Raw genomic sequence first — 56901 nt, 5'->3', positions numbered from 1 at the left:
ACGAAAACATGTTTTATGAAGGACTCACTAGGCGTCCCTGTCCATCTTCTTGTACATCCATATTTTTTTATTTTATTAAAAATAATTGAAATATTGTGATGATGTTATATTGTAATGGCAACAGCAGAGAAATGAGTCAATCCATATAGCTATTAGGACAAATAAACAGGACAATGGGGCTATGCTATAAGCTGATTATAATGGGGTCATTACGGATTTTGAATTTGTTCCAGCAAATTTTTAATTTAAAGTGATGAAACAAATCCAATCTTCCTAGAATATAGACATCACGGGCATATTATAATCTATTACTCGACAGGCGTTTTAATATGCTCTCAAGTTCATGCTGCCACTTTTGCGCCACCAACTCTGCTTAATCGGATTCTTTTGCGAAATGAAAATGTGTAAATAGCACTTTTCTCTCCCAGCAAACAAACAAACGAAACAACCAGTGTTTACTTTAGGTTGCGTCCTCCGGTTAAGTGAAAATAAACACCGCGGAATCTCTCTGGGCTCCGGTATCGTCGCTGACATCCGTCTGCTGGCTGCGAGACAGACCTTGCCTGCTCCTCCTCCCCCTCCTCCGCCTCCTCCCCCTGCTGGAGGATCTTTGTAGTCCATATCCGGGTTGGAAGCAGCTACCGGAAGCGCTGCCTTCCACCTTATGAAACGACATTACCCAGAGTCCCACGCGCCGCCCAACTTACAGAACTGGCTTCTTTGGGCTTCGGGAGTGTTTCCCATTTAAACAAACAGTGTTGAAGATGGCGGAGAGTTAATGGTGTAAAGAAGACATTATCGATCCGGCACAGCGATACATTAAAGGGTAAGTCTGCCTTGCATGGTTGACAGCGATGTGCTACACTTAATTTAATCCGACTTTCGCGTTTGCTTTGCATTTGTATTTATATATGACGGACGTGGACTGACATGGGTTCCCAGCGGCAGTGCACATAATATTGGCATCAGTGCGATACGGAGGGCACAGTGCGCGGTCATGTACGTGACAGCGAGGATCTACTGACCCGATCGTTCACCACGACCAAGTACAGGCTGCCTTTCTTTATAAATGTGTGTGTGCAGCGAAACGGAATGATTTGAACTTACTTCCCGGTAATGCAAGCTCGATCTGTCTACCCACACACACACATACACATTACGTACACATTACGTACACATACACTTGCTGTTGGATTACAAAAGTATTTCCAATAGATTTATCGAGAAGTTTGAGCAAAGCACACACACACACACGCGCACACACACACACACAAACACACACTTTACACACACATGCACACGCTGTTACTCCTCAAACAGGCTGCTTGTTTATTTTTTTTCTGGTTTTGCAGCAGATCCGCGATACAGGAAACCGCGTTAGTGCAACACAGCTGAGACTGACATGAGGAATTTGAACTGAAATGTTGGTCGATATTTGCATCAGTCAAACACGCAAACGTCTTCGGCCGGGCAATGCGCATCCGAAACAGGCTGTTGGTTGTATATTTAACGCCGCTTGTTCCGTTAAGAAGCCGCCTGTGATGCAGACGGTGCCGCCTGCCTGTCAGTGAGCAGCGGGGTGTCGAACCGTAAACGTGGAATGACTGTACTGTACTCTACACTGTATGTGTGTACGAGTGTGCACTGAATGAGGCATTGAAGGACTGCAAAGGTGCTGTGTGTGTGCGCGCGTGTGTCTGTGTTTCCTGAAAGCAAGTTGTCATGTCTCCATAGCCCCCTGCATGTCTGCTTCATCCTCATTGTGTTTGGATAGATATGTGCAGGAGGCAGCAAGGTGGACCAGACAGTGTCCAGTAACCCCAAGGTGTGTGTGTGTGTGTGTGTGTGTGTGTGTTCTTCAAGAGGCAGTGTGTCCTTGAGTGTGACACCAATGCCTAATAGGATATCTGCTCTCTCTCTCTCTCTCTCTCTCTCTCTCTCTCTCTCTCTCTCTCTCTCTCTCTCTCTCTCTCTCTCTCTCAATAGCTGTAATTGCAAACTTCTCTTCAGTGTGTGTAAACAGAAGTTGAATGGAAAGTGGTGCAGCCAGTTGTTGTGTGTGTGGAAAGTGCAGTGTGTGTTCGTGTGTGTGTGGTGTCGGGCTGGAGGTTGAGTTAATTATATTGGAAAAGTCACTGTTTAAATTTAGCTCCGTTTGCAGCTTTGTTCACGGGTGAACTGGCTGTCTGTTGCTCAAGTGGAGGGGTGTGGCCGCCAGGAGCCCACTTCTCCTTCCACAGCACCCCGCGCCTGACAGATTTACAGGCAGCCTTCACACACGTGCACACACACACACACACACATGCGCGCGCCCACAACCCACTTCATGCTCACTCGCTGAGGGAACAAGCAGGGACGTAGGGAAGCTGCTAAGGGGCTGGTGGGCACCCATGAGGGGGGCCGTGCTACACCGATGGCGGGATGAACGTGCGGACACGGAGGAGGAGAAGGAGAAGGAAGGGTGACAGTGATGCATGATGTTTGCTTGAATGGCAAAAGGGCACAGAGGTTAGCAGGGGATGCTGGTGACTGGGTCACGAGCTGGTGGGAGGGGTGGGGCAGGGCTCAGGAGGCGGAGCGGGAGGACAGCAGGACCTCACACACAAGCACGGGGGGGGGGGAAGAAGTAAACGCCGACTGTGTGAACCCTTGAGGGGAGGAGCTCAGGTGGAGCCTTGCGCAGGAATTCTACCTGGCATTTTTTGTCTTTGTGTCCTTCCTGGTCCTTTGTCGCTCCCTCAATAACGCCACTCCATCACCTCAACCCTTTTCTGGCCCCTTAGGTTTGCTTTCCTCGAATCAGGAAGCGCCTGACGCCACTGAGGCCGCTCGCGTTGCCCTTGCTTTCTCTTTGTATCTCCTCTGTCGGACTGTTTCGCTGCCTGTCTTCGTTTTCTCTTTGTGGTATGTGTGTGTGTCGATGTCCCCTGCCTCCCCCTCAGCTGCACTGTGGTGAGCTGAACTGTTGTGCTGTTGTTGTTGGGGGCCCCTCTCCCATGTGTCAGGATGTGTTAAGTAGGAATTAATCTTCTGCAGCTCTCATTGATTTGGATCTGTGGAGGAGGGGAGCGATAGAGAGGCTTCCTTTCTCGTCTCACTCATTTTTGTCTTCCTGTCTCTTACTCGGGCTTCTCCAATCCAATAATGACGGTCGCCGCATTCGACTCAGTCTGAATGGTTTTTGTCTTAGAAACCTTAGGAGGGTGAATACTACACTGGAACAGAACTCTTAAGTTGACTCTTGTAGTTTTGCAAAAGATCAAGTCAATATTTGCCAACATTCACGGATCAACTTCCCAAGCCAGAGGCTACAGAGGCAGCAGCAGCTCGGTGTATAAAGTTATCAAGAGACATGTTTGGCCGCCGCTCCCCTGACAATGAGTCGGAGGTAGAGGGTAAGAGGGGGATCTATGTCTTGGCCTCAGTTTTGACACCAACGTGATCTCTGCTCTATTGTGCAGCGAACAGCCGAAAACCAAAAGCACATTGAAACATCTCATTCAACAAAACATATGGGTTTAGCTTTCATGACTCAAGAAGCCACTTTCCACTTCACTGTGAATGGAAAAACCTTCGCCAAACCCCCTCAAGGCTCTAAGTGTTTAAGTTTAGAGATGTTCTCAACTTGGCAGATTGTTCCTGCCAGTGTTACCTTAAATACCTGTTGATCATCCTTCAGGGCACGTTAAGTGTGTGTGTGTACGTGTGAGTGTGTGTCTGTGTGTTTACGGAGATCAGTTACTGACATCACACCCAAGCTACGATTGATGTTGTTGTTGGACATGGAACATTGGCATAACTCAGATTGACGCCGCTCACAATATCACAGTTTCCCAAAATCCAAGCAAGCGGCAATAAAAAAAATGGCAAAATGCAACTGTAAAAGAGCAACAAGACTTCGGTCGTTTCGGCACAGAAGACGCCGCAAGAACCCGAGACAAACCCCTCTGTCTGCTGAGACTGATGATATTTCCACAACTAAAGGGGAATTGACTCATTTCCAATTTATCAATGATGAACAGGCACAGAGAAACCATTTAAGTAGTAACCAAACTGTTATTAAGACCGGAGACCATTGACTAAAAAGCATTTGCATTTTTATTGGTTTGTGCAATTTGAGGAAAAGAGACAGGGAGAGAAAGCCAAAAGAAATTATTAAAGGAAACACTTTCATGAGAGAAATGTCCCCTAAAAATTAAATTGCAGGGGGGGGGGGACAGGGGGGAAGGACGGTGTTCTTCATAAACGGAGGCAGCAGAGTGGATTTTGCCTCCAGCGCACTGTGACATGGGAGAGTTTTAGAAATGAAACGTTGCGTGTGAAAGTGAAATGTGTGACAAGTATACGCCGCCGCACGCAAATGGGATGCGGAACACGACGCAATACCACCTTTGACTCGTCGTAACACAGCGGTTCAAATCTACCCGACACACACAGCTTTGCCCCCTCATGCTGCATGTGAAAGTGTGAATCTTGCGGGATTACGTCCAACTTCTACAATCACGCACATTCTTTCATAGTTTCCTAATCAAACACCTATGTAATGGTTTGAAATAGCCGTACGTGAGCAGGGTCAGGCTGTGTTAAAGTGCCTCTGATGCCAGGTCATGTAACGCGCGCTGACACGTTCACACTGATGGCCGACAGGAACCGGCGCCATCATCACTGCAGCTTGACATGTGAGGACATCTGTCAGATCTCGCTCGGGGGCTTCTATGTAAGATGATGTTTCAGGCAGGTTATGATATTAAATGCAAAACCAATCGGAGGCGTCGTGATGAACTAATAGGAATCGGAGGCAGAGCGACGAGCTTTGTGTCTGTCAGGAGAACAGGCGAGTGTGTTCTGGGAATTCTTCTTTCTTCCCTCCCCAACATGCCTCAGTGCAGTTCATGTCCTCCATTTCCTTATTTTCTGCTCTTTTTTTTCGACGAGAGGAATGTCAAGAGCTCATCTCTGTATCCTGCTTTGTTTTCTGGTCTCGATTCACATCTTTTTTCTTTTCCCTCTGGTTCACCTCACACTCCTGCCTCGTCTCACCGTCTCATCACAAGTTGGCTTCTGCTACATTATGAGCCCAGCAGATTTGAGCGTGTTTGTGTGTGTGTGTTTGTGTGCCTTCATATCAAACATACCTGTCTTTGTGCGACCAGCGTTTCTTTTGTGTTAATAGAGATCCACGTGGGTGAGTGTGTGTGTGCGTGTGTAGAGAGAAGAGAGCGTGGAGGAGGGGGAGGAGACGTTGAGAGTCGTTTTATTAACGTGGCGACTCCCGCTAAAATTCAGGGAGCGCTGTTGCATCCAGCTGTTACTGGTTGCACGAGGCTTCGTTGCCATGGCAACACAGCCCTGCGCGCCTGCTCAAGGTCGTTCATCCAGCTCTGAACTGAGCAGCATGCTGCACATAGGATGCCGAGAGAGAGAGAGAAAGAAACGGAAGAACTACTTCAAAGTGACCAGTCAAAAGCGCTCCACTGACATTGTGGTCGGTGAACAAACTCACATACACACACACACACACAACTTTCTTCCATAAAGAAACAAACAAAAAAGGAACCCCTGGCCTTGAGGCTTGTAGGTTCTTTTGCCAGCTGATAAAATATTTAGCTGGTCAGAGAGAGAGAGAGAGAGAGAGAGAGAGAGAGAGAGAGAGAGAGAGAGAGAGAGAGAGAGAGAGAGAGAGGAGAGAGAGAGAGAGAGAGAGAGAGAGAGAGAGAGAGAGAGAGAGAGAGAGAGAGAGAGAGAGAGAGAGAGAGAGAGAGAGAGAGAGAGAGAGAGAGAGAGAGAGAGAGAGAGAGAGAGAGAGAGAGAGAGAGAGAGAGAGAGAGAGAGAGAGAGAGAGAGAGAATGCAGTGGCTGGAGAGGAGGAGAGGAGCCGAGCTTGCTTTGTGCTTCTCTTTTCTCTAATGGTGCATTGCTCTGAGCCTACCTGGGGCTCCTGTCCTCCTCTCCTCTCCTCTCCTCTCCTGTCCTCCTCTCCTCTCCTCTTCTCTCCTGCAGCATCCCTCTGGGGCTCTGCTGCATGTTCGCAGGCGCCGACTCAACACACACACACGCACACGCACACGCACACACACACGCCACTAGAGAACCCTCAGTCATGGTTAACATTGAATCCACTGCAAAGGGCAAAGTGTTGGTGCCTTGTTAGATGTTAGTGAGCTGTGGTAGGTTAATACAGTGGGAGGTGTGTGTGTGGAGGGGGGGCGGGGGGGGCATTTCTTCTTCTTGCTTCTGTTCCTATCTCTATGCAGGGTGCACGCAGAGTTCAGCTCACACATCCTCACGATGGACTCAGGGGTTTTCTGGGTTGAGCGTCACGGAATCGTGTAACTTTGATGTGGCCGCACACACGCAGGGATTTGCTGTACGTTTGATTATTTGGAAAGTTAGAAAACCGTCACCTCTTTGTGAGCCCCCAGGAGAGGAGGGCTGGAGTTAGGGTGAAGGGAGGGGGGGGCAGTTTCATGTTTCTCTCTGCGCTTACTGTAAGGTAATAGATGCTTGTTAAAGGCGTCCTGCGAGGAGTGTGTGTGTGTGTGTGTGTGTCTGAGAAGGGGAGTTCTGTTTTTTGACTTAGTTTCCATTGTAAAACTCCAGGTCTAAGTTTATGTGTTTTTGAGCTCACACACACACACATTTATAGGGTTGGAGTTGAGGTAAATGTTACCAGCTGCAGCACAGCAAGCAAGTGGCTTCAACTCTGTCTGAACCCGAGCCGCTACGTGACCACCTCCTCATCTTCGTCCTGCCTTCCCCTCCACACCTCCTGTATGACCCCCACCCCCCCTCACCACCCTCTCTCCCCCTCACACACACACACACACACACACACGCACGCACACACACACTGCCATCATCTCCCTCCACCGTCACTATAGCAGCAGCATCGCTCATCTCACGAAGGTGGGAGTGCGCCCCAAGGTCTCCTGCCCCCCTGCCCCACCCCCCACCCACCTAATTGTCACCTTGTTGTTGAAGCAGCGGTGCCGCCGTTTGATTGGCCGACTCGCCGCCTTCCCCTTTCCCCGCACGTCATAGTGTCGGCACTGTGATGTCACGCAGATGTCTGAAATCCCCACCCCCCCCATCAGTTCTGGTGCGATGCAACGGAACATTTTGCCGCCGTTATCCCTGTAAAGTAGTTCTATAGAGGAGACGTTTAAGTCGCTGAGCATAAAATGTGACTTGGGCCATTTTGGAAGGGTGCATGTGACGCACAGAGATGTGCAGACTCAGGGTTTAGTCAAAGTGCTGAATTTCACATCGGGCTGTGGACGGAGAAAGTTACTACCTTTACCCGTCTGCTCCTGCCAAGCTGGGAAGCGGAGAGAAGCCCTGCACACATCCGCCGAGCCCGTACAGGCCGCGGAAACCTCTCAGCTTTTCCCCTCCCTCTCTCTCTCCCTCTCTCTCTGTCCCCTCCCTTGTTCTCGTTTTCTGCCTCCCTCCCTCACAATGAATCTGTTTGTCCCATGAGAGTTCAACTCGTAGTAAACAGGCAGTGACATCCAAATGTTCTCCTTAGTGGAAAAGAGGTCAGAATTTAAATATTGATTTGGTGCAACACGAGGCAAAGTTTCTCTGGTTCTTTGTGTTGCTCCTTTTTTGGCAGCTTTATTAGTTGTGTGTGTGTGTGTGTTCATGCGTTTTTTTTAAGCATCGTCCAAATCTAGCTTCACTCCACTTTAAAGGAGATTCATTTGTGGTTGTTGGCTGTTTCTCGTGTGTGTGTGTGTGTGTGTGTGTGTGTGTGTGTGTGTGTGTGTGTGTGTGTGTGTGTGTGTGTGTGTGTGTGTGTGTGTGTGTGTGTGTGTGTGTGTGTGTGTGTGTGTGTGTCTACGGATATGATGCCCAGGATGTAATATCACCTCCTGGTGGACTCGGGTAACCATCAGGAGTGTATGTGTGTGTGTGTGTGTGTGTTAAGCTCATTCAGCCAGGTGAGATGCGGCCAAATTACTGATAGATTTTGTCCTCTGGTGTGGCTTCGGGTGCCTCAGGGTCCAGAAGGAAGTTCACCTTTTTCCATCCGTAACACTTTGCAATGTGACAAGAACAAATGTAGTTTTATTTTTAACTACTTATGACCAAGCGAACCCTGTTACAGGTTTGTGATTGCTAGAAACAGAAAGAAAAGATAATAAAAGGGACTTCCGGGGTTCTTTGAAGAAAAGATCACAAACTAGACTGCTCCCTGGGTGGGAACAGTCGGGGGGAACTGTGCTTCCCCAGAGAACGTACCTCCTTGTGAGCATGATAGAGGGGCAGATCTATAGCTGTAGGTTTTATATTATATTATATTATATATGATGCTGCCAGAATGAGCTCAGTTGAAGGAGAATTGTTTGTATGAACTGCTGACATGGTGAGGACTTTTTCAGCGTTGAAGACATTCTGAACACGTGTGCTCATGGTGGCTGGGATGGGTCTCCACCAAGGCCTTTTTAGAGTGTACGTGTTAGCCCAGCGCCATCTCTCCCTCCTATCTCACACGGCTAAAAATAACACTATCTACACTGTCCGACTTGGACAGAGAGAAGGAGGGGGGAGGGGGGGGAGGGACAGGGAGAAAGGAGCGAGGTTAGACCCGGACGATAGGGGAGCGAAGGAAAGGCAACAGCGACGAGAGGGAAGACAGGAAGAGGAGACTGACAGAGGAAGAGCAGAGGTACACAGGGAAAAGAAAACAAGTCATTAATAATTTACCTTCCAGCTCGACCTTTAGCTTCGGGCGCCTGCGTGCAGATGTGACGGCAATGGCGAGCCTCTTGTGAAGAGTCGTTCGAAATGTCGCCTGTCGTCTGGAAGTCTGCGCCCATTGTGATGCTTGGCTAGGTGGGCCCAAGTGTGTGTGTTCAGTGTGTGTTTAGCTTCCACAAGGCCTGAACTTTCAGAATCTTCAATCATTCCATTCTGAACTGTAAATACTTTTTCATGGAGGTTTTATTGCTCCAAAGCAAAAGGCCTCCAGCTGCTCAGGGGATCATTATCAATATGCTTCGCCAAATCCCGTACTTCGGTTGTTTCATTGGCGTATAAATCGAGCAGGTAAAACTGGCACTTCTGTTTGTTACGCAGCAGGCGTGAAGCAAATCTAGATTTTGTCATTTTTCCAACACTTGGAAAATTGGAACCTGAAATCGAAATAAGTCTTTGTCATGACGCACGGATCTAGATTGTGTGATTGTAAGTTGATTTTACTCGAGCACCTAAATGTTCCTTCAGCTTGTAAGCATTCTGAGCAGACGTTTCCTCACCGGGCACGTTTCCTCTCCTAAGTCAATTAAGCAACGAGTCACGTCTCCAGCAAAGTACAGAATCCCATTAATTCCAATGTTGATTCCTTACATTTTCCTTTACACAGCACAGACAAAACATGTAAACGTGTGGGTGGAAATCCAAACTTCAAAAGAGGAATAATGAAGTGTCACGTGACCAAACGATTGGACCGCCCGACATGTTGAGATGACACCTGGTGAGCAGGAGTGTTGATCACTCAGGCGGCGGCGGCGTCTGTGTGTCAGCTAAAGCCTTGCTCGCCACTTTGACACTCGGCTTCTCAGAATCACACACACAAACACACACACACACACACACACACACACACACACACACACACACACACACACACACACACACACACACACACACACACACTCACACACACTCATATATTCAGCATTGACTCGTCTGGACTAATTTGTGACTACTCTGCATTTAACCTTTGTCATGACACACTTCAGCAGCACAAAAGAGTATAAATACAGCCAGAGGGGTTAAGAGAGTGGGGGGGGGGGCTGTGTGTGTCCGGAAACTTGTTCCTTGGTGATTATCCTGTTACAACAAACACACAACAGTTGCATGTTGTGTGTTCATGTGCGAATGCGCGGTGATGTTGATTATTCCACGAGCTCGCTAACTCGCTGCTGAGAGAGAGAGAGAGAGAGAGAGAGCAGGGGTATTTGGTTTTGGTGCTGCAAGGCAGTTTGGGGGATTTGAAGCAGAAGAAGAATGGGCCACGCAGTTGACATTGTTAGAATTCAAGTGTTTTTTTCTGAAACAGGCCATTTACCACGTAACCTTACACCCTGTTGTAACCCGAGCCCTCTCTGTCCCAAGCAGAGGTGTTGAAGCTGTTTCCCTGTGGACAGTCGCTGCTGTCTGAGTGTTTGAGCTCATGATGGAATGTTTAGCATTTGCCAGAAACCTAAAGTTTGATGGTGTGGAGGGGTTTTGTATCTTTAGAATGAGGACAAAACTTCAGACAGAGCAGCAAAGAAGCTTAATCTTAGAAGTCGTGCAGATGATCACACACTCATACACACACACACCCTGTACACACCAAGAATTACTGGACTTTGTAACCCCGGGCATCTTGACCCTGCATCGACTGCTCCTTTAATAAACTGAAAAACTGCTCAGAAAAAAAACCGTCTGAATGAGAAAAGAAAGCGTGTAAAGAAAGCGAAGCGCTGAAGAGGAAGACAGATGAAACAGCATTTGTGCAGAAGGAGATAGATGTCCTGTAAACTGATCTGTCTATTCCACACACTGGAGGTGTTTTAATGGATAAGGGTTGTTAATGGAAGAGTTGCCTGCCGTCTCCATTCAAAGGCTTATTTTTGGAGAATTACCTGCGAGTGATCATTTGTATTGTCGGCTGAGGCTGGATTGTTGCGCAACCTTGCCGAAATGATAGAGCCCAGCTTTTGTTTGACCTGGACTATAAAGTCTTCATGTGCAATTAAGAAAAGGCAATCGCAGTGCAGATACGACTCAGCTTAGATGGATAGTTTAGCTGTAAGTGATGTTCTGATAGAGGCAAACATTTTCCCTCTCGTGAAGCTCTCATCCAGCTCTCATGTTGGCCTCTTACAGCAGGTATTTCTGCATTATTTAACTCAGTTAGGAACCTTCCTAATCAAACTGCACCCCTGCTGTCTCACCCGTGTAGAAGGCACTCATAATAATTCAGGCATTGCAAATAATGCCAAGAGCGACGCTTTGCTTTTGTGCTCGGAACGAAGCAGGAAAGGTGCGGCTCATTAGATACAAGGGGTAGAATACAAGGATTGCATATTTATCTCAAGTGGATTCAAAGTGGATTTCCGAAAACTACATTTCTTAATTAAAATGATAAGGGTTACATTTCAAAAATCGAAATGTAACGGTAATTTTCCATGTCTTTTTCATCGTGGCAGACCTTTACGTGCCTGGAAAATAACGCCGTTCGACGACTAAATTTGAGGCTGAAGTGTTGCAAGGGCGACTCGTTCCACTGGTGGCAGCATAGAGACTTTTCGCAGATCTGCAGCCCGTAAACGAAAACAATGTTTAACGTGTCATCGATTTCTTTATGTCTACTAGTGACATCACCTCGCTGCAACAGTTGCGCCTTACATGGAATGATGCGAGTTAGTTATCGCACTCAACGCACCTGATAGTTTTTTACGTTTGTGAAGATATTGCAAATAGCGTATTTGTGGCTACAGGTGGGAAGTGGATGGAATTGCATCCCATCATGCACTGGAGGCTCCTCTGGCTGGTGGTATACAGAGACTGCTGCTATATGTGGCTGTGTACGTGTGTGTATGTGCAGTATATTATAGCAGTCAGGTGGATGGGGGGGGAGGATGAGGGGCTGGGCGGGGGGCAATTGTGCTGCTGATGTGGGGGAGAATAGAACAACAGGGAACTTCTTCAGCGGCCATGGCTGTTAATTAATCAAACACACACGTAGTGATGAAGTGGCTGTACACACAAAGACAGTGATGAAGAGGCTATAGAAATACACACACGCACTCACATACACACACAGCTTCGTCTCCTTAAAGGAGGCTTGGAGCCATTCTAGTTATCGTACGCAGCCATTCTCCCCTCTGCGCTCAGCTCGCTCTATTTGCAGAGCCGCCCCTCCCCTCACCGATGCTATGATCTAACTGCAGCCTCCTCCCCCTTCATATACACACACACACTTACAGTAAGCTTTCGCCACACTTGCATGCCTACACACACACGCACACACACACACACACACACACACACACACACACACACACACACACACACGCACGCCCATGCACACTAACAGCGAGCGGGGCGTGTCCGTGCAGAGCCTTTGCGTGTGTGTGTGCTGTTTTGATCAACTGGCGTTCCATGAACTGTGGACTCTGGTTGTGTCAATGCTGGGAGTGTGTGTTGTTTGTCCTGGAGGAGAGCTGTTGATCATGTGGTTTTGACACACATGTTGTCAAGGAGGTGATAGGATTCTGTCCGGTTTGGTATTCAGAAAAATAAACACAAAATAATGAATGTTCTTCTCCTTCCTTTCCTCCTACGTCCTTCCTCCTTTTTTGTCATTTGTAATCAGGCAGTTTGACATAAACATGCAAGGAGGTGAGAGCCTCTGCTTGGAAATGGTGGAAATAATTTCTAAAGGAACGGGAAAGGAAAGTAAATGGGGGGGGGGGGGACAAGACAAAGCAGCTGGAGAAGCTTCAAATCTTTACAGTAAAATTCTCAGAGTGGGTCAAAGTTCCCCAGCAGCCTGAGCTGCATTCTGATTGGCTGTGGAAAGGTGAAATTAAAACCACGGTAAACTTTTGACCTCGCAGGAACCGGGAGAGGAACGCCCACCGCTGTAGCGAGCTTCTCCCTCCTCCTCCTCCTCATCGCTGCCGTCACTCCGTCTCTGTCTCTTTCTGTCTCACTCGCCCGTGCCTCCTCCTTTTTATTCCCCGTCGTTCGCTCTCGTTCTTGCTCTCTTTCAGCTTCTCTCTGCTCTCACTTTGTCTCTTTTTCTCTGTCTCTCTGTCTCTCTGTCTCTCTGTCTCTGTCTCTCTCTCTCTCTCTCTCTCTCTCTCTCTCTCTCTCTCTCTCTTTTTATCCCAGATGAAATTTTGCCTTTGCTGCATATAGCCTGATGAGAGGGAGGGGAGGGAGGCATGGAGGGAGGGAGAGCAGGAAAGGGTTGGGGGAAGGGTATGGAGAGGGAGGAGACAGTCGGCGAGTGGGGGGGATGGGAATAGCGAGAGAGTGTGTCTGTGTGTGTGTGTGTGTGTGTGTGTGTGTGTGTGTGAGAGAGAGAGAGAGAAGAAGAAGAAGAAGAGGCAGGGGCAGGAGGAATGCAGCCTGCTGGAGTGTGTGTGTGTGTGTGCTATGCTCGCACAAACTGCTCCCTGTTAAAGGAGAGAAAATCTAAATGTATAAATAGTCGTGTAACTGTGGCGAGGATCTGCTGAGCAGCAGGGCGGGGAGAGCCCATTTTTACTGCTAATGTTTTCTCTCATTACACATCAAACAGTTGGGGGTGTGTGTGTGTGTGTGCGCTTGTCTCAATCTCTCTCTGCCTGTGTGCGTGTATGCATGTGTGTGTTGGATGATTTTAAATGATTTTGCGAGCTAACTAAAAGAGCAGCGTACACACACATGCACATGTACACACATGCACACGTATACACACAGGCTTGCAGCTGCATACGGTCACAAGCAACACCTGAGCGGCACGGTGGTGAAGCTGTGTGTGCTGCATTTGCTGTTGCTCGACCGGTTAGTTCAGTGTCCGCGAGGAGAAGCCGGCGAGGCGAGACCAGCCGCGATGTGTCTGCGTCTCATTTTCAGATTCTAACGTGATTTAATTAATCCATTTTGCCCTCTTTTTTTCGGGGTTTGGATTAAGCTCTGTGATGAGCGGAGTGGAGAGGAGATGAGAGTTGGTCGACGGCGAGGGGAGGAAGCGGGAGGAGGAATCCATTCTCTCGTTTGCTTCCCTCGCCAGAAAAACCCCACTGAGTTAAGGGAGAAGGCTGTGCAAGTTATTGAGATAATCAGACAGAGGAGGAGAGAGAGAGCGAGAGAGGGAGGGAGGGAGGAGGAACAGTGGGAGTCTGGTTCGATAGACGAGTGGATGAGGGCTCCGCCGCTCCTCCTGCTCACTGGCACCATATGGCCTCATAATGTATGGAGCATCAACTCTGTCCCAAAACTTCTCTTCTCTTCTCTTCTCTTCTCTTCTCTCCCCACACACACACACGTTGCCAGCCAATTACTTCACCCAAGAGACAGCCCATTAGGTAAAGAACACACATACACACACACACACATGCGCACACACCATGCATCCCATTAGGTAAGGAGCGACCCAGTGACATGCACCCGCACAATCTTCTAGATAAGACATACCCCCAACAAACATTTTAGTCTTCACAAACACACACACACGCACACACGCACACACGCACACATGCACACATGCACACATGCACACATGCACAGTTAGATAAGGGCCCATCCCCCTCTAATGAGAAAGAAGATTGATACCGACAGGAAAGAAAGATTTCTCAAGATGCCGCTCTGCCCCTGCTTAGCTCCTTCTGTTTTAAATATTTAAAGCCACCATGCCGTGTTTTTTCTTCCCATTGTGCTATCATGGAATTGTTGATTTGTCTGTGATGCTAATGTGAGTTTGCCGAGCGTATAAATCAAGAGCGGAGCCCAGATGTGAGCGAGCAGAGATCCCTGCGTGCACGCCGCAGCAGGCAGATGCCGATGTGCACACAGGCGGATGCAAGTTCATTTCTGATTGGGGAACATGGTGTGTAAGGAGGGCCCGGCTTCTCCTGCGCGCTGTTTGTCTGGTTTCAAGGTGTGTTGGTTTCGCTGTGTGTGTGTGTGTGTTTGTGGGTGGTTCTGCATGTTGCCATGCAGTTTCCCTGCCTCTCCGGTATGTGCTTTTGTCTGTGGGAGTGATGGATGGCAGGCAGGCAGCTAATGTGATTTAGATGCTCCACCAGGAGTGTGTGTATAATGTGTGTGTGTGTGTGTGTGTGTGTGTGTGTGTGTGTGTGTGTGTGTGTGTGTGTGTGTGTGTGTGTGTGTGTGTGTGTGTGTGTGTGTGCGTGTGTATGGTGTGAGTGTATGTGTTTATGTGTGCGTGCAGCGCAAGCACGCATGGCTGAATCTGCAGTGTATGTTTGTGTACGTACCTCCCTCCCTAACTCGCTCCCTCCCTCCTCTTTTTCTCTCCTCTTCCTCCCCCTCCAACCCCATCATTCTTTTCCTGTACGGTGCAGTTTTTGGACTCTGAGCAAATAAATAGAGGGGTGGCGGGGAGGGGAGGGGGACGGGGGGTGTTTATGTGGCGAATCTGCTCCTTCACTGTCACCGCAGAGAAGGAGCGAGAGCACGAGAGGGGAAGTAGAGGTGGAGGAGATGCTGTTCTCTTACACTGATGGGTTATTGTGAACCAATTATGTCCAATTCCTACTAAGGAAGTCTTATATCTTATTCTCATACACACACACACCAGCAAAATCTCTCTCTCTCTCTCTCTCTCTGTCCCTCTTCCTCTCTCTCGACCTCTCTGGCAACTTGAGCAGTGAAGAGCTTGAGTTTTATCTGCATGCAATTGCAACATTGTCAGGCAAAGAAACACATCTGAAAGAAGCAAACTTTATTTCTTCCACAAATGTTTCATCCCTTTTTGTTTATTCCTTTGCAACAGAATGTCAGACTTACACCATTTTTACAGACAACCTGCACGTTCCCTGTCACGCAACAGACTTGGGTATTCCACTTCTTCAGCTTTAAACACGTCATCAAATTATACCTGACATTTATTTCTCTTGCGTCGTCATGTATATAAGATTGGAATTCAATGGGAATTTTACAGTAAACATACATACATGTACGGGTTTAAACACGTCATCACGTCTCTCAGTAGATTGACACACACTTGTACTGCGATCGATGCCGTCCCAAGTGATGCAATGCCCTGTGCTGTCGTCTTTAATCCCAGTTCATTTTTCATCGCGTAAACGTAAAAGAAGGCATTCTGGGAAGTCCGAAGGCATTCCCCGAACTTTCTCTTGTTTTCTGAAAGTTCATCATTCCTCTTTTCAGGCCGCTTCCAAATTTGTCTGGTAGTTCCTCGACTGCCAGACTGAAAGTGATTTGTTGCAGTTGACAGTTTGGTCACTTTCTCCAGGGAAAACAACAGATTTTCCCCCCAAAGCTTTTCCCTTAAATAGATTATCCCATTGATCTGCCACCTAACTGTAGATTTTGAGTAAGAAGGGCGCAGAGTGAAGAAGAGAATCTCATTCCTCCTCATGTTCCCTCCCTGGTTTCATGCATTTTGCGTTAAAATGCTAAATAACACTCGCAGTAATTCACTTTTCTCTAATGTGGAGTCTGGGGGCTCATATCACTGGGAAGAGGGAAATCAGCAAACTGGGGAGTGACCATACCGAGTCGCACACCTCCTCCTGTTTGTTGCCTTGACAGCAGAATGACCATGCTAGCAGGGTAAGGGTATGAGGGGGAGTGGCTTATTGATTGACCTGTTCCCTTAACGAGGCCTGAATAGCCTCCCCTGCTGTCTGGGAGCGAACCGGCCTCCTCTGTCCATGGCCTTGATGACGAATGACGATTACGAGGATGAAGGAAAGTTGGTCATTAACCGTTTTTTAAATCGGTGAATGAACCAGGTGGTGACTACTGTTTTCATGCCGCCGGGCTGCATTTACTGTCTAACCCATGAGGCGTGTAACTAGGTAATATACCCTCTGTTCTGACAAGGAGCTTTTAGTATTTAGCAAAGCTCCTGTCATTTATCGCTTCTAAATACGACAACCTTTCCACTCGACTCTTTGTTAATTAACTCACAGCGACGGCCCTCCGCGCTATGATAATGTATAGCACCTACATAATTGATGGCATCCAATGAGGCGTTTTATTTAACCTAGATCCTTGCTTGACACTGCAGACCTGGCTGATACCTGTCACACTTCTGACACTCGGCATACTTGTTTTGACCCCGGGATTTATTGACAACACACACACTATCTATCAATCACAGACACTCACAAAGTGGGCACATGTGCGGCTGTTGGGTTTTGATCCCTGTTCAGCCGAAGGCGACAGACTGGAACACGTGTGTTTTTTAACATTCTTATCTTATCAGGGCTGTTTGTTGGCTCTGCAACTTTACAGTCATGACCAACACACGTTCCTTCATACACTCCTTTCCTCCTCCTCCTCCTCCTCCTCCTCCTCCTCCTCCTCCTATCTCCACACGCGATCGGCACGTGGCAGTACAATGACCTCTGTCACTCATTTGTTAGTCTTCATGAAGTTAGTATATAGACCAGACCAACAACAAGTCTGTTTTAAAGCTACACAAACGTGTCAGGCGCTAATTCACTGCACATAGAAACACACACACAATGTTCACATTGAGCAAGTGCAATGAAGTACATGAGGAGTTCCTTCTCCTCATTTGTACTGTCAAGTACAATGAAGTACAGAGAAGAAAAAGTGAAGATAATTGAGATTAGAGCAAGTGCACTTTTCTTTTTCAGCTAGCGTACCACAAGTGGCTACCAAGCTAGCTGGCAAGCAGCTTGCACGTCATGTTAGCATTTTAGAGTCGGAAATGATATTTTGCTAGCAGTCAATCTTTCTGTTTGATGGTTTAGATTTGTATAGAAACCATAGTGAAAGGTCAGGTATGAATTGTACAGAGCTTATATGTGTGATATGCCAGTTTAGCTTAGCTTTATGAACAGCAGGTACGGCTCAGTGTTAAGGAGCGGCTTTGCGTGCGTGCGGCTTGGTTTTATTCATACTTGCTGCTTTATTACAGACAGATGTTACACTGTAAAGTCATTTCAAAGTGGCCGGCGGCTATTCTTGCCTAAAACCCTGATATCATTATTAATGTGTAATATCTTATATTAAACCCTCCCTCCGACACACTGTTGGCTAAACCCTGTAGGTAGATAGTGTACTGTAGTGTGGTGCAGTCTGCTACTGTGTGAGTGTGGTTTCCTCTACCTTTGTGGAGTGGATGACTCACGCAAATGCCAAATGATTCTTTTTTTTGAATATGTAAATGTACTTTGGGATGGCCAGCCTACAGCGGACACACCCTGGATGGCCCTGGATAAGTTCGAGTTTTCGTCCTCGGCAAGACGCTTTTTGTCCGCTCGTCTTTCACCCTCCCCATCCCTTGTGTGAAGTGTGAAGTTCGGCGCGGCAGGCTGTGTGCGGTGGTAGCAGTAATTGGTCTAAAGATGGAAAGTTCTCCCTCACTTTGTTACAGAACGGAGAGGTGGTTTTTAGCGAGGCTAGTTAAGTACAATATTAGATCAAAGCGCTATTTAACTGCAAAGAAAGGGGGGCTGGATGATGAGGACAGTTGAGGGATTGCCTCTTTTTGTCAGAGCAGAAAGCCTGTGTTCAGACGGAGTGGGGGTAGCACAGACCCGCTCCCCTCTTTGGTACCCCCTCTTCTGTGGAGGCCAGCAGCTTTGGACTGACTTTTTTTTTATTAGCCTCTGTGGTCTGATTTGTTTAAGGGGAGGCAGAGTGCCAAGATGTGGCTCGGCCCCTATTTTGCTCCAGTATGAGTGCTGGATTTGTTGGAGGGGGACTAGGCTAAGAAAAACTAAGGCAGAGTCACCCAGAGTACACACAGACACACACAGACATACACACACACACATAATGTACTTTAATGTGTGCTTTACTATTACTGTTGTATATACTGGCAAGAGCGCACAATTTTCCTCCCTCCACAGCCATTACAGAGGACCGACACACATAGAGAAATATCCAGTTTTTGCCAAAAAAAATTGTCATAATAGAGGAAAGAATAGGAAGCAGTGAAATGTCACGGCGAGAGCAAAGGAGATCAGCGTGGATGTCGCTTGTCTCTCTGTGGTTGTTTCTCCTTGTGTTTCCCCTAAGACCAGTGTCTCCAAGGTACAGATCACATTGGCTAGATATCAATATGTATTTTTTGTGTAACGTAGGATACCTGGAGGTGTTTACACTTGAGTGTGTTTGCACAGGTGGCTTCTATAATCACAACAAAGCACAACGTCTTTATCTGAGGAACAGGTTCAAGTTGGCTGCTCGTCCCACATATGCTGTCGGGTTTAACAGGTCAACTAATGTCAAATAATGAGCATGGTGAATTTGAACATATCTTTCATGGGCTTATACTTCACCAAGTATCCTCTTTTTTGTATTGAGGACCTTCAGAGTCGTATCATCTCCCACTGACTCGCAAGCTGTTGTCTCTTCTTTTTTATTCATTCAATCTGTAGACACGACTGAAGGAGCAAAACAGAAGTTTCAGTGAGTATTTATGACTTTGGTCACACTTATAGGAAGAACAGTATTGAGCTCTGTGGCCGCGTTTCCATAGCAGCTACAGCACCCAATCATTTCCAGAGCATCACACACATAGAAAACTGACTCATCATTAGACCCATCATAATCGATTATTCTGATAATCGATTTATCTACTGATCATTTTGGTTCATTGAGTTATTTGATTATTTGTTGTGTCGTGTATGTTTCTTACTGTCTGTGACAAGGAGAAATCGAAAATTCCCAATCCTAACTAATTATGAGGACTCATTATCTTAAGAATAATCATAATCATTTGTCTGAGGTAGAAATAATCTGTATGTTTTTATAATAATAATATCACACTTAAATCTGAGCTTCTTCCTCTTAGCTCCTCCTACCAAATGATATTGACTTACAGTTGTGTAAGTAGCCTACTAGTTCAGCTCTGAGGAAAACTCTAATGTCGACCCTGAACTGGAAGTGGGAGAAACTTTGTGGCTCACGTGCGGGAGGAGAAGCTTTCAATGGAATGAATGTGCTTCCATGTTTGAATACCTCAACCCATTGTTTCATTCATCCACTGCATTTTTCCCCCAGCCAGCGGCGTATTTGACAGCAGTCTGAGAATGTGCTAAATGGGATTTAGATTGGACCAAAGTGCCGGAGTCAGATCGTCGGCTAGAGGAATCGGCACCGGCTGACTGATTGGTCTTGTCGGCACAAAATCACACAGATTGAAATTGACCTATTTAACAGCAGGAAAATGTTGTCAGACGCACACACACGGACGCGGCCCTGCCTTTCTCTTCCCGGTTCAGCTAAGGGGACGGATGAAGACACGCATGTTTTCGCCGTCCTTATCTTGTCACTGCTGTTTGTGTGGCTCCGTGTGGCTTTTACAGCAAATCTAAGAATGTCCTTCGCGTGGCTCAGCTCAGATGACATATAGCAGGTGGATGAAGTTACTGAAACACTTTTAAAATCCTGTTCAATTCCTTTTTATTGCCATTGTGAAGCACAAATACAGTGAAAGTCCGCATGTGAGCTCCCGGGCTGTGCGATGCTAATAACGACTATAATGAAAGTGAGATTTTTAAAGACTATAAGACAGAAATGTTTTTGTGGTGACACTGTCTGAGTCTTTACCAGTGGGCTGATGATGATCAACACAAGGAAGGTTACACAGGCAGTAAAGAGGCAGGAAAAACACGCAGAATTATGTAACCTGCACACAGGTAATTCCCTTAATTGTCATGACAACATAAGGAAAACAGAGGGAAAGATGTACACGAGCAAAGAGGAACAGAAGTCATAAGGAGACACTTACTAAAACTGAAAACACTAAGAAATATGGACTCCCAAACAGCTTTGAAGATGATTTAGCATGTGGATACTTCAGCTTAGAGTTCATCCTCGTCCTCTACGGCCGCCTGAGCTCGAGCATCGTCACTGCATACTCACGGCGCTTCGCACTCAGGAGTGTTTATTGTGTATTTAAGCGACTTAAACAAGGTAGAATGCCACCGCGTCAGGTTCTTCCACCACGGCGCTCGAGTGCAATGACACGTCGGCCACACGGTACAGTAAAACAGCATCAAAGCCTGCTTTTTCCTCGCCGCTGATGAGTAATTGAAGATACAAGCGAGCAGATAAACAAGAGACGAGGAGAGGCGACTGTAAAAAGGCCTCGGCGACTGCGAGCTTATCGTGGCATCCTTGACTGAGCCGCCGCATTGTGAGCTCATTCACGCCACTTTTATATTCAAGGCTTTGGCGCGTCTATGAGCAGCGCCACATGGCCCCCTAACTAGCATTTATTCACTCTGCTTTTAACGGTCGGTGTCAAAGTGAGCACAAAGAGCAGTAATGATCACTCTGAAGGCTCTCTTGTGACTGCTCATGCACTTTTTTCGGGGTTTTTTCCGAAGTCGGCCGCTCTTTGTCGCGGTCCTGCCGTAAATTCTCCGTGCTTAAGCAGTCGCTCGCTCGCTCGCTCTCTATTTTTCTCCCCTTACAATTAATAGGAAACACATCGGTTAAAGGAGGGTCTTTGTTGGTGTGTTAGAGTCCATACATCACCTAAACTAGAGCAACCCCCCTCCTCCTCCTCCTCCTCCTCCTCCCCCTTCCTCCTTCCCTCACACACACGCACACACAGCGACAGCCCCCATCTGCTCCCAATCATGGGTGCAGCCAGCGGTCAGGTCACTGATGGTGAATGGCACACGGGCAGTCTGACACACACACACACACACACACACGCCCGCGCGCCTAAACTTGCACATTAGGCATGAGGTCAGACATACCAACACTCACACACACACATACAAACACACACACGCACTTCAGGCTCATGCGAGGTGTGTTTTAGTTATTGGGTTTTCAACACTACACAGTCATACATCGCATTAAAATAAAAACGAAAGTAAACCCTCCCACACGCATGCAAAGACGCACTCTCCCTGCCTCTCTGTCTTCACCACACACACATGCAAACACACACACGCAATCAGGCACAGTGACAGATTAACATGAGACATCCTGGCGGCGTACTTCGCTGATGACAGGGTGTCATGGAAACGCCCAGCGTTCTCCATGGTTACGCACTCTTTACCCCCACGGGATACTCTCTTATGATTGTTCAGACAGACAGAACACTCGAGCTACTAAAACAACTGAGTGTGGCCAAATCACACATACACACACACACTCACACACACACACTGTTACTTATCAGGATCGAAATGGACACAAATTAGCCTATTATGTGCTTTTGGGATGAGAGAGGCAATTTAGGCTAATAGTCTGCTTTCGGACTCTTGCTCCGAGTCCATAAACCATCGTAGGTCTTTGCCAATAAAGGGTTGATGTTTAAATTGTGTGGTATAGATAGACTGTCACTTTGTACATTAAAGATATGAGGCATCCAGGAAGTGTGTGCGTGTATTTGCCCTCATGCGTAGTTTCAGTGACTGGTTCACTTGTGGATTGCATGTTGCCGCTTCCAGGTTTTGCTTACAGAAAGCCACGCGGTGGGGGTGTGTGTGTGTGCGTAAATGCAAATGCAAATGCGATGCGAGGCGCCTATACGTTTGCTCTGCAAGTGCGCGGCTGTAATGAAGACAAAAGCAAACGGAGAGCGCGTCTCCTTCGCAGTTCCTCCTGCTCATTAACCCGTTTCCTTCGCCATCTCCAGGACTCTGATTAATAATGCTCGTTAATCTTTATGAATATGCAATGAATATACACTGGTGAGGATTATATTTTAACTTATGTCTGTGTGTGTACGCGTGTGTTTGTTTTCCCTCCAGACTCCAGTGACCAGCCCACATAGGACCACACCCTCCGAGCGACGGGCAGAGGATCCGATCGTCCATCATCTCGGTGCCGTCAAAAAAAGGTGGGCTAACATCCCATACGGTTGGCATGGTAACAGCCCTAGCCAGTTTAGGTTGAGCGGTTCGCCAGAGACGAGTTTCTAGTTGTTGCCACATTCTTGCAACATCCTGACCTGAAACGCAGAGAGAGCCGTCTGTGTTCAGGAGGAGGTATGTTTCATGTTTGGCCGTGGTGTGTGCCAAGATGGAAGGCGGGATATTTGGGGTAAAGAAAAAAAAGAAAAGAAAAAGAGTGATGGTGGTGGGACAAGAAGAGGCGAACAAAGAGAGGCAGAGGATGGTTTCTCTGGTAGACCAGGGGAAAAAAACGAAAGAGTGGGAAGAAGGCGAGGAAGGAAGACGGGAGGAGAAATCAAATTATTCTTTGTGCTCTACCTGCCATAGAGGCTGAAACAGAGCATTAATCTTTACCCTGTCTGCAGGTGACAACACACAAACACTCTCTCACACACACACACACACACACACACACATCCAGACTTAACCAAACCTCTCTCTCTCTCTCTCTCTCTCTCTCTCTCTCTCTCTCTCTCTCTCTCTCTCTCTCTCTCTCTCTCTCTCTCTCTCTCTCTCTCTCTCTCTCTCTCTCTCTCTCTCTCAGTCTCGTGCACCCACACACATGCTTCTGCAGACACGCTACCATTACATACGTGGTGACTGAATAGGAAGTGAGGTGGGTGGGTGGGGGGGCTAACGGTCACGTAGGGGAGCAGAGTGTGTGGAGGCGCAGGTGATTAGGTGATTCCAGGATTCTGCCACGGTGTGTCAGAGCGACAAAGCCGCTCGTGCCCCAGATCATGAAGCAAGTCTGCAGCGCTCAGACGAAGGGGCCGCGGGATGGAAATTCGATATGATTCAATACCTAACGAGTTAATTTCAGCCTGAATCAAAGTGGTCCTGATATGGCAGCGTCTGGTTTGGTTGCCAGTCTCTCTCTCGGGGACCATTTTCTTATTTATAGAGAGTAAACGGTGAGGAATCATCTCGGCGTCGTCTGTGGTGCGAGGACCCGAGGGCGAAGCAGCAGCTGCTGCGTCTCATCACGTCGCCTGGTGTGAGCTAACGCGGCCAGACAAGGGCCCGCACGCCTGTGTTTTGTCAACACAGATTATGAAAGAGACGATTTGCATCATCCGGCCTGATTGCGCCCTCCCTCTTCTTCTCTCTCTCTTTTGGCGCCAACGCCCCTCCGCGACCATCCTGCCTAGACCAAACCACAAAACACACACACACACAGGAAGCTGTTCTGCCATATCTGGGAGGTAAACACGCCTGACTAAGCACCGGTTTAGACAGTGAACTCCTCCATTATTTATCTTTTCACATACTCTCACCACACATCCTTTGACCCTGATGCCATCCTGCACATACTAAACCCTGAATCATCCACTTTGGATCCCGTGAGGAATCAATCCGTGTTTAGACGGGAATAAACCCGCCTGTTTGATTAAAGTTTTGGTCTGCAACTGCATTTGTTCTCCTGCTTTTCATGTCTGCCCTCCGTCTTGCTGTGCTGGCGGTTTCTCCTCTGCGGTGACTCATTTTATCGTGGGAGGTCCATCGCCCCTCCACTCTGTTTTCTGGCTTCCCAAACTCTCTTTTTTTTTGTTTTTTAAGTTGTTGTTCATCCTGTTTACTGCGCTCCCCTAAGAGCTTGTTGTGCAGCTCATTCAGCCTCGCGTTCAAGCATTGCTCATCTTATTGTGCACACTGAGGGAGGATAAGAAAAAGAAAGCACCACACACACACACTCTCACACACAATTTGGCTGAAACAAAGTGAGTCAACGTCAGAAGTCGTCGTCTGAAAACACACACGTTATGTTTAAGGTACACAGCTGTCTGCACTAAACTCCCCCTCCTCCTAAAACAACTAATTCAGTGTTCATCTCTCAGAAAGCAAAATGCTCCCTGACGGTATTTGACATCCATGAAAGGAAAAGATAATATTGACTGTTTAATCTACAAACTCATTTTCAAGATATCGTCATAAACCGTAAATCTTGCGTCCTTAATTTACTCCCCGCTATAATAAATCCCCTTTATAATCGCTCCAAAGATAAACTGGAGCGAGTGCTGGTGATACTCGGGCGAGAGGCTCTGGATGAACACGTCTCCTGTGAAGAGAGCCGTAGCGTATCGGAGAGAAGGGTACATCCTCTGGGGAACATGAGACTGAATGTGTCCGAACGCTTGCCTGTTTGATGTATGTTTTGATGTTTATTGCGCGTAAGTAGGAATTCTTGCCGCTTGAGGAAAGGTCAGCGAGAGCACCTAGACGTGAAGATTCATCCTCTGGGGAGCATGAATATCCATAGCAAACGAGAGAGAAAGTCATAAACTAATAAATGCGTGACACACAAGTTGGTAAGGCTGCACACTCTGCAACTGTCGCCTCCTTCCTTCCCTCCCTCGCTCGCTCCCTCCCTCGTCTCTCCTCCGCACTCATCCCTCCTTCTTCTTTCTCTCTTCCTTTGCGTCACCTCACTTATCTCGCCCCCCCGCTCTGTTCCCCTCCTCACCAGCAGAGTGTGGCCACGCTTGTAAACAGCTGCCTAATGAGCTTTAAACACACAGCCGCCATTAGTCACCAGGAAAAGAAGCCGGTTGGGCCCCTCCCCTCCCCTTCCCCCCCTCACCCACCCGCCTTACATCACTGCTGTTCTTTTTCACAGCGAACCCCCAGCTCGTTGAACGCACGCTCCTCTTTTATCTCTCCATCCATTATCTTTAGTCATTAGATCATTTGCTACGCGTTTCGGACGATGATACAGAACCTCCTGCCTTCTCCGTGTTTGTCGGCGACTCTGTGTATCCGCCAGCGCCACAGACTCAAGATGGCTGCGAGAAAAGTTGAGTTGCTTGTTAAAAAGGAGTGCATTCTGTCGTGATTGTGCTTTAAGAAACTTTGCAGTGTGGCGCGCAGCAAGAAACGCGGGCCACTTAAAAACAGTCACATCGACTTCAACTGCGTCCGAAAAGTCATCGTCCAAAAGGCAATAATCATTAAAAAAGCCTCTTTTCTAAGTGAGAGAGCAGAGTTTTGTGGGCTTGTTTATTTGGATGTGTCAGAGTTTCTCATGTCAGCGTGTCACAGTTGCAGCTGCTTCTCGTCGCGCAGCATCTCGGCTCAAAAACAAGCAGCTGTGGCGGTGACTTGAGATGTAACTTTAACAAGCAAATCAAACCCAGGTCGGCTGGGAGCGGGGGGGGGAGAGTTGGCGAGGGGGGTAAGGGTCAGTGGCAGGTTGCTGGCCCTGTAACATGTAGCTTAAAGTGTGTAGCTTTAACAGGAGGCGATGGCAAAGCGCCGCTGACCTGAGGGATCCTTCTTTTTACTCCAGTCCAGTGACCTGGAAAATATGCGGGTCGGCTGTCAGCGTTGAAGGTTGGCGACCCCGTGAAATGACTCGGGTCAAGATCAGGGTTGAGATCCAGGTCGGACTCTGGAGTGTTTTTGCTGTATGCTGACACACCGGTAGAAGAAGAAGAGGAGAAGAGCCTCCGCTGATGGCTAATTTCAGCTCGGAGTGAAACTCAGGCCAGGTCCCTTCTTGTTGATTGAACCAGGAACGGCGGCTGCAGCAACGCTCTGATTAGCTGCTGCCCACTGTTGCCTCTGGCTCTGATTAATGTGCAGTCAGTAACACCTGTGTGATTCAGGCTAGAGGTCTTAATGAACGTGAAGCCTGTCAGAAGCCAGCCGATACTTTCTTTCTCTTTCTTTCTCTCTAATTTGTGTTGCAGTTTTGCTTTTCACTCTTCAGCTCTCTGTTCCAATGAGATCGGAATTAAAATCTGATAGCATGATCGGCTTCTGGCTGCTATTTATATATTACACTATACTGAACAAGCATAAGGCTCGGGTATACAGTACATATACCTACATGCAGCCTCAACTCATCTATCCCAACACAGATGTAACTGCAGATGATGTAATTGAATTCTTCCGTGTTTGTACCAGATGCTGTTATGCAAATGTTGTGAAGATGGTGCAAATGCTTTCAAAACCGTCTGTGTGACTCGTCTGTAACTTCAGGTACATTGCCGCATTATGTGGCTGCTTTTCCACCCAATGCATTTCTGCTTTGGGAATCTGCTTCCTCTTTCTGGCGTCTCACAGTTCCGCTTTCATCATCTTGTCGCGCACCGTTTCTCCGTGATTCTAACAACCTTTCCATCCCAGCCGAGGCCGTCGATTGATTTCTGATGTTTCCGCTCGCTTCCTCGTCCGTCCAAACATGCGGTGCGTCAGTTACATCCTGCAGTACCCAGTCTCTCCTTCGCGTTGTCTCCTCTCCCGTCCCCCTCATGCTGCCATCACTCTCTCCCTTCTCCCATTTCTTCAGGTCTCAGTCCCGCTGCCCCCCTGCTGCTGTTTTGTGCCCACCACAGCCGCGCTGCCTCTCTGCCACCAGGCCCCACTGCCTGCGGCGTGTAATTGACTTTCTCCCTGCACTGGAAAAGCGGGCGGCCTGCGCCAGGCTGGAGGTGACCCATTTCCCTGGGGCATTCAGCAGCCTCCTAATCAACCATTCTCTGGGGCAGCCTCATTCACTGTGCAATTAGAGCGCTCCCCCCTTTGAGAACTCCATCAATAGGCTGGCAGACAAGCGGGCGGGCAGGCGGGCGGGCTCGTTCGGCAAAGAGCAAAGGCGGAATTTCACTCAAACACTTCCCTTTAGTTCTTTGAGCTCTAAACCCTCCAACCTTTGTAGCTCCCACTCTTTCGCCTCCTCCTGCTGCTCTCCTCCCCCTGGGTACGATTCTGCAGAAAGCGGCAGCAGACAAGGCAGGTAGACAAGCACGCAGGGAGGCAGGCAGAGGGAGGTTACACAAGGAGGCAGCAGACACACGGGCCGATAGGTAAGCAGACAAAGCAAAAAGACAGACAGACAGACAGACAGACAGGAGGCACACACTCGAGGGACAGATTAAATGAGCGATTTTAAAGAAACGGGAGGAATCGACATGTCTGCAATATGGCTGCTCAAGCTTTTAGAAGAAGATGCACGACTCCTCCCTTATTGTTGTCTTGTGAGACACACACCTGGACCTCCACACTCTCCTGTGGACTCCACTGCCTCCACCTGTGTATCCATCATGTGTTTCATCCCCACATGGTACCAGTTTAAGCTCAAGAGTGCACGTCTGAAGATGAAACCCTTTTTTTTTTACGTGTGAGGAGAGACCAGACTCAATTGGATGTTGTATGGATCTGCTGTGATCCTGCAGAAGGAGTGTATGAGATGATGATGATGATGATGATGCACGATGATTAAATAACAGAGCGGCGTTGGCTCCCCTGCCGCCGGCCTGATTTGCTATGCAGGAGAGGCAGCGCTCTGGTCAGAGGATAACCATGTAATCAATGGAATGAAAAAGCTGCTCTGGCTGTGAAGGTTAAGAGGGGTACGGGATTCATCAGCCCTCACTGCGCTCCACACACACACACACACACACACACACACAAATCCACACACCAGACAGTCTGAGAGTCTCACACCACCTCCTCCTCCTCTTCCTCTCCCTCACCTGTTTTCTGCCTTTATCTCTCTCTCTCAGCTCACTCCTCCACCATGTTTTCCTCTCTGTCTCCCACTCTCTCTCTTTCTATCTCTCTCTGTCCACTTCGATTACGTTTCTCTCTCTCTCTCTCTCTCTCTCTCTCTCTCTCTCTCTCTCTCTCTCTCTCTCTCTCTCTCTCTCTCTCTCCTACCTTTCCCCGGTGTCAGCAGCTGTCACTGTGGCAAAGAAAGTGACCAATCAGAGCTCACTTCACAGCACCAGCTTCTCTCTCTTTCCCTCTCTCCCTCCCTCCCTCCTTCCCTCCCTCTCTCCCTCCCTCCTATTCCCCTTCTCCTCACTCCTCCCTTCCACACAGTCGTTATCAGCTCACTTCCTGGAGACGGAATATGATGCATTGTGGGAGAAGGACAGCTGTCTAACGGGGAGTTTATGCTGACTGGCTTACCGTGTGTGTGTGTGTGTGTGTAAATGTGCCATATGAGCGGTTGAACTCGTACACGCGTCGGCCCACACAAACAAACACAACCTTTAATTCTTACTCTCGTTTTGCTCAGAGGAAGAGAAGGAGACGAGACATGTTTATGTTTATGTTTGTCAGTCTTTGCCAGGAGAAATGATTTGCATTTTGTATATAATAAGACGTAAATGGTAATAAAGCCTGAGTCACGCCTGTGTTTATACGTGTGTGTGTATTCTTTCCTGTCAGGTGCTGATATGTGCACACGATGAGCGGATTGGGGGAGAACTCCATGGAGCCTTTAAGCTCGGAAAACCGGAAACGCAAGCTCTCTACTTGCGACACGCCAGGTCTGGGGTGAGTGTGTGTGTGTGTGTGACGGAGATGAGAGGGGAAACGAGGCCACCGGGTCAGTGGTTCCTCCTGCACACTGTACTGAAAGATGGGGGGAAAAGGAAGGAAGACGAAGGCAAATCATGATGCTTGGGAGTGTTTGATTGTTTGGATTGTTGTTCCAATTGAAATTCAATTGTTGAGGAATTCCCATTATCCAACATGAATAAAAAAATACTTTGCTTTTGGGCTTTTATTTCCTCTTCATTTTGGTTGCTGGGTGCCTAAAAGGCTTCAAGTGCTGAGTTTTAAAGACAGTAGTGAGGATATAATGTTTACATACTTTTCTACTCAATTCAATTGGATTGTTTGATACACTTCTTCTTCTTCTTCTTCTTAAATAAAACATTTACACAATATAAGTGGAGGATCTAAATCTAGGAGTATGTTTTAAAGAGAAATATGCTGAATTTTGTATTTTAGATTTCCCAGAATAATAATAATTCCCATAATTATCGGTTTTAACATTTGCTTTTAGTTCAGTTCAGTCGCCAGCACAATACATTGATTTACACGTCTCACACAATTATATGATAGAATAATAATCACACATTTCAGAATATTTTAAAGGGTTTCCTCATCTACCAATAAGTTAAAAGTTTCCAGCAGCTTAGCATCGGCCTCGCCATAACCTCTGCACATCGCCCCCTGCAGGTGCGAGAGGAAGCGGCGGGAGCAGGAGAGCAAATACATCGAGGAGCTTGCAGAACTGATCTCAGCCAACCTCAGCGACATCGACAACCTAAACGTCAAGCCAGACAAATGTGCCATCCTCAAAGAGACGGTGCGCCAGATCCGCCAGATCAAAGAGCAGGGTGAGTGCACCCAAAGGTGACCGGGCGCTCCAGTGTTTCTAACGGAAAGAACAATCGCATTGTTAGTCAGGTGCGCTTGGACTGCCGAGGAGTGTGTGGTGAAAAACAGGGGGAAAAAAGGTGTTGGGGAGAGGAGGAAGAGACAGCTGGGTGTTTGCTGCACACACTCGCGCACACTCACACACACACGCACGCACCCCTCCACAGAGCCCAGGTGCAAGGACGAATCAGTCATTCATCTCCCTCCAATTTCACAGCCTCAACTGTTTATGTTTGGGAGGAAACATTGGCAGGGCTTTGTGAACCTGTCATTTGTGTGTGTCCGTGTGTGTGTGTGTGCGTGTTCATGTATGTGTGTGTGTGTGTGTCATGTGCACGCACAGCTGTGTACTGGCCTCACCGGGGGCTGTTTAATTGGACGTTTGCAGGTAATCACATGCCCATCCATTCTGCTGAACTGCCAAATTATTAGTTCTGTTACAGCTGCTATTGTCAGAGTTGTGTCTGCACTGTACAGCAGCCATGTCTGCAGCAGACAACTGTCTTCCCTTGAACGAGACCCGGGGTGAGGTTTTCTTCTGCCTCTTTTGCCGAATAAAAATGTTTTAGCTCGACCCTTTTCCTGGCGTTTTTCCCTTCAAGGTGAATGAGTTGAGATCAGGGGGAGAGCTGATGGTGAGCGGTCGCATATGGCCGCTTTCTGTGTTTCAGCTCGGCTTAGTCAGTGAGTGTCTGCCACCTCGACAGGAAGGGGAAGAGGCTACAGCTGGCCCTGACTGGCTGCTGACAGGTTGCCATAGTTACAGGAAGTGAAGACAGAAATGACACGGGCATTTAGACTCATCTCTGCTTTTATACCTGTTCCTCTTCTCCTCTCCTCACTTTCAATAGCTCTTTCTGCCAGTCTTCATTTTTGCTCTTTTCCCACCAGTCATTCCTCTCTCTCATAATGCACTTGGCTCTTGCATCTTCCACCCCCCCCCCCGTCCTGTCTCATCTGTGGTGGCACAATGAGTTGCGGCATCTTCTGCTCGCTCGCAGCATCCCAACATATTGAATAAACGGACAGAGTGCAGCCTCTTTCTTTGTGCCTCTCGTTCCCTCCTTGCCCTCTCCTCTCTCTCTTGCCCTTTCTTTCCGTCTCTCTCTCTCTCTCTCTCCAGCTAACTTCACAGTGTCTGGCTGTAGGCAGCAGTGGCTTTTTTCCCCCCTTTGTGTGGGTTTCTGTGCCCCTTGGGAGCTAATCAGATGGAATGATTCCTGTAGCGGAGCACCCCCCCCCGCCTCTTCCTCAGACCGAGCCTCTCGCATTAATACAACCCCAGCACCAGCCATTTCTCCAGCATCATCACTGTCCAGAGCCACGGTCTTCCTCGTCTCTCTCTCTTTTTCTCGCACGCTCTCTCTCTCGCACGCTCTCCTCCTATCCTCTCTCTTTCTCTCAGCCCTCCATTAATTCAGGTGCCTTCGCTCCTGCCCCTGCACCATTACAGCTTCCTGAGTCTGTCTCTCTCTCGCTCGCTCCCTCTCTCTCCCTCTCTCTCTCTCAGCCCCAGCCTACCAGACAGTCCCTCAGAGTCTGACACTGAATATAAAGCATGAGGACGGCTGGTACCTGCTCCACATGCACCCAGCCCTCTACTCCTCCTGACAGGCTCCTCAGAGAAACCTGCCTCCGTCCGTCTCCCTCCTCACCTGTAGTTTTAAATCTCCCCAAAAAAGGGGAAAGATTGAGAAACGCTGCCCCCTGCTGGTGTAGTGAGCATAGTGAATGACTGGCAGTTTCCTGTAGATTCAGGTATCTCTGAGCTCACCTTGCGTCTCTCCTTCGCTCTTCTTCTGCTCCTTTGTAGGCTTTGAAATGGTCGCTCACGTTGTTTGTCTCTCCTCTCGCGCAGGGAAAGCCTCAACCAACGATGACGACGTTCAGAAGTCCGATATTTCATCAACAGGTCAGGGGGTCATCGACAAGGACCACCTGGGGCCTCTGCTGCTGCAGGTAAGTCCACCGCCATCACCTGAAGATCAGACGCCGGATTTAGCGTTCAGTTTAGTGGACCGGTCTGCTGGTCGTAACTTCCTGTTTGCCACGTGTCCCCCGCCCCCCCAGGCTCTGGACGGTTTCCTGTTTGTGGTGAACCGCGAGGGCAGCATCGTGTTTGTGTCCGACAACGTGACGCAGTACCTGCAGTACAAACAGGAGGAGCTCATCAACACCAGCGTGTACAACATCCTGCACGAGGAGGACAGGGAGGAATTCCACAAGAACCTGCCCAAGTCCAATGGTGAGGAACACACACCTACACACACACGTACACATTTACACACACACACACAGGGTAACCTCAGAGGCAAACCCCCTCTGACATCTTCCACAGGGGGGGTGCGAGATATGAAACAAACGTCGAGAGGTTACAACCGCTACGTATGCACATGAACACAAACACACGCCGTTATTTATTCATGCCATTCTGTTGACTTCCTCACTCGTTATAATGAGGAGCTCCGGGAAGCCTGTTCACGTGCATGAGGGGTTTTTAGAAAGACACGCACACAGACACACAGACACACAGACATGCAGACACACAGACACACACACCTGAGGAAAGCACACAGGAGCACCCACCCACCCACTCAGTGCTAAGCAGGCAGAGCGTAGCGCAGCTGTCAGTCACACTCAGTGGTCCAGACAGTGTAAAACAGGCCCGAGCTCTATTCAGATCCCATGGCAGCCATCTGGAAACTACTTACTGCTGAATAATGCACCTCCACACTTTCCTTCGACTTAATTCGCTGCGTGTTTGTGCGCGCGCGATTGTGTATATTTACATGCCATGTCGGTAATGGGATTGCGTTTCTTAAAGCTGTGCGCGCCCGTGTGTGTGTGTGTGTGTGTGTGTCTAACACCACGAGTATGTGCACAGAAGACTATTTATAAAGCTGATTAATTATGGATATGTGTGCACGACTGAACCTGCAACTCGATTAACTCCGCCGTAATGTTCCTAAGCAGCGGTGGCTTCAACATGTCATCGACACGTACTCTCACTTATTCATTCGTTTTCCCTCGTGCGCACTCCCTCGCTCGTTTGCTCTATCTTTTAATATTCGTCTTTATCTACTTTTCCCCTCTATCGCTTCATCCTGCCGTCCCTTGTGCCTCTCTCTCTCCGCTCACTCCGTCTCAGCCTCATTCATACTTAATATGGCAGCCCACTTAGATGAATATTGTGGTTGTCTGTTTCTCAACCTGCTTTTCCTCCTCTCTTTGTCTCTCTCATTCTTCACCTTCTTTCCCTCTCTCTCTCTCTCTCTCTCTCTCTCTCTCGCTCTCTCCCTGCTCCCTCTCTCCTCCCTCGCTCATGTGTCTCGCTCTGCTGCTCTTCCCCTTCATTATCTTTGGACCCATGAATGAAATACGCTCTCGCTGCACATTCCTGTGGGATGACCGCTGACCACGCCAACTACTGCACTACACACACACACTCACACACTCACACTCACACACACGTACTGTATATATACAACAATAACAGACACACTCATGCATGAGTGAGTGTGCAAAACCAGGACTCTCTCTTGTCCGGTGTGTTGTCTTGGCTGGCTGTTGGCTAATTGACCCTGAGGGGAGATGATGGCTGCTGCCCCTGTGACTGTGCTGCGTTATCTCTGTCAGCGTTGAATAGAGAACCCAAGGCCTCGTTAAATCACCTCTCACTATCACTTAAGCGCCCCCTCCCTCGCCAAACATGTCTCAGTCTCCTGGCTCCCTTCCTGAAACCTGCCTCCTCCCCTCCTTGCACCTGCCAGACGGAAACCTCGGGCCAACTCAAGGCCTCCGGGCTGGATAAGGCTTTGCACAGACCTTGGAGGACAGTTGGATGTCTCTCTGAAGTTTGCCTCCCTTTTCTTCTTTCCCCCCCCCTTACCTTCCTCTCCCTTGTGAAGGTGACCCCCTCTGAGTGTGTGTGTGTGTGCGTGTTGTGATGAGGAGTCAGGGTCTAAATGAGGATAGATGGCTGAGTGTCCCTGGCCTCTGCCCGCTGCAGAGCAGAATGAGAGCGAGAGATATTGGAAATCGACACCTTGGCTACATTAATCCCATGGTCCATTTAGTCAGGGAGCCAAACAGCAGGGGAGGCGTCTGCTTCTCAATTTACAAAGGAGAATACGCGCTGCAATGAGGTTTGTTTGTTTGTTTGTGCTGTGTGTCTGTGTATGAGTAAAGAGCCATGAGGGTGAGGTGGGACCAGTTGGTGCTCTTTGATTACAGGCAGTCCATTCATAGCTACATGTGGTTTTTAGCTCTATGTCACGAGCTCATTCCATATCACTCCCCTGTGTACAATCCTGTCGTCTCACATCCTGACGGTTTCCTTTTCACGCTGTTTCCTTTCAGTAAATGGAGTGTCGTGGGGAAGCGAAGCGGCAAGACAGAAGAGCCACACCTTCACTTGCCGAATGCTGGTTAAGTTTGGCCACGCCCACGGCCCCATGGAGGAGGGGCCTGGAGGCCCGCGCTACGAGACCATGCAGTGTTTTGCCCTCACGCAGCCTAAGGCCATGATTGAAGAGGGGGAAGGTACGCTGACACACACACACACACTCACACTCACTGTACATGCAGTGAACATTAAGTGGGACCGTCACGCTGACACTCTTCCGTCTGCAGATCTTCAGTCATGTATGATCTGCGTGGCCCGTCGGGTGACAGCCATGGAGAGAACAGAGAGTTTCAATACAAGACACGAGCTCTCAGGTGAGGAGCGGCTCAACCTGAATCGCCATGGCAACACAGATGTGACAATTGTCCATATTCCAGCAATTCTTGAACAGTGATGTTGTTTGACTCATAGTTTCTGTCTCTCCTCTCCTCTCCTCTCCTCTCCTCTCCTCTCCTCTCCTCTCCTCTCCTCTCCTCATCAGGTAAACTGATCCAGATTGACCAAAACTCTCTGCGTGCGTCCATGCGTCCAGGCTGGGAGGACTTGTTGAGGCGATGCATTCAGATGTTCCTTCAGCACAGCGATGGGCAGCCCTGGTCACACAAACGGCACTACCATGAGGGTGAGTCACACACGTGTACACAATCTGCACCTCCGAGCTGGAATCATTTTAAACGTGTGAATTCAATATTATGTTAAATTCTTTGAAATCACCAGGAAAAGATCTGGGGCAGTATTGATCTCATAATGGCATTGATCCTCGCTGTCATCACTGAGCTGGCTTAATATAAATACAGTGATTGGTCTTAGATGAGTAATTTAAAGTGTTAATCTGTCTCTTCTGTCTGTCCAGCCTTTCTGCAGGGTCACGCTGAGACGCCCCTGTACCGCTTCTCTCTGTCCGACGGCACCCCCGTCACCGCCCAGACCAAGAGCAAGCTGTACCGTCACCCCATGAGCAACGAACCCCAAGGCTTCATCTCCACTCACCTACTCCAGAGGTTAACAACTGAGCATACACACACTCCATTCAGAGAAGAGTAAACACAGCAAAGAATGTGTTATTTATTGACAAAAACCCTTTTGGCAGAACTGCCAGCCACTGCATTCATGCAACACCATAGCTGAAGTAGTTTCTGAGCAGCTTTTATCCATTGACAAATTGTTAGAAGTAAGTGGACTCCAGACTGAAAAGCCAATCGGTGTTGGATGCTGTCGTACAAAATTGGAGAGATGATACTGCTTGCTTATCTGCTCTCTTTTTCCGTACAGGGAACCAAATGGTTACCGCTCAGCCCAAGGTGGGAACATGATGCCAAACGCTATGAGGCAGCAGGCAATGGGAGGACCCAACCCCAACACTCAAATGAACATGAACACCAGCGGGGGAATGGGCATGGGGTCGATGGGCGGCATGAACAGAGGCTTCGGCATGAACGAGCAGAGCCACATGGGCCACATGGGTCCAGTGGGAGGCGGGTCCATGTACGGAGGGAGCGGAGCAGGAGGAAGTGGCGGCGGCGCTGCCATGGGCAACCGCATGATGCAGATGAATCAGATGGGGCCGATGAATCAGGCGGGGCATATGAATCAGATGAATCAGATGGGTCCCATGAATCACCCAGGACAAGGCATGCAGCAGCACCCACAGCAGCACCCACAGCAGCCCCCATTCCAGAGCAGCGGTGGCTTTGGGTTGGGTGGCATGAACAGCCCCTCGGGAAGCCCCCGTATGGGCGGCCCCCAGCAGGGACTCCTGATGTCACCGAGGAACCGAGGGAGCCCAAAGATGGGGGCCAACCAGTTCTCACCTGGAGGTATGTTGATCAGAATCATGGCTTCAGTCATTTTGCATCACAGTCACTTATGAATTGATTAGCCACTTTGAGTTGCATCCGTTTGATTGTTTTGAATGTTTTGTGATGGTGCAGGTATACACTCTCCTATGAGTGGCATTGGCAGTGGTGGAGGAAGTGGAGGGAGCACTACCACCTTCTCAAGCAGTTCCCTTAATGCCCTACAAGCCATCAGTGAAGGAGTAGGAAGCTCCCTCCCCTCCACCCTAACGTCCCCCTCACCGGCCCACAAACCAGACAGCTCTCCCAGCGTCCACTCCTCCTCCACTTCTGCTCAGCCCAGTCAGCCGGCCAAGCCAGGCCAAGACGGCTCTAAGAGCCCAGCGGGAGGTTTGGGGCCAGGTCCCGCTGATCATCACCACCCCATGCACCATCACCACCACCATCAGCATCCCCAGGCAGAGAGTTCAGCAGAGCGACCGGACAGCCAAGTGACGCCTCCTAATAAAGAGCCTGGGGAGGGAAGCAGCGAGGTGGGGGCGGCAACCTCAGAACCCCCTCGCAGTGTGTCCGACAGTAAGGGGTACAACAAGTTACTTCAGCTGCTGACATCCCCCACTGAGGAGCTGGGAATGGGAGGCACTGGACCGACTGGACCCTCCTTACCACCGCCACCGAACAGCAGCAACACTCCTACCGGGTCAGAAAGCAAGGACCCAAACGGAGGTATGACTAGCCCTTCATCCACAGGGGTGTCCTCCTCTTCATCAGCCGCCACTAATTCAGGCCAGGCAGCGGGACCAGGGGGCGTGTCCACATCGGTGTCGTCAGCCCACTACACGGCCTCGCTGCAAGAGAAACACAAGATCCTCCACAAGCTTCTTCAAAATGGAAACACCCCAGATGAAGTGGCAAAGATCACAGCAGAAGCCACAGGAAAGACTTCACTGGGAAACCAGGAGGGAGGGGAGGGTGGAACAGGCGGATCAGGGGCTGGCGCCGGGGCCGGGATGGTCACGGAGCCCAAGCAGGAGCAGCACAGCCCCAAGAAGGAGAAGACCCATGCCCTCCTCCACTACCTTCTGAACAATGACGACTCCAAAGAGCCGGTGGATGTCAAGCCCAAGCCTGAAGAGCTGGATGGGAAGGGACCCCCAGGGGCCTCTGGTGGCCCTCAACGGAGCGGCCCTGGATCTGGACCCGGCCCCACACCAGAACACCGTGAGAGCAAGATCAAATCTGAGCCACCTGACGAGGTAAGAGTGCTTGGTGACTCTCTGTAATGTGCAACTTTCTGTTTAGGTGTGAGTTTGACGTTGTTACTGCAAATCCGCATAAATGTCAACAAAATACAATGCAAACTAGCTCATTTGGCTTATTTTAACATTCAGCTTGAAAACCTGGAGTCCATCTTGGGAGGCCTGAGGGGCTCGAGATCTGAATTCTACCCTGACCAGGCTGGAGGTTCTAATGATGCTGCGAGCAAACCACAAAGTTGCCTGGACGACAGCCTGCAGGGTGAGTTTGTTTTCCGACGAGGAGTTAACATGCAGCGTAACATGAAAGGCAGCGAATCATCTAGAAGCATCAGTTACAGAGTTATTTAGATTTATGTCATTCTGATTTTGTAGCCTCTAGGTTTTTTCCGATGTGCATTTCTTTGCAGCAATGTGTTGGAACGGAAACAAGCGATTTCAGCTTCATACAAATTTCATCATTACGTAACCTTCAAGCACTGCCAACGATAACATTTTGGATTTCATTCAGTTTCATGAACATTGATAGACTTTTGTGCAAACATGGCGCTTCATGTTGCAAGGTCTTGAGAGTGTATTTCCAACACGATAGCAATATAAAAAGCCCTATCAGTGTGCGATAATCTCCTTTGTGTCTGAATAAAGGATGATTCATAAGGCCACACTCGTTGCCCTTGTGCGGCGAAAGAGATTAATAATGTCATTGTCACATTATTAAACGGCCTGCACACCCACACAGGTGCTCGCGGTTATTAAGGCTAATTATAGACTCTCGCCTCCTGTCCAAAAGTTGGGTGAAGCTATGCTGGCAGTCTGGTAAAGTAACCAAAGTCCAATTAGCTAAAATAATAAAGATATACTAACAGTTGTAGCAAATCTATTGAGAAAGTCTGGGATATTTCTATTACACGAAGCACACACAGTCCCTACAGTTAGAAGACATCTAATCAGCCCAACACCTGTGTGAGACATGTACAATAATAGGCAAGTGTGTGGCTAAAAATACATCAGTAGTTATAATTATTGGTGTTTTGTGACGACAACCATATTTTCAAGGAGTCATTCATCACATATTGTTTGTAAAAGCTGAAACATCAATAAAGTGCGACAGTTGATTCTTCTACTTTTGTGCGCAGGGAGTCCTGGACTGGCCTCAGGGCCACGGGGCCCCTTCCAGAGGGCCATATCCATAGATGGAAAGCCTCCCGGTGGGCCTGGAGGAGCGGGTAGACGCCTCACGCTTATCAAGCAGGAGAACATGATGGGCAGCCCGGACAGCTACACAGGAAACATGGGTGTGTGTTCATGTGCCCTTGGGACAAGTCACAGATTTATTCTTATTCCAACTCTTTCCTCTCTTTGGATGATGGTGGTTTTGCTGAGCTCAGGTCTTCCACTATTTTTGAGTTTCTTCGGATCTGATTCATTTGAGCTCACCTGTGTTTTTCTTGCCTTATCAGGACCAATGAGCAGAGGTATGGTTCCCCAGAGGTCTCCCATGGGTGGGTCAGCGGAATGGGGAATGCCTCGCTCCAGTTCCAGTCCCGTGGGCTCAGCAGGACACCCTCCGATGATGAGGCCGGGTATGGACTACAACAATGGCAAGGGCATGATGGGAGGTCCCATGGTCAGCCGTGCAAACAGCGTGCCAGGTGCCCGCTCTATGCTGCAGCAGCAGCTCATGGATATGGGTACGTCTGTCACCGTGTGGGGCTGGGGAATCATCATGGACACCACTTAGTTACTCTGATATTCTACTTAAGATGTCGCCTGTAGTTTGTGACGGTCCGAGTTAATTTAATGTGTAATGTGGTTGCTGTTAAGGTGGATCTGGGGACATGGGCATGGGAATGAGCCCCTTCGGCCAGCAGGGGCAACCCAGCCAGTCCCCCTCCTGGCCGGACTCTATGATGGGCATGGAGGGTAACAGGTCAGTGCAACATTCGGTATTAATCCCTACAGTGTGCTGAATGAATGTTTATACCCAAGCTAACTGTGATTGTCTTTGGGTGTGTGTGTGTGTGTGTGTCTCAGACGACAGTTTGGCAACACTTTGGATGATCTTCTGGTGCCTCCCACCACCAGTGAGGGTCAGAGTGATGAGCGAGCCCTTCTGGACCAGCTGGACTCTCTGCTGAATAACACAGATGGCATTGCTCTGGAGGAGATAGACCGAGCACTGGGCATCCCAGACCTCGTCAGCCAGGTAGGTCAGAAGAAGACAGAGATGAATTAACATCTCACTCATCTCTATGCTACCAGATAATATGAGGTCAGGTAGTGAGAAAGGAGACAAGAACAGTCTGCATGTGATGGCACGTGAGAGTCTTACTTTATGTTTGCATCAGATATTTCACGCCTCACAGCGCAGACTGTTCTTTCTGTGGAGAGATAGATGAGCCCAGAGGGATCTGTCTATGCGTCTTAGAGAAAAAAGACAATTGCTGCACCAATGAATTGGAAATTAATAAATTAGATGAAGAAGTTTTAGGAGAAGAAGTTTTCTCATTTTCCTGCTGTGTTCCCTCCTATTGTCCTGCAGACACAGGGAGCAGAGCAGCAGCTGGAGCCGTTCCCTGGCCAGGACCCCTCCATGGTGCTAGACCAGAAGCCTCTGTATGGACAGGGCTACCCCGGACCCTCTGCCATGGCCATGCAGTCTGCCTATGGAGGAAACCCCATGCAGGGGCAGCACCAACAAAGCGGCTTTGGGCCCATGCTTTCCCAGATGGGCCAGGGTGGCAGCTTCCCTGGTATGGGGGGCATGGGGGGCATGGGGCACCCCCGTGCTAACATGATGAGACCCAGGATGATGAGCGCCAACAAGCCTATGAGGCTGCAGCTGCAACAGAGGCTTCAGGGGCAGCAGGTATGAGCTCACTGCTTCAGTGGTTTGCATGTGTGCAGTATGTGGCAAACTCACGCCTGACATGCATCACTTCCAACAAATTGTTTTACATTTAAAGATAAATAATTCAAATATATTGTATACTGACTAACTATATCATGGAACTGTGACACAGTCATGGTAACATGTGGTTCTCCATCTCATGTCGATTGTTCTGTTTTCTTCCTCAGTTCATGAATCAGACACGGCCGGGTATGGGCATGAAGATGGAGAACCCAGGGGGAAATCCTGGCATGAGGCCAGGGATGCAACCTGCCATGGGAGGACAGGTAGAAGACAAATAGGACTTTGATTAAAGATTATAGTTTAATCAGTGCTGTACTGATGATTATAAGTGATATAAGAGTAGAAGCATTTGTACACATACACAGCCTCTCTGATTACATGTGTCCATATTCTTTTCCAGCCCGGCTTCCTGAACGCTCAGATGATGGCTCAGCGCAGCAGGGAGATGGTCACCATGCAGATGAGGAGGCAACGCATGATGATGCTGATGCAGCAGCAGCAGCAGCAGCAGGCGGCGGCTGCAGCAGCTGGAGGATTCAGCCCTCCTCCAAATGTCACAGCCCCCGGAGGCATGGACAACCCCATGGGAGGGCCCAGCATGGGTCAGCCCGGCCCGCAGCAGTTTGGTTATGGCGGAAATTATGGTGAGTTTGTTGTGCCACTCACCCAATAGAGTGCTGGTGCACCCTTCTGGTGAGTATGTGTACTACAGCTGCAAAACTTGAACTGAGACGTCACAGGGGTCTGAGCCTGGATGATTTCTTTCCACAGGGATGGGTCAGCAGGGAGATCCCTCATTTGGCCCATCAGGTGGCAGTTCACCTAATGCCATGATGCCAGGACGCCTGGGGCCTCAGAACCCCATGATGCAGCAGCACCCACAGGGGGGTCCCATGTATCAGGGTGCAGACATGAAAGGCTGGTCACAGGGGGGCATGGGACGCAACAGGTTTGTGACCCAGACAAATCAAACACTTTGGACTGATTGACTTAAGTTTGCTATGATTTTGTCCTCGTGCACATGCTTCCAGGTTAAACCCTCCCTTGGTCTTCCTTCCTGTCTGTCTTTCTTCCCCAGTTCTTACCCTCAACAGCAGTTTGGGCAGCAGGGAAACCCGGGGCAGCAGCAGTTTGGGCAGCAGGGGAACCCAGGCCCCCAGTATGGGGGCATGATGATGAACGGGGGCATGCCAGCCAGCGGAGGGGGCCACATGGGCCAGATGGGGGGGCAGATGGGGATGAACCCAATGGTTATGGGACGTATGCCTATGGGGCCTGATCAGGTGAGAGTCCGAATTAGTCACGGTGCTGATTCTGATTATTGAGATCATAAACTGGATCAAGGTTTTATTGACATTTCTGTTCTCTTCTCTGTCTCTTTCTCCACTAAATGTAGAAATACTGCTGAACATTGTGACAGACGCATTTGTCTCACTGTGATCTCCACTGAGAGATAAGACGGGACTGCAGTGCTTGAGTCTGGCCAGGACCGCTCAGCGTGTATCCGTGTGTAGTACTACACTCCCACCAGTTGAGGGAGTGGACTTCCTTTGGACTCGTGGTCAGTAATGGTGGAAGCGATGAGACGAGCCTGTCACCTTGTTACACACACACACACGCAGGCGACATAAATGTACACAGCGTTCATGAAAATCAGAAGCACTGTGAACCATTTACTCACATACACACACACACACACCTAAAGACCCAAACTCTGAGACAGCTCTGTGATTCCTCTCTTAGACTGATGTAGTTCCATATTCCTCTCTTTACGAGTGTGTGCCTCAGTAACCACACATAACTCACTGGACCAAACGGACAGAAGGCGGACACGCACTTGGGAACGACGTGGATCGAACGAATGTACCACGAAGCTGTGGTCCGAGATTTTGTGAAGTTGGGAATCGTGTTTGTTTCCTCATGAGATTCTTTTTTTTTTTTTAAATATCCAGCCTCTCTGCGCTGCTCCTCGAGGATCTCTCTCCCTCTCCTTCTCTCTCTCTCTCTCCCTCTCTCTCTCTCTCTCTGGCGCGCGCTCGCAGTTTGAGTCCCGAGTCGTGACTCTTGGATGAATGTTATTAAGTAGCACACGGTTTTGTCCCCTGGGACGGCGCTGGCTGAGGTACGACTGAATAAAATTGTTGGCTGATTGCACTTTAAGAAAAAGGCCAACGTCAAAAGGATTGTGGCAATATAGAGGCCTTTACCCAAGAATAAATACAGAGCAGCGGACATTCACTGTTTATTTTTGTTGTGTGTTCTCCAACTTGTCGCCAAGAATGGACGCAGTGGATTTGAAATGGGTAACCATGGTGATCTTTGTTCCAAGTTGGTTACCAGTAGAAATGCTGTGAGCACAGGTTTTATCCAATGCTCTCTTTTACAGTGAGATGATCCAACACGTGACCTACTGACCTCTGATAACGCGCAAAAACTCCCTTTCCTGTTTCTACAAATTCATAAAGCTATCTGGGCGTCATTTGACAGTTTGATTTTAAATAATATTGTTGCAGAAATAAGAAAAGATCCCCAACGGTTCAAATCGACCTCGGCAGTAATCTACACTGTTAGAGAAAGTGTTAGATTTCGGTTTATGTGTCGCAGATTTCTAGCAATAATTCTTCCTCCTGGTTTTCCTCTGAGGACAAAGCGTAAAGATCGTTGACCCAAAGTGACGGTACTGCAGTATTAGCTACCATGTCTTGTTGGAGTTTTTTTTTTTCCTGTGAATATGAATTGTAAATAAGCTTCAAATGTATTATATATAAATATATATATGCTTTTGTAGGTCACATACTGTTTTTTGCACAGAATTGTAAGGCTTGATATTTAAAAAAGTGTAATTTTCTTATTCTGTCATAGGTCAGCTTTTATTTTCAATACCTTAACCATCGGTGGAATGGAAGGGCCTCCTTTAATCTTTCATTTTAATCACATCGATTTCTTTCAGCGAGTTCATACTGCCACTTTCATCTGCTCAGAAAGCACTTTTGTTATTTGTGACCTTCAAATCGTGAATCTCTTTATTTTCAGAGGGCATATAGTCTTAGCTATAGAGGTGCTAGTGCGTAAATGTAATTTTTTTAAATAAATTATTTTTCATTTGACAAAAAAAGGAATAAAAGACAAAAAACACGAAAGATGCCTATAGAAAAGAGTTGACAGGTGATTGTGTTCGGCTTCGGTCTTTCTTTCGGATCTCAACCTCCTGCTTCCATGTGTGACTTTGAGTTTCACCCCTGAGATTTCTGTGCTTTGTGTTTTGCTATTTGAATAGTGACTAGACAATATTGATTATCTATCGGTCAAGCTGAGATCTTCACCCTCGTCGGATGATTTCAATACAAATCCACCTTTTTCCATGTTGTTTGCGGAACAGTTGGAAGCAACACAACAAGTAGTGTGGATTCCAATTTACCTGTCAGTCTCTTGTTATGTTAAGCGTATTTCACATATACAAGGTTGATGTCTGAGTTTGCCTTTTATTTTTTCTTGTGTTTTTCCGTGAAGCTTTTATTGAGAAACCTACCTTATGAACACACGCTCAATCCAAAGAATTTTGTTTTTTGTCATTCTGCAGTGCGTAGAAAGAGTTTCTGAAGTAGATTACGCAAGTGCTCGTGTGCTTTCATTGTTGCACATAACGTATAATATACATTCAGCTAAATATGTTTTATTGCATATATTCCAATCCATATGTCATAGAATAGAGATGAGTCGGCTCTGCTAAGGTGGTTGGAGTTTGTTTGTGATTGTTTCTTCCTTTATGGCCAGTTGAATTGTGGTGCTGGAAATGGTTATTTCACAAGAGAATGTTAAGATTTTCTAAGCTGTTTTATGTAAAGGGGATTTCATTATTGATGTGTTTCTGTCTCAGAAAATGTTTTTCCCCGTCTCAATGAAGAATATGAAAGATGAATCTCCAAATATAAAAAAAAATCTGTTATCTGTGCTTTGCTTTAAAGGAAAGAAACTCCTCTCAGTGTATCTGAAGAAAAGAGAAAATACACGAGAGTGATTATTACAGGGATGTAAACTACTATTGCATTTTTCTTACCTTGTTTCTTGATGTTAATATCAATGTAAATACAAATTTATATTTAAACATTACCATGTCTCTGCTGTCTTTTTTGTGTTTTTGTGTTGTGTAACTCTTAAGTCTACAGTGTGACAGTGCAGCAGATTTAAAGCAAGTAAGAAACTAAGGTTGAAAGCTGACAGGGAAGTAATGATGAGTGGAGACTGGCAGTCTGTCTGAAGATGCATGCCAAAGGTGAGAACGTGTGTGTGTGCGTGTGTTGCAGGTGAGAGGAAATCAGAGTGTGAAAGACTTCTGAGGCAAATTGTAAACTCAGAAACATGAGGACTTCCTCTCAGACTGGCTGTTGTCACTCACACTAATTTCCATGTTGCCGTCTGCGACTCCACTTTCATCTGTTTGTTTCCCGAATAGACCACCTGATGTGAGCTTTTGTCCTTCATCATCTCACTCGCCACTTTTCACACCTTTGTGGACCAAATGAAAAGATATCACATCAGACTGCAGTGTCTGCGTTTAACACATCCACTCAGAGTTTGAATACGTTGAATAGCATTGCAATGTTGGTCTGTTGCACACCGATTACACCCTCAGCTCAGTCAAGCATTCAGAAAACTACAGGTTTTAATTTAATACAAGCATGTATGAGGTTTTGTCTCCTTGTAATAGCTTTATTTATAGGTACATTTGAATAGACACAGTGCAATTAAAACTAATAAATATATACTGCACACCAAGATTATGACATGAGCCAATTTCCCCGAACAGAAAAGTGAGAAATTTAAAGAATTGTTGATAATAAAAATAATAATAATAGGACTTAACAGCTTTATTTGTTATAATAAACGGAATATTTATCCTGATCCAGACAAAATGTATTGTTTGTTTCCCCATGAGTTAAAAATGCCTGATTTTATCAAATTTGTCTGATGTGTCACTTATGATGAAATGGATCAGAATCTTCAAAAAACAAAACATGCTAAGAAATGATATGTGTGTCAGCCTTTATCACTTGAAAACCCTTTTTTAAGATGAATTATTGAAGCTTAAATGTTAAGTGACGTAAGATAGGGTTCCTGTGCGCGTGCGTGCTAGAGCGCGTGTGGGGGGCGGGGCATGTGAACAGACGCACGGCGCGTCTATTGGCCGGAGCGCGCAGAGGCTCCGCGCGCACGCACGCACAGACGCGCCTTCCGAAGCTCACACGCGCGTCTTCAGCGAGACAGGAGACAGGAGACAGGAAGGACCGGGGACACCTGTCGGGAGGACACACATGCACCACAGCGGTCTGTTGGACCATGGACACGCTGTTGTCGTTATTATTATTATGAGTAATTAAGCCTCTTGTAGACGCAAAGTTTGTCTCCGGTAACTCCTTCGTTTCATCCTCCTGTTAGCTTGTTTTGTTTTTGGTTCTATTCCCCGATGAGTTCGCCGCTGTTCTTAGGTCAGCTGGTCGGGCTTCCCTTAGAGATTATGCACAGTACCATGGAGAAGGACACAACTTACACCAAGATCTTCGTCGGCGGGCTGCCGTACCACACCAACGACGCATCCCTTCGGAAATACTTCGAGAGTTTCGGGGACATCGATGAGGCGGTGGTGATCACGGACAAACAGACGGGAAAGTCCCGAGGATACGGCTTTGTAAGTTCATTCTACCTGCTATATCTCTATAGAATGTTTCGAACACACACATACACACACACACGCGCGCAGTCACTTTGTTCAGCTAGCAGACATGTGCAGTGTGTCTGGTGGTCGCAGTCACATGGTGAAGCGTGAGTAGCAGGTTATTTCTTATCTGGGTGTCATCAATTAGCTCACCCATAGGAGAAATGGTAACAAAAACAGCAACAGTGTGTGTGTTCAGCAACAGATACACACACACACACACACACACACTGTGGATAGGTTGAGAGAGCAGAAGTTGAGTCCCCGGTCACAGAGGTGTGACATGTCAGTTGGCGGTGCAAGATAAGACTGCAATTTGACTTCCTCCCCCCCCCCTGTGCCCATCCCCCTCTTTTAGGATGGGCTGGGCTGTGTGTGTGTGTCTGTGAAAGAGAGTGTGAAAGTGTGAGACAGATAAGGGTAGAAGAAGAAGAAGATGCCTGTTGGGTGGATGTGATCTTCCCTTCCTCTGTGCCTCTGAGCTAAACTCTTTTGATGTTTTGAGTGGACGTGTCCTCTCTGGGACCGTCGGCCCGTCTCATGTCCCTGGGCAGCTCTGTGACCTCGCTGGTCATAAATCAGCCGACGGCGTGTGAGGCTCCAGAGTCCAACAGAGTGAAACAAAAGCAAGCATGGCAGTTTGGTTTCACTGTTACATTTTTGTGGCTGAGCCGTCTGCAGCGTGTCTGTTAAGCTCCACCTTCCCTCGGCTCGCACATTAAGTGTAATTACCCATGGGTGTGTGAGTGTGTTTAAAACTCCACCACCTCTACCCACTCTTCAACACACACCCTGGAGGTAGGTCAGCGTCTCAGTGTCTCCTCCTCAGGCAGGAGAAAGTCAAACCTAACTTCCTCACAACACTAAGACCGCGCCGAACACCAGGCTCACACACACACACACACACACAGGGCTTAAGATGGAGTGGAATTGTCGAAGCACACTGATTGCACCATTTATGGAGTGTGGACTGTGTCTCCTCATGCATTCAGCAGGGAGATTGAATCCTCTAAAGAGAGACAAGGACAGCAGGTCCCTCAGGGGCCAACGTCTCTGTGTCTGTCTCCTCATCTGGAAACTCTCCTGTGAATCACTGCAGGAAACCTTCACTTCCTTCTTATTAACACAGACAGTATATCAGATAAACTACATATTTGTGTTGAGTAAACATTGTTCAGTGATCCTGCATTTCAAAAGGATGGTTTCATTTTTATTTATATAAAATTGGCAGTTTTATTGTTATTTTTTGGCATAAATGATGTTATTGGGAGCTTTGCGTGAAACCGCCATAGCCTCCTTGTAATGACATCATGAATGACGTCATGGAACCACCGTAGCACCTCTGATGACATCTGATATCACAGGGGACACGTGAAGAGACTTTAGGGTGTTGGGGGGTGAAAGAAGCTGTGAGCGAAACGATGATCCCCTTCATTTCTCACAGTAAACATTAGCAAAGGTCAGAGGTCAAGAGAATGAGCCCCTTGGTATCTGCCTTCCTCATGAATGTGTGTGTGTTTCTAACAGGTCACCATGGTGGACAGAGGGGCGGCAGACCGGGCGTGCAAGGACGCAAACCCCATCATAGACGGGAGGAAGGCTAACGTGAACCTGGCGTACCTGGGAGCCAAAGCACGCAGCCCTCAGACAGGTGAGCTCAGGTCTCACACACACACACACACACACACACACACGCTCGCTCGCTCTCAAACCAAAGGTGTCACACACTCTGCATGTTTCCTCATATCTTACCCGCGAGTTAGAACGCCAAACAGGTCCAACTCCTATAGAAGTGGCTCTTCAATCACTCTATTGGTTATTGTGGTTGAATACTTTTCCCAAGCAAGCTTTAAAGTGCTACAAGTTCATTTCTATACTAAATGGATGGAAATAAACGCCTGTGTGTGTGTGTGTTCCCTGAAATCAATCTAAAATGATGATGGAGTGTGTGTGTGTGTGTTGTGCGTTTGTCTGCTCCAGCTCCCCACGCAGCTTTAGTGCCGTCGAGCTTTTTTCGGCGTTTAACCACCAGCTCTCCCTCATTACTGGAACACACTCGTGTGTAGGTGCTATTGACAAACAGCAGTGCCAACAACAACCAACTGTGTGTGTGTGTGTGTGTGTGTGTGTGTGTGTGTGTGTGTGTGTGTGTGTGTGTGTGTGTGTGTGTGTGTGTGTGTGTGTGTGTGTGTGTGTGTGTGTGTGTGTGTGTGTGTGTGTGTGTGTGTGTGTGTGTGTGTGTGTGTGTGTGTTTGTCCCTGATCCAGCGACGCAACTCCCTAAGCATGCAGCTGATGGGAGATGGAAGCGCTTGGTATTTTGTTATTGTGTGTGAGAGTGAGCAGGGGCGACGGGGACGGGGATGGATGGATGAGGGTGGGAAGGGGGGGAAGGAGACAGACGGACAGCGGAGACAGAATAAGAAGCGCGAGAGGGGACGGGACCGTAAGAGCAAGAAATAATAGCCACTCTGTTCCCCCCAGTTGTTATTTGCAAGAAAGGAGATGTTGTCTCCAAACCACAGTCACAGACGCTTAAGAAGGTGAAAGGAGGAATGAATAGATAGAGAAGAGGAGGGAAGGAGTGAGGACAAGGGGGGAGGGCACAGGAGGGGATAGGGGGGGACGGTGAGGCTAGGCTGGTGCTCTCTTACCCACATTCAGCTGGTTTCACATGAGCTCTGGAGGCAGCGAGGACGCAGATGTTTGTGTGCAGTCGAGTGAATCAGTGTGTGTGTGTGCGTGTGTGTGCGTGTGTGTGTCTCATATCCCCATATACATGTTAACATCTGAGAGCAGAATAGAGAGAGACATCAAATCTGTCTTTGGTTGCTCACAGCTAATCTCTCTCTCTCTCTCCCCCACCCGCCCCCCCCCTCTCTCTCTCTCTCTCTCTCTCTCTCTCTCTCTCTCTCTCTCTCTCTCTCTCTCTCTCTCCTCTCTCTCTCTCTCTCTCTCTCTCTCTCTCTCTCTCTCTCTCTCTCTCTCTCTCTCTCTCTCCCCCCACAGGTCTGTCTGTTGGAGTTCAGCAGGTCCAACCTTCGTGGTTTCAGAGGCAATATGGGTAAGAAAGAAAACGGATCAATCCCTCTCATCTCCTCCTCTCTCACCCGTCTCCCTCCCAATGCTGCTCAGTGGCTTTGACGTTCCCCTGTTGCATTCTGGGAGTTAATGTAGCTCTGCAACGTTCAGCTTAACTCCAACATGCTGCACATGATCACTGTTATTGGATGATGCTGTGTTTTGATGAGTCTTCTTCCCTCTCTCTGCTCCGTTACACACACGAGAAGCTCCTAGTTTTATATTTCAGTCACGGATGACCTGAACTTCTCTGAGGCAACAAGCCATTTTTTTCTGCATTCGTGCACTCTCTCTCTCTCTCTCTCTTTCTCAATCTCCCTCTCTCTCTCTCCCGCACACACACACACCCTCAGCGCCTTGTATCAACACAGAGAGGTCCCGTGATTGGACGTATAGCCAAGCGGAATCGGCCCCATGGGATCTACTCATTTACTAAAGAGGGAAAGCGCTGCTCGAAAAAAAACCCCTGAGACGTTCCGCTTCCTGGTCAGCTCTCCTTCCATGTCACTGTGACTCCACGGTAGCAGTAATGACTCAGTGATGATTCATTCCCCGGGCTGTTACAGCTGGAACAGCGATGTCAGGGGTCAAAGCCAGAAGCTTCTCATTTTACAAGCGCGAGCGTGTCTGAGTTTCCAGCTTGACTCAGTGTTTGGGCGAGTCTCTGCTGCTGCTGCTGCTGCTGCTGCTGCTGACGGGTCGTAGTCGTCACCTCGCTCCTTTTTTGGTCCAGGTAGTAAATCTAGAAGTGAGATATCTGTCACCTGGGGGCAAAAGTCCAATGCAATGTCCTAATTCCACTTCTGATGCCTCTTCAGCTATAAACATGTTTGAAAGAAGTCTACACAGCGGTTCAAAGCTTCTTGCAGCATTGTAAACACACTCGCACACGACGTCAAGACGACTAAATTCTGATTCACTGGCCGGCCCATTAAAGCCCTCAGCGGCTCTGAGTGCTATTAATATTGCAGCCCTCGATTTCTGAATGAGCGATGGGGGAATTGAGGTTGACCCAGATGAGTCTATGAATGAGTGATGACGGCTCGATTGAACGTCCGAGCAGGAAGCTGGAAGACTCGCAGGTCGCTACGAAACAGCTGACGATCAAAAGGGAAGAAAAGGTGGACGTGTGTGTGTGCGTGTGTGTGTGTACGCAAACACCTGGAGGTTCGGGCAGATGAGCAGTAGCTGAATCGTTTGTTTTGTCTTAACAAAGAGCTGCAGGTTTCTTGTTTTGCAGGGAGCCACCAAGCCTGCAGTTTAAATGTTAGTAAGTCATTCAAATTAGCATTAACTATTAATGAAGTCATTAGTGGGGCTTATGAAGATTTGATGAGGGCAGCTTATGTTTGCTGGTGGTTCCTTAAAGGAGTCTAAGCAGGTCTGTCCAGTGTGACATGGCTGAAAGGATTAATCCAGAAAAGACAACTCATCCATCAGCATCAACCAACCTCCAGACAACAGAGGAGTGTAAACGCCATCGAGTGAAGTGTCTAAAAGCATTCTGGGAAATAGGGGAAATCATCCTTAATATACTCAACACCACTAATTTATTCCTACAGTGATGTAATACTGGATCATCTTTATTCCTTTAGTGTTCGTATGTAAGAAGAGCAGAACCAGAAGCGAACAGGTGAGCCGCTGTTACTGTAAACGCAAACACCCTGAGTGTGTGTGTCTTAAAATGGAGGCAGGTCTTCCTCTGCAGCCGCAACTGCTGTGTGGCTCCCGGGGGTCTCCAGGTCTGCGAGCGCATATGGCACATTGTGTGTGTGTGTGTGTGTGTGTGTGTGTCTGTCTGTCTGTGTGTGTGTGTGTAATTCGCACAGTAAAGAGCAAATAACAAAGGTAAAGTCAAACAAAGCCGAGCTCTGTCGGCCCTTTTAGCGTATTTGCTTTAGGCTTTTACAAGGACGGAGGACAGACGGACGGACAAATGACTCAACTGGCTCTGAGCTGCAGCTGGCTGTGGGAGGGGGGGGGGATGTTTCAGTGGGCATCTGTCTCCCGTGGGTGCCTGTAGCACCTAAAGCCGGGTGCGATTGCTTGACTTGGCAGGCGTTTGGCAGTTGGCAGGATGTTGACAAAGAAGTGAGATTTGTGTTTATTTTTTGAGAGAAAGTGAGAGAAAAGAGAGAGAGGAAGGAGGTGGATGTGCGGTGTGTGTGTGTGTGTGTGTGTGTGTGTGTGTGTAAGGTGGGGGCTGGGGGGGTGGGTTTCCTGTTGAAACAGTGGAGCAATGAGGGGATGGGGAGTCCCTCACACACACACACACACACACACACACACACACACACTGTACACCTGTGGCTGTGTGTAGTTGTGGCTGAGTTCAGTGAAGCTTTTTGACGCCGGAGCTCCTTTATGTGTGTGAAACGTGAAGCGCCGTTATAAGAGCATCTGACTTTACATGTCTGCCATTTTGTCTCTACCCGTCTTTCTCTCTCTCTCTCTCTCTCTCTCTCTCCCTCTCTCCCTCTCTCTCTCTCTCTCTCTGTCTCTCTCTCGTCTTGGGAGTGAAGAAGACTGTGCCCCCTCAGCTCTGTCTCACCCGGGGACCCAATTAGGAGACGCACCTCTGTCATATCCAAAGAATACATTGTGTCTTCATTTTTCTTGACAGTTAAACACATCAGCTGTGTGTCGGACACAATTCCATCCGGCCTTTTTACAAACTGTCATGATGACACACAGAGATGCTGACACATCACACAGTTGATTTAACCCTGAATGGAACGTCGGTCTAAACGTAGATCTGGACTCTCTATGGCACACAATGTAGGTTTGTCAGTCTTTGGGTCACGCATGGTCAAATTTTACATTATAGTGAATTGTGTCTTTTCATCCTTTATGAGATTTGTCCACGTCTACTTCCTGCTCTATCACACACACACACACACACATTCATCTCCCGCTCGTTGACGAGAGAGTCCAGCGCTGACGTCGGCCTCTCTATCTCTCAACCTCCCTCAAGCAGTCTGTGATTGGATGTGTGTCTGTGTGTGCACGGGGCAGGACGGAGGGTCATCTCTGTGTGTGTGTGTGTGCGCGTGTGTGTGTGTGTGTGTGACTCAACATCCTTCACTGAAAAACCAAAAGCACGGCTGTCCTTAAGGCAGGAGGGACGCGCCGGCCGATCCTTCGCCTCTCAGCGTCTCTCTCCTCGCCCCAACGAGTCACGACCTCGACCCTGATACGCGCTGCGGATGTTTTTCCAGCTCACGTCCCACGTCTCCTTGATGCCTTGAGAGAGGACGGCGAGGGGGAGTGTGCAGAGGATGCCGGCTGTGAGGGAGTGAACAGAGAGAGAAGGAGGGAGCTCGGGCTCGGTGGAGGTTATTCTGCTCTCATGGGTCTCTTAGCGAGCGCACACTCATGCAGCTGCGCCAATTAGCTCTGCCATGCCTGCCCCCCCCGCACACACACACACTCAAACTGCACACACACACACACACACACACACACACACACACACACACACACACACACACACACACACACATACTGACTCCAGGACTGCACTGTCCACCTAACAATGTCTGGCCTGTGTGTGTGTGTGTGTGTGTGCGTGTGAGTGTATACAGTATACAGCGTGTGTGTGTACAGTGTGTGTAGGCCTATGTGGGTGACAGTTGGATGCTGCTGTTGTCACATTGGATCATTCAGTTAAGTGCACAGGCGAGTAGGAAGCAGCTCAGCCGGGACAATGAGGCTGCACTTCTGCTCAGGGAGAGACTGAGTGTGTGTGTGGGTTGTATGGTTGTTTGTTGACGTTATGCTGTATGTCATTAGCCTGGAGCTTGTGCTGTTTGCCATGGTAAAGTCCTCCTTGAAGAACATGATCAGAAACATGAACTCAGGCTCAGTGGCTTGATCACAGCAGCAGTCACTCTGCTGGGTGCCTGACACGCCGGGTTCCTCACACTGGAACAATGAGGCCATTGTTCAGAATTTCAAAAACTGGATCGATTGTGTTTTTTAAAACCAGGAAGCTGATTATTTTTTTCTTCCAATGAAAATCTCTTGAATACGTTTGGATCTGACTTCCTGTTCTGGCGCGGAAACTAAGAGAAATGAATCCAGTAAATCTGATAAAGAGGAAGGTTTATGAGCCTTTTTCCAAAGAGCAGATAAACAGGTTTGAGTCCAATAAGAGGCAGCAGCAGCAGCAGCAGCAGGGGAGTGCTGGCTTTCCATGTTAGGAAGCTGTTTCAACTTTAAGCCACTCAAGAGACAACATTGTAGGAGGAAATAAAAAAAACAATTTTCCTTCATCTTGTTCAAACAGCACAACAAATTTCATTAAAATCCGTCAACTGCTTTTTGAGATATCCAGACAGGTGGCTCCTTTTGCTCACCTGGCTGTTTGAGGAGGGAGGAGCTCTCTTTAATTTGCCCCCCTGAGATCATGTCTGTTCTGGGATTTTTAGGGAGTTTCTCCTTTGGGTGGGTTTGGGAACTGTCACCAAAATATAATACGCACCAGTGTGCAGCACAAAAACATGTAGTTTTACTTTATTGTGTTTTATTTTGAAACAATTACAGAGATACAGTATAGAATGCAGTAACACTAGAATTAAGACAATTAACAATTCCAGTGTTCTGTTAACCTCAGTAGTCTATACTGTGTGTGTGTGTGTGTGTGTGTTGTGTATACAGCACAGTGAACAGTGTTTGTTGTGTAAGCAGAGCTGATCCCTGCTCTGGTTTGTGTTTAGGGGTAAGCAGCATTAGCCGCAGCTCTCCGTCGCCACACGGTGACAAGGTTAGCGTCAGGTTAATGGCTCTGAGCTGCAGGCAGGAGTGTTACTGTTAAACACTGTCATGTTGTGTTGTCGGTACTCGCTGCAGCGTTCACCCCGGCGCTGTGATATGATCAACCGTCGCTGCCGGACCAAAGGGAGACAGGTTAGGTTAAGTGGGCAGCTGCAGGCAAAGTGAACGAGTGAACGGCGGAGGACAGAGAACATCTTTTGTCTCTTTATGTCTTTAGTTGAGGCTTCCACTGATGCACTGATATGACAGGGAGGCAGGGAGGCAGGGGTGTGTGACCCTCATTATTACAGAAATAGAGCAGAATGTGATTTCATTTGTTATCCTTTGGCATTTCATTGTTATGCCTGATATGTTATTTTAGAACAAAGCTCTTCTTTGTGATGGTTTCCTCAGACAGTGTGCTAATTAATGTTAAACACAGGGGACACAGTCTATTTTGCCACCGGCTGGTAATTGCTCTTAAAGGAGGTGGAAGCTTTTGTAAGGCTGGTGTGATTTTGAAGCGTGACAGGCACTTCATTTAGACTGAAACACTGTGTGTCTGTGTGTCTCTGTGTCTCTGTGTCTGTGTGTCTGTGTCGCACTTTATTTATGGTGAACATCCACACATGTGTCTGTCAGCGTGTGGCAGGTGTGTGTGTGTGTGTGTGTGTGTGTGTGTTTGTGTCTGGATCCGGTTCCTGTTGTCTTTTCAGATCAGATTTCACAGAGACTGGAACACACACACATCAGATTGTGCCAACAGTGATATCAGATCTTTAGATGCTCATGTAGTTTGTATGTTTGTGTGTGTGTGTGTGTGTGTGTGTTTTCATGTGTACATATTGTCAATCCATCATTAACATTTATTTTATTTTATTTTTGTATACCATTATATATAAGATAATATAACATTGACAAAACAATTTAAGAATATTGTGTAATAAACACAAGTGATGCAAAATATAAATACTTAGGATTTACATTTTTTTTTTTAAATCGTCCCTTTTTTTACTGTGTAATTTCTAGTAACAAATTCAAATTAAATAAACTAAAAGTTCCACTACCATAACAGTTGGCAGAGCTGGAACAAATATGTATGAAAATGTTTTTGCTCATAAACTCTTTATATCTTCACACCAATGCAGCCGTGAGCGGTTTTGTATCTGTGACTGTGCAGTATATTGATGTGTACAGTAGTAATGTTGGCTCCTCCCACTCTGTCCTGCAGGCTGGCGCAGCAGTATGTCTACCCTCAGGCCTTCCTCCAACCCAGCCTGATGCTGCAGTCTCAGCTGGGCTCCACGGCGGCCGCCGCACTCGCCTCCCCTTACCTGGACTACAGCTCAGCCTACAGCCACTACGCCCCCACGGGACTGGAGCAGTACCCCTACACGCCTTCGCCATCGCCCTCTGCCGGCTACCTCAGCTACAGCTTCTCCCCCGGCGCCTCGGTGCCCGCTCTGGCCGCGCCCCCCACCCCGCCGACCCCCGTCCACCCGACCCTGGCTCCGCTCGCCGCCCCTCCTGCTTTGCTCCACTACCCTCTGCACCAGTCGGACCGCATGCAGTGAGCGGCTCAGAGGGAGAGACGGGGGCCCGAGCTGCTGCTGTACTGATGATTCTGAACAGTGTGACTGTTGTGCTATGGCCAATGACATCATCAGGATGAGACTACAGAACCAGGGAGAGAGTGCAATATAATCAAAAGGGCTTTTAGGAAGCACTCTCCCCCCTGTTTCTATGTCCTTGTTGTCAAAGTTATGGAAAATGTGTAATTGTTATAGCTAAATGTTTTCCATGAGTGTCAGGGAGTGAAAACGAGGCGACACACTGATCCCTCTCTTATCCCTGACCCTCAACGTGGAGGTTGGGCCAGTATGAGTGCTCCAGAGTGAATGGGTAGAGACAATGAGAAATATTTCTGTGTGACATTTTGCTGCAGCTGCAGTTTCCCCCAAAGAGACTGAGCTGAATGCTGGACGGTGGCCAAGCTGAGAGCCAGTTCCTCTTTCAGAGACGCAGGTCCAATTACCTCCTCTTCAACATCACCTGTCTGTCTGTCTGTCTGTCTGCGGCCTTAGAAGCGTCTCTGTGTGTGTGTGCTTCACTGTCTGTTTGTCACTTTTATTACGCGCTCCTCTTAAGTGAGCAAAATGTTTATTCTATCTCTCTTTTGTTCCTGTTGTCTATCGCTGGCAAGTTAGTACACAAAGATAATCACAGTCTAACAGAATATACAATTATGATGATGAAGGTTGAGCATGAATAAGGTAGGCAACACTGGTATATTGTTTGTTTTGTTGTTGTTAGGAGATGTTTGAAGATTACCCAGAGAAAACCCTTATTAACACCCTAAATGTAACCTTCATCACATGAGGATGCTTCAGCTGGCTTTCACCTGGACACTGTGGTCGCTCCACAAAACAGGAAGGACAGGTTTGACCGGCTGGATTTGGTCCCGGGGACTGTTTCCTCCTTAAATACATATCAAGTCAAATATGTCCGTGTATGTAAGCGTAAAGAAAGTGTGTTTTTACTGTTTGTGTTTCCTCGCGTGTGTGTGTGTGTGTGTGTGTGTCCAGCCCCCCAGCCCATTGTCGTTCTCAGAGATGCTCCATTGTTTTTATGTTGATTTTGTCCCTCCCAGCTGCAGAACAGACAGAAGCGTGAGCGATGATATTGGAGTCTCTCAGCGACGTCGCACCACCTCAGCAGTCGAAAAAACACACACAAAGCCATACGCCCCCCCCCCCCCCCCCCATTCAAAACAAATATGCAGAATAAAACCAACATTTCTAAACATGCTGTGTACTGACTGTGGTTCAATTGCAACACACTCCTGGTCATTCTGAAACCAGGGAGTCACATGAAACTTGGTGATTTCCCCATCTAACCGTCTTGATATGTGTGAAGGGAAACAATGTCTTGGGCGTCTTAAGCTTTGATGGCAGATGAACCATTCATTAATGACCTAAAGGGGGTTTCCACACATTTCACCTGTGACATCATAAGGGTTGTCTGCTGCTTGTTGGTGTTGGCAATCTAAAGCCTCTCTGAGATCTATTATAGTGAGTTTAAATGCATCCAAAATTCATTCTCACATCAACTCAAACCAGTAAACTGAGTGTGATGTGTGACAAAGCCTATATTTGTACCAAGCTCCAATTTATGGGTCAGTCACACCCAAGAAATTATTAAATCCAGT

General features: G+C 48.0%; 2 protein-coding genes across 2 annotated transcripts; both read left to right on the top strand.

Annotated features, from left to right (window-relative positions):
- The first annotated feature begins 724 nt into the window (after window positions 1–724).
- On the top strand, window positions 725–44255 carry LOC143013011 (nuclear receptor coactivator 3-like). The gene is made up of 23 exons (XM_076166420.1): window positions 725–826; window positions 22455–22543; window positions 28776–28883; window positions 29574–29734; window positions 31633–31733; window positions 31845–32019; window positions 34134–34316; window positions 34407–34493; window positions 34661–34801; window positions 35033–35180; window positions 35452–35996; window positions 36111–37231; window positions 37367–37493; window positions 38368–38526; window positions 38692–38922; window positions 39056–39161; window positions 39266–39437; window positions 39774–40100; window positions 40310–40408; window positions 40546–40789; window positions 40917–41094; window positions 41224–41428; window positions 41542–44255. Exons 3-23 carry the CDS (start codon window positions 28795–28797, stop codon window positions 41551–41553), a joined length of 4611 nt encoding a protein of 1536 aa, XP_076022535.1. The 5' UTR covers window positions 725–826; window positions 22455–22543; window positions 28776–28794; the 3' UTR covers window positions 41554–44255.
- Window positions 44256–45350: 1095 nt separating this feature from the next.
- rbm38 (RNA binding motif protein 38) lies at window positions 45351–56107 on the top strand. The gene is made up of 4 exons (XM_076167014.1): window positions 45351–45831; window positions 47386–47509; window positions 48867–48921; window positions 54925–56107. Exons 1-4 carry the CDS (start codon window positions 45610–45612, stop codon window positions 55265–55267), a joined length of 744 nt encoding a protein of 247 aa, XP_076023129.1. The 5' UTR covers window positions 45351–45609; the 3' UTR covers window positions 55268–56107.
- The last annotated feature ends 794 nt before the right edge of the window (window positions 56108–56901 follow it).

Source organism: Genypterus blacodes, unplaced genomic scaffold, assembly GCF_046128005.1.
Source record: "Genypterus blacodes isolate CSIRO-AG114 ecotype Tasmania unplaced genomic scaffold, CSIRO-AGI_Gbla_v1 ptg000156l_1, whole genome shotgun sequence".
NCBI lineage: Eukaryota > Metazoa > Chordata > Actinopteri > Ophidiiformes > Ophidiidae > Genypterus > Genypterus blacodes.
The sequence above is the reverse complement of the archived record's forward strand: the minus strand, read 5'-3'. Positions and strand labels throughout refer to the sequence as shown.

Coding starts and splice junctions, on each gene's coding strand:
- rbm38 (XM_076167014.1), top strand. CDS start 45,610: ATGAGTTCGCCGCTGTTCTTAGGTCAGCTGGTCGGGCTTCCCTTAGAG. Junction 45,832..47,385: donor AGTCCCGAGGATACGGCTTT/GTAAGTTCATTC, acceptor TGTTTCTAACAG/GTCACCATGGTGGACAGAGG. Junction 48,922..54,924: donor TGGTTTCAGAGGCAATATGG/GTAAGAAAGAAA, acceptor TCTGTCCTGCAG/GCTGGCGCAGCAGTATGTCT.
- LOC143013011 (XM_076166420.1), top strand. CDS start 28,795: ATGAGCGGATTGGGGGAGAACTCCATGGAGCCTTTAAGCTCGGAAAAC. Junction 29,735..31,632: donor CCGCCAGATCAAAGAGCAGG/GTGAGTGCACCC, acceptor CCTCTCGCGCAG/GGAAAGCCTCAACCAACGAT. Junction 34,802..35,032: donor CAAACGGCACTACCATGAGG/GTGAGTCACACA, acceptor CTGTCTGTCCAG/CCTTTCTGCAGGGTCACGCT.